This window comes from Miscanthus floridulus, chromosome 12 (assembly GCF_019320115.1).
Source record: "Miscanthus floridulus cultivar M001 chromosome 12, ASM1932011v1, whole genome shotgun sequence".
Taxonomy (NCBI): domain Eukaryota; kingdom Viridiplantae; phylum Streptophyta; class Magnoliopsida; order Poales; family Poaceae; genus Miscanthus; species Miscanthus floridulus.
Window position 1 is genome coordinate 8,062,988 of NC_089591.1, and position 72,089 is coordinate 8,135,076.

At 45.8% G+C, this 72,089-nt stretch overlaps 1 non-coding gene across 1 annotated transcript; it reads left to right on the forward strand.

The window, feature by feature from the left end:
* Positions 1–16,778: 16,778 nt before the first annotated feature.
* Positions 16,779–16,886, forward strand: LOC136498688 (small nucleolar RNA R71). Its single transcript, XR_010769698.1, has one exon. It is a non-coding gene; the product is annotated as a small nucleolar RNA R71 (small nucleolar RNA).
* Positions 16,887–72,089: the final 55,203 nt, after the last annotated feature.

The following is a 72,089-nucleotide window of genomic DNA, read 5'->3' on the forward strand; positions in this document are numbered from 1 at the left end:
TAGGGCTCATCGTTGGTGTCATGGAAGATAGGATGGTGATGCAATGGCGAGGCGAGTGCAGTGAAGAGCCGGTGCAGTGCCGTCCAGCGTCGTCATGGTGGATCGAGGTGTCGTCCTTCGCTGTGGTGACTCCAGCGACGTCGGGTGGCACCGACGCTCCTTCTTCCTCCTCTATCCCCTCTCTCTCTTGGCTCGGTTGTGCAGTGGATGGCCATGAGGTGGCGGCTAGGCATGGGGACGCGTTTGGGCAACCAGGGCTGGGGCTCTTATAGCCGAAGCTCCATGCCACCCATGGTGATCGGCATCGTGCGGTGGGAAGGTGCGCGCTGCATCCGATGGTGGCGTGAGGTTGCGTGAGCGTAGCGCAAGGGGGAGCAAGGCCATGCCCTGGGCAGTGACCCCCTGGCCCACTCCTACCAATGCTATCGGCCTTCGGTCGCTGGGTGGTTGAGGCATGGGCGCGAGGAAGACGACACTGTGGTGGTGTGTGACTGACATGTGGGGTCCAGTGGCAGCGGCAGCAAGGGAAGCAAGGAGGCACGCGGGCGTGAGCGATGCGCCGGGCTACAAGCTGGGTTGGTCGCGCGAGTTGGGCTGGCCTGCTGCTACGCGCGCTAGCTGGGCTGGTTGGCTGCTGCGCGCTAGCGGGCCAAGCAGGCCGAGCCAGCTACGGGCCTTCTTCTTTTCTTTTTCCCTTTTTCTGTTTTATTTTTCTTCTCCTTTGTTTAAATTTCAAATTGATTTGAAATTTGAATTCAAAATTGCTGTACCTTATTCATTGGAGTTTTAGATATGAGGCCCACAACATTCTTTTATATATATATATTAGGAATTTATTTAGCTATTTTGTATAACAAAAATTAGGTGTAGTTTTGTTATACAAAAAATGGAAATAGTTTTCTCTTTAAACTTTTATTCTTTGGTTTGAGTAATAATTACTTTATGGTGTATTTCTTTAAAGGAGTTGTTAGGCATTACATAAAACAGATGAAAATCCAAATCACCATTTTAGTTAACAATGTATGCTATGTTTCATTTGTCAGTTTTAAATAAACTTGATTAACATATGGCATGCCATGCTTATGTGTTGACTTAGGTTGGGGTTAGACCTAATGCATCTCTTAGGTTGGGTTTCTATACATGACACTCATCAACCCATGGGAGTTTTTGAGAAAAATTTGTAGTTGGTATTTTTGGTGTATGGATTTTTGGGTTGTTATAGTTAGCAATATTCGTAAAGTGTGAAAAGCTACCTCACACTCTAGTGTCCATACAAATTTATCATCCTTCTGAAGCAACCTAGTCATGGGCTTGGCAACTTTGGAGAAATCCAGAATAAACCGATGGTAATATCCTGCTAAGCCAAGAAAACTCCAAACCTCATGAACGGAGGTTGGGGCTTTCCAATCAAGAACCTCCTGCACCTTGGATGGGTCCACCGAGATTCCATCTTCAGATAAAACATGGCCTAGGAAAGGTACTTTCCTCAACCAGAATTCACATTTACTAAATTTAACATATAACTTATGCTCTCTCAGCCTAGATAACACCACTCTCAAGTGCTCTGCGTGATCTTCTGCATTCTCAGAATAGATCAGGATATCATCAATAAACACGACCACAAACTTATCAAGCTCGGGCATGAATACTGAGTTCATTAGATACATGAAATTGGCAAGAGCATTGGTCAACCCAAAGGACATGACTAAATACTCATAAAGGCCATACCTAGTGGAAAAAAACCATTTTAGGTATGTCCTCAGACCTGATCTTGATTTGGTGATAACCTGACCTCAAATCAATCTTAGAGAACACTTTTGCTTTTGCCAATTGATCAAATAAGATATCAATGCGAGGCAAAGGATATTTGTTCTTGATAGTAACAGCATTGAGTGGTCGATAGTCCACACACATCCACAAAGACTTGTCCTTCTTTTTCACAAATATGTCTGGACAACCCTATGGTGATGAACTAGGGCGAATGAGACCCTTTTCTAAGAGCTCTTGCAATTGGATCTTCAATTCTGCTAACTCATTTGGCGGCATTCTATAAGGTCTTCAGGAGACGAGTGCTATACCTAGTATTAACTCAATCTTGAACTCTATATTCCTGTCGGGTGGTAACCCGGGTAATTCATCTAGAAAGACATCTAGGAAATTCACATACTATAGGAATATCAGCAAGGGCCACAGGCTAGAGAGCACTGGCCACATTTTGGAGATCAAACTCCCTAGAAAGGGGTACTAGAAAAGCATCGTTATTCCTAGGGTCTCTCAACATAATGGTTCTAGTCGATGTATCGATAAGGACACCATGGTTCTTCATCCAATTCATACCCAAGATCACATCTATACCCAATCCCAGTAATATCACTAAATTTGCAGTATACTCTCATTCACTTATTTGGATAAGTACATCTTTAACTATCTGATTGGTAGAAATGTTATTCCCGGCTGCACTTATACAATAACCACCTTTGTCTACTACAAATATTTTCTGATCATACTTGGATGCAAATGTTGGACTCATGAATGAATGTGAAGCCCAAAAATCAAATAGAACAACTATAGGGTAATGGTTCACAAGAAACATACTAGCTGTGACAACCTTGCTAGAGGGAATCTCTTCCATGGTGGTGTAATGCACATACCCTAGGCGTGCATTTGCAGCCGCTGGCTTCTGATTGTTCTTCTTGGGGTAAGGGCACTCCCTCGCCCCATGACTAGTCATGTTGTAATTGAAGCATGATTGATTGTTAGGTGGTGCCTTTGAGTTACCTTGTCCTACACCACCCTTAGGCGGTAGAGCAATAGAGTATGCCCAATGATACCCTTTATTTGCTTGGCATGGCTAGGCCTTCTTCTGAGGTGGACAGTATTTTGGAGCAGGTGGGTGGTATTGGGTTCTTGCCATCACTGGAGCTCTCTACTGAGATGCACCTGCTTCAAAGGCCCTCTTGTGGCTCTTGGATGCAGCATAAATATTATTATGATTCTCTTGTGTGAGCGCATCACTCACAAATTCATTGTAGGTCTCACTCTTGTTATTTACTAGAGTCTTCATCAACTTTGGACCTAGTCCTCTATTGAAACTTGCAATCTTCTTAGCATCGGTATTCACAAACTCAGGCGCATACCTAGAGAGGTTGTTGAAGGCATGCAAGTACTCAATGAGACTTTTGGTGCCCTAAGTAAGCCTCATAAACTCTATATGTTTCATGCTCATAAGACCCAGGGGAATATGATGCCCCTAAAAGCAGCCTTGAACTCATTCCATGTAACCTGAGCATTAGCTGGGAGGGTAGACAGGTAATGAGTCCACCAAATGCCTGCTGGACCATGCAACTGATGTGAGGCATATTTAGCCTTCATATGCTCTGTAACTCTCAATAGACGAAACTTCTGCTCAATGGTATTGAGCCATTCATTGGCTTGTAGTGGCTCCTCTACCTCATTAAATATAGGAGGTTTAGTGTCCAAAAAGTCCTTGAATTCACTTACTGATTTGGTTTGGGTCCCTGGTGTTGGTCCCATCCCCGTCCACGACCGGTGTTCTGCGTAAGCCCGCTGTAGTACTTCTCCCATTGACCATTGGGTCTCTAGGAGCTTGGGCCATCATTTTCACTGGTGTGGGGTATGGTGGTGGTGGGAGATCATCATTACCCTCATGACTGGTACCGGCCCCTCTGCGAGTGCGAGTCATCTGCAAAATTGCAACAAGTGATTATTGGATGATGTCAAGAGATTGTAGAAGAATTATATAATCATGCCATACTATAATTACTAGAGAGAATCTCAAATTCATACAATAACACAGAGGCACAACAATTCATTTTCACAACATAACATCACCAATAGGACCACTTATCATACTCGCATCATGTTCTATACATGCCATATTTTCTTACCAAAAGCAACTAGGAAGTCATTAAAAATGCAATCACCACACGTATTACATGCAAGATTCCAATAACATCAAAAGGGATACATCATGAAATCGAAACCTACATTACAAGTTCATTACACAAGGATCAAAGATAAAGAGCTAATGCATCTAGCTAGATATTATAGCTAAGCTACTCTTGAGGGTGGTCGTTGTCGATGTTGGACACACCATCACCGTGGTAGTCCTCAAAAGGCTCAATCTCCTCCTCTTCAGGCTCATCCTCGGCGTCCACCTCCATACCATCGTTCTCAGCAATCAACACATTGGAATCTTCTTCCACCGCTAGAGCTGGAGGAAGAATTGGGTTCACCATGTTATTGAGACGATGAATGTGGGGGGTACGACCCCCGATACCCATGGTAGGCCACATGGCCTGCGCTCCTAGGGGTGGCCTAGCCCACAAGATCAAGGCATGCACGGCACTGGTTGACGTGCACTATAAGATATTGTATAGTGCCAAATAGGATACATTCCTTGTAATCGTACCCCTCCAGAGTATATAAGGACAGGCAGGGGTCCCCTAGTCGACATCTACATACATCTCATATTCAATACAATACACCAAAGACACAGGACATAGGGTATTACATCGATCTGATGGCCCGAACCTGTCTAAATTGTTGTCTCTACGCCTTGTGTCACCATCTAGTTCCTGATTATGCGCACCTCCACCGATCAATCTACCTTCATGGGATACCCCTTGTAGGACTACCGAGCATCTTTTGTCGACAGTTGGCACCCATTGTGGGGCTCATGTGTGCTGATCCCTAGCGAACTAGTTGGTGTAACTCAAGATCAACATCCTTCGTAGCAACTCAGCGGATCACGTCGACATCCTTCGACGACAACGACGCACGTCTTCGTACGTGGATTGAAACCGCCAAGCTCTGATTACATCTATCCTACTCCAACACAAGATCAACTTTGTTCTAGCTGTCAGGTGAGCCACTAAGCGAGCTGCCTACGTCGCCAACCAGATAACACCATATGTCACCGACCAGACATTCTGTCTAAAGCTAAGTCACACTTTAATATTTTTCTAAATATTCTCCAATCTTTGTATATCGCCATAATGTTTCTCTGAGCTGTTTTCTCCATGTTTGCTCTCCAAATGATTTTCTTTCATGTATACCATCTTAAAGATGACATACAACTAATCCTAAAGCAAATCCCCAAATAGTCATGTTGATGCTCGGATGTCCCCAGTGACGACTCTGTCTCCGGCTCCTCCCTACACATGCACGAGCGTCTGCCCTCTATGTTATGGGTGGTCGGCAACGGCTCCTTAGCGATGCCCTATTCTTCCTACACGTGCATGGGCTTCACGCTCCGTGTTATGGTTAACAAGCTAGCTAGGGCTAGAGACTCAGCTACACACTAACCAGTTGGGTGATTTATATTAAATATAAATACATCTCTAGAATAAAACTAAGTGTTCACACCAACTAATCACCGAGCTGCATATGCTATTTCATCACCATCACTGATTCTTCTCTAGAGTTCATATATTTTTACATCATGTGCTACCTGTTCTACATATTTGTATTATAGGATCATCATCTAGGTGATCAGACCACCTAGTGCTCAGACTTCTCCACAATCAACTGGTCGGATCGCTAGGTTCATGGACTTCATCACCGACCAGTTGATTAGATTGTTCGCCGGTCGCTTCTACTCAATGCTCACTTTGCCACCGACTAGTTAATCGGACTGTTCGTCGCTCATGCTACATTGCCAGCTATGTCAGGGACTCCTCGGTGCTCGGACATCACCAGCTACACCAGGGACTCCTCAGTGCTCGAACATCGCCAGCTATGCTAGGGACTCCTTGGTGCTCGGACATCGCTAGCTATGTTGGGGATTCTTCAGTGCTCGGACATCGCTAGCTACGCTGGGGACTCCTCAGTGCTCGAACATCACCAGCTATGCTAGGGACTCCTCGTTGTTCAGATTCTTCATGCAAGCATCACCAGCTAAGCTGAGGACTCTCTTGGTAGTCGGATCTTGCTACGTCTCATCGATGTGCTATCAAGCTGCTCCATGCTGTTTGGATTAGGGTGCTAATCTTGGGCAGCACGTCTGGGGTCTTGATACACGCATGTCAGATGATGTCAGCAAGCTTTCAGACTTCTTTTCTTTGACCCTGCTACAAGATTCATTTTTCATCTTCTAGCAGGCTCAGGGACTAAGTGGCTACACTTCACCTGGCGGTGAATGTAGTGCTTATTTCTTGATTTACCCTCCTTATTGATGGAGTCTAAGTGGCTACACTTCTCCTAAGTGGAAGAATTTTCAAATTTTATCTTGAGCTCCTTACATCCTTATGGCAAGCCTTACTTGGGGTACACTGCTCAGCGATGGTTCACACTGCTCGGTGATGGTTCACACTGCTCGACGATGGTCCACAACTACTCGGCAACTCATCATGGTGGTCAGATCATGAGTTTGACTGCTCAGCTTTGTTCACACCTGCTCGAACAAGCTCAAGACAACATTGCACAATGGATATAAGGTGCTAGGGGACTAGCTATAGGGGGTATGACCCCTGATACCCACGGTAGGCCACATGGGCTGCGCCCCTAGGGGTGGCCCATCCCACAAGATCTAGGCATGCACGATACTGGTCGACGTGCACCGCAAGATATTATATAGTACCAAATAGGATACTTTCCTTGTAACCCTACCCCTCTAGAGTATATAAGGAGAGGCAGGGGTCCTCTAGTCAACATCTACGTACATCTCATATTCAATACAATACGCCAAAGACATAGGACGTAGGGTATTACATTGACCAGACGGCTCAAACTTGTCTAAATCGCTGTCTCTATGCCTTGTGTCACCATTTGGTTCCTAATTACGTGCACCTCCACCGATCAATCTACCTTCATGGGATACCCCTCGGAGGACTGCCGAGCATCTTTTATTGACAATGAACATCTAGCTGAAGCTCCTCAATCTAGCGTATGAGTTTCTGCTCTCTACGACCAAACTCTATTGCCTACCTAGCAGCCTAGAACATAGTCTGGATCCTAGCTACCTCCCTAGTCTCAGCAAGGTGAAGGACCTCGTCCCTCTTAGCACGGACATCTTATAACTCTGCCCTAGCTGCATCTCTTTTAGCAACATGGACAAACTGCCCCCGACGAGCTTCTAAGGCTGTCATATAATTACCTATCTCATTCTGAGCTGCTCTAACTGCCCTTTGGTGCCTACGCACACGTCCTCGCATCCTGTGCTGTGTAGCCTGTGCTCTTTGGAGCTCTTGCATACAACTAATGTAACTATCCTAGTGAGAGTAAAACATCCTCATAACTGCATACATGGCACTCATGGTAGCATTACTACTTCCTGCTCTTTCATCCTGGTCTCTTACCAAAGCATTACCTCCTAGCTGGGTCCAAGTGGTCTGTGATGCATCCACTCAAGGGAAAGATCCAATGGGCCCATTGACAAGCTCATCACCGAATTCCTGACAGATTTTGCTGAGAACTTCAAAAGCGGACACTTGGGCACCCTCCCAAGGGGTCTATCCATCTGACTCGATACTCCATCCTTGCCACTAAGGGTTGTCCACACCGGCAGTGACAGTGACCCACACATCTTACCACCATTGTCCCTCAGTTACCACTTCTCTCCAAAAATAGCGAGGCGGTTTAGCATACCCGACAGATTACAGTACCCTCCATAGTAAAGTGGGAGTCCCAAACAGTGCCAAAAAGGTGTCGCTTGCAATAGGGGCTCCTAGGGCTGCCATTTGTAGCAAAATGTTATAATTTAGTGAGACAATATGATTATAGAAAAGGGTTACTTAACAATAAGATCTTGCAAGGGGGAGGAACAATGCAATGACGTGAATGAATGATGTATCATGATGTATGCTCGTTCCGTATGTCCTCACAAACTTAGAGAAATAAATCCTAACGACATATGTGGTGGCATACATACGCTCTCTCAATATAATCGTAACTAAACGAGCTACACGTTTTGTTGTTAGTGTACCTGTAGAAGATTCATTTTAGCCCAACCCAACAGTTATATGTACAAAAAGGTAAATCTGGGCTCTAAGTTGAATATCAAGGATAGCAAGATATATATGAAAGCAGTAAACTAAATACTTCCATATATATATCCCATATATATACTTCTGTATCAAAGCTATCCGATGATCAGTTACACTACCCACAATTAAATACGCACATACACACATGCAAGCTTGCATATACAAGTGTATCACAGCTAGCTCTCCCCGACCGCACGCTCACTTCTTGCGGTCATGCCACTCATCAACTTACCTTCTTACCTGACATAGAGGCATTTGATCCATACATTACCACTCAAGTGAGTGGCACCCATACAATAGCATGCTGTATTCACGATGAAAGTAAAAAAACTCCATGTTAGTACTTAAATAGCCACCTAATAGTCCTTAACTGGGCATAAAGGAGATGACCACTGGCACACTATAGTTTTAAGTTCAATCTTCAACACTCTAAACTTATTACTATAGTTGTAGAAATTAAGTTTATAAAGCAAAAACCTTTGTTTTAATTACACATGTGACAAGTTTAGTGTTGAATCCTACTCCGATGCCAGCTGTAACAGAACCGTCCAATTTATAAGAGCACAAGTACAATAGCAACCACCGAGGCAGTCAAACCATCATACTTGAGCCCATATAAATCCGGTAGTCCATCGAGTATCACGAAGGACCTCAAATCAACCAACATACAAGACAAGATCGTACATGATTCAACATACAAGCCACATGTTACAACAAGTTCACAAATAGTTTATCATACGTCGAAGTTCCAACATAGTTATTACAACATGAGGTAGTAGTGGTTCAAGGAGGTAGAGGTAGAGGTGGTGGAGTTGTTGTCATGATGAATCGAGTGGTGGAGCTACGATGGTGGCAAGCGGGCATAGCTAAGCGATGGCGATGGCACGGTGCTCCGTTTTGCTCTGGCGTGGGCGAGAGAGAGCGAGGTGCGAGAGTGAAATGGGGCGAGCAACAGAGGCGCACACCTTTACTCCCCACACTAGCCTGACCAGTTGGGTCGACACCGGTGTATGACCACCACGTGGCGTGCCTAGCCTGCTACTGGTCTGCCACTAACACCGGCATCGAATGACATTAGACTCTAACGAACGAGACTGATAGAGCGACTTCACGCAATCGTTAATCCTAAACCATTTGTCCTTTGCAAAAACTTCTTTAACAAGAATTGTAGAGCTACATGAGATCTACAACTTTGATTTAGAAAGTTTCCTCTAATTCTCCATGGTTTTCAAATTGCAAAGCTTCAAAGTAGGGTACATTGAAACTGAAACTACAGTTAACACTTAGCCAAATTTTCTAAGTGTGGCAACAACATTTCAAGGCTACTTGTGGACTATTTTTGAGCATGCTAAGCACCGAATTAGGTCTTGACCCAAAAATAAATGTTGTTACTCTAGTCATGTACTACAACTTTGCTTAAGGGTGCACTACCATGCAAAGTTTCTAGAGTATAGTTCAACTTAGGGCAATCATACAACTTGAAAATAAAAGCCTACACTATAACCATGACTTAGAGGCCAAATGGGTCCAAGTCATGAATGCCAAAGTTGTTCCATGTGACATTCTAAACATGTTTAAGGTACTCCTAAGCTCCCACAAACATTTTTTACATTGGTCACATGTAACTCCTAGCATATGTAAAGCATTTAGTAACAAACACATGTGATATAAGCAATCGTAGAGATAAAATTTGAGATGCTCATGCTCATGAATGATCAATGATGCTTGTGCTCATGCAATGCCAATGCCAAATGCATGCTTAACATCTAGGGTATTATAGTGCCCTGGCCAATTCATGTGTCATGCAATGGTTGGTCCACGTGTCGCATTTTTATTTGATCACATGGCTTGTCCTAGTTCTACCACGTGCAGGACTTTATATTAGAAAAGTAATTCAAGATTGACAACATAATTATTCAAGATGGCAATCAAATATCGACAATTTACATTTCACATGTCAGCAGCAAGCCACTGACAGAGTTTTACCACAATAAACCATCACATGAGTCCACATAACAGATCACAAATGTTCACTGCATCAAGCTGCAGGAGTTGAAGACTGAGAGTTAATTACTAGGAGAGCTTAAGCTCATGACTTGCTCGCAGAGCCTATTGTAGTCCTCCTATCGCTGTTTCTTGAATTCCTCAAACTCCCTTTTAGACTCTTTTGTTGTGTTAGACTGCTCATGACTTGCTCGCAGAGCCTATTGTAGTCCTCCTATCTCAGATGTTTTCTATAACTTCATTTGTGTTAGACTGCAGCACAAGTAGGCCACAACAAGGCTAGATAGGAAATCGATGGGTTCACACATACCTTGTTCTTAGCACTAGACCAAGTCTCGACAAGTTCACACTACTGTGCATTGGTCATGGACGGGACAGGAGAGGTCATAGGGATCTGATCAGTAGGGACACCATTGAAGCAGGTTTGCTTCAACCTATAGCGTGAGTACTGTACCCTAGACTACAATATATTCTAGCAAGCTTCTTGTGTTGGTGGGTGATCCTTGCGAATGTCTAGCCTTGACTGCACGTAGTAGTGTGAATGAAAATTAAATTTGTTAAAGTTGCTCAAATCAGAGTTGAATGTTAATAGAGGATACCCATACATACAGTTATCCTATCCACAAAATTCATGTAATTGATGACATCAGAGGGCTTCTTGTAATGTTTCCAATGCATCAAAATTGGTATTTGATGCCTGACTAGTACACCCACCTCTGAGGCAAACTTAGCAGCTTGCACTAGATCATGTGGCCTTTTGTTTCCCTCAAGAACATAGATTGGCATCCTCAATCCTCCAATTGATTTGCTCATTTCATCAAGCAAAATTCCACGAGTTCGATGCCTCAGCTTCCTCGCACTTCTTGGCAATGGTACTACAAAGTTTTCATACATTCTGATTATTAGAAAAGTTACATGCATATCAAATAGCTAGTGCAAATTGATTGATAGACATCTATAAGGTAATATCAACCTAGGCAACTTTCATAGTTCTGTGGGTGGGTGGAGACGGGAGTTTGCTCAAAGTGCTCCTATTCGGCATGGCTATCATCATCTAGGCATGGACAGTCTCTTAGAGGGCTAGGTATCTCAGAGGGCTCCTCATCAGCATAGCTATCATCATCTGGCCATGGGTAATCTCTCATAGGGCAAAGTAGGGTGTCATCCCAATAAATGTCTCTAGTCATTTCATGAAGTTTGAATTGATCCCTATGTACAGGTGTCCATGGTGATGGAGAATTATGTTCACCTACTACTGATACCTTCACCCATTTTCCATTGGCAGCCCTCTGAGTATGAACTCCATGAGCAAACTCTCCTGGTCATGTTGAATTCAATCGCTTGGAGTGCCTTTGCCCAAGACTCATGGCAGCTGTTGGTATTTATTAACTTGTCACTTGTTTAAGTAGCCACCTGATGTTGTTGATATTTCTTAACATCACTTTTGCAAAGTTGTCATCCCTAGCTTTGATGTCAGAAATGCTTATTGGTACTACCTAGTGCCACCTCTAGAATGACACTAAGAAGTACTTTAGTAATTCATGTGACTAGAAAAGAATATAAATATAAATATAAAGTGATCTACAAGCGCACAGATAATATACCATTGTAGAACTTCATCCGGGTGTATTCTAGATATCATTATTTATTATTTTACCACAGGGAAGGACATGCAGTAGGAATATATTGATAACTTATACACATGACGGAAAAATAAACCTTAACCAAACTTCTACTCACAATAGGGGTAAGTCAAGAGATAAAAGTATATGAATGGTAAGTAATATCTAATCATCGATCACTCAGAGTACTCCTTTCTATGGCTTTAGCATGGCTAAGAAGAATATTAGAGGAATAATTCCAATATATTCTTGCAAGCTTCTTGTGTTGGTGGGTGATCCTTGTGAATGTCCAGCCTTGACTGCACATAGTAGTGTGAATGAAAAGTAAATTCATTAAAGTTGCTCAAAGCAGAGTTGAATGTCAATAGAGGATACCCATACATACAGTTAGCCTATCCACAAAATTCCTGTAATGGACGACACCAGAGGGCTTCTTGTAATGTTTCCATTGTGTAAAAATTGGTATTTGATGCCTGACTTGTACACCCACCTCTGAGGCAAACTTAGCAGCTTGCATTGGATGATGCGGCCTTCTGTTTCCCTTGAGAATAGAGATTGGCATCCTCAATCCTCCCTTTGACTTGCTCATTTTGTCAAGCAAAATTCCATGAGTTCGAGGCCTCAGCTTCCTCGCACTTCTCGACAATGGTACTACAAAGTTTTCATACATTCTGATTATTAGAAAAGTAACATGCATATCAAATAGCTAGTGCGAATTGATGGATAGACATCTATAAGGTAATACCAACCTAGGCAACTTTCATAGTTCTGTGGGTGGGTGGAGACGGGAGTTTGCTCAGAGCGCTCCTATTCGGCATGGCTATCATCATCTAGGCATGGGCAGTCTCTCATAGGACTAGGTATCCCAAAGGGTTCCTCATCAGCATGGCTATCATCATCTAGCCGTGGGCAGTCTCTCACAGAGCAAAGTAGGGTGCCATCCCAATAAATGTCGCTAGTCAATTCATGAAGTTTGAATTGATCCCTATGTACAGGTGTCCGTGGTGATGGAGAATTATGTTCACCTACTACTGATACATTCACCCATTTGCCAGTGGCAGCCCTCTGAGTATGAACTCCATGAGCAAACACTCCTGGTCTTGTTGAATTCAACCGCTTGGAGTGCCTTCGCCCAAGACTCATGGCAGCTGTTGGTATTTATTAACTTGTCACTTGTTTAAGTAGCCACCTGATGTTGTTGATATTTCTTAACATCACTTTTGCAAAGTTGTCATCCCTAGCTTTGATGTCAGAAATGCTTGTTGGTACTACCTAGTGCCACCTCTAGAATGACACTAAGAAGTACTTTAGTATTTCATGTGACTAGAAAAGAATATAAATATAAATATAAATATAAATATAAAGTGATCTACAAGAGCACAGATGATATACCATTGTAGCACTTCATCCGGGTGTATTCCAGATATCATTATTTATAATTTTACCATAGGGAAGGACGTGTAGTAGGAATGTATTGATTACTTACACACATGGAGAAATAAACCTTAACCGAACTTCTACTCACAATAGGGGTAAGTCAAGAGATAAAAGTATATGAATGGTAAGTAATATCTAATCATCGATCACTTAGAGTACTCCTTTATATGGCTTTAGCATGGCTAAGTAGAATATTAGAGGAATAATTCCAATATATTCTAGCAAGCTTCTTGTGTTGGTGGGTGATCCTTGTGAATGTCCAGCCTTGACTGCACGTAGTAGTGTGAATGAAAAGTAAATTCATTAAAGTTGCTCAAAGCAGAGTTGAATGTCAATAGAGGATACCCATACATAGAGTTAGCCTGTCCACAAAATTCCTGTAATGGACGACATCAGAGGGCTTCTTGTAATGTTTCCATTGTGTAAAAATTGGTATTTGATGCCTGACTTGTACACCCACCTCTAAGGCAAACTTAGCAGCTTGCACTGGATGATGCGGCCTTCTGTTTCCCTCGAGAATAGAGTTTGGCATCCTCAATCCTCCCTTTGACTTGTTCATTTTGTCAAGCAAAATTCCATGAGTTCGAGGCCTCAGCTTCCTCGCACTTCTTGGCAGTTGTACTATAAAGTTTTCTTACATTCTGATTATTAGAAAAGTTACATGCATATCAAATAGCTAGTGTGAATTGATGGATAGACATCTATAAGCTAATACCAACCTAGGCAACTTTCATAGTTCTATGGGTGGGTGGAGACGGGAGTTTGCTCAGAGCGCTCCTATTCAGCATGGCTATCATAATCTAGGCATGGGCAGTCTCTCATAGGACTAGGTATCTTGGAGGGCTCCTCATCGGCATGGCTATCATCACCTTGCCATGGGCAGTCTCTCACAGGGCAAAGTAGGGTGCCATCCCAATAAATGTCCCTAGTTAATTCATGAAGTTTGAATTGATCCCTATGTACAGGTGTCCATGGTGATGGAGAATTATGTTCACCTACTACTGATACCTTCACCCATTTGCCAGTGGTAGCCCTCTGAGTTTGAACTCCATGAGCAAACTCTCCTGGTCATGTTGAATTCAACCGCTTGGAGTGCCTTCGCCCAAGTCTCATGGCAGCTGTTGGTATTTATTAACTTGTCACTTGTTTAAGTAGCCACCTGATGTTGTTGATATTTCTTAACATCACTTTTGCAAAGTTGTCATCCCTAGCTATGATGTCAGAAATGCTTATTGGTACTACCTAGTGCCACCTCTAGAATGTCACTAAGAAGTACTTTAGTATTTCATGTGACTGGAAAAGAATATAAATATAAATATAAAGTGATCTGCAAGTGCATAGATAATATACCATTGTAGCACTTCATCCAGGTGTATTCCAGATATTGTTATTTATAATTTTACCACAGGGAAAGACGTGCAGTAGGAATATATTGATAACTTATACACATGATGGAGAAAAAACCATAACCAAACTTCTACTCACAATAGGGGTAAGTCAAGAGATAAAAGTATATGAATGGTAAGTAATAACTAATCATCGATCACTCAGAGTACTCCTTTCTATGGCTTTAGCATGGCTAAGTAGATTATTAGAGGAATAATTCCTAAGTCATTCTTAATTACATGTCAAAGCATACATTGATTAGTGCAATTACACCTAGTAATCATGGCTAAGATCAACTTCATATCTACACATAAGGGATATTACTAAAGAAGATTAAAAACAGAGCTTGTCTTCCTTCGTAACTAGATCCTACTTGCCCTATATTCAGGGAGTGGACTACAGAGGACTCAATGAGAGTGTCACATCCATGATCTACCACATGGCCCGGAATATAGGGTGCATCCATAGGTAAACAACGTATAAGCACCCCGCTTACACAATGTCGACCACTCATCCCGTGTACACCAGAGTGAGTGCTATACGAACTTATGCTCGAACACGATGACAATCTAACTATACTAAGTATATAATCAAAGTAGATGATGAACATTATAACTAGGAACATGAATGATATAAAGAGCATTGTCATAACAATTATAGCAAACATATAAAAGTAATGAGAGATACAAACGAGAGAGGGGGTACAAAATACCAAGCCACGCTCTTGATAGGATCAGGAATCCAAGCGAAGCTTGCCTCCCTCTAGACCTAGCCTAGCTAGCTATGCCCTAGAATATGGTGGAGCTCTAAGGATGACTAGGGTTTCTGTCTTCTCAACTGACTTGATTAGGGTTTGATGCCTTAAGGGGGTGGCAGGGGCTGGTATATATAGGCTAAAGCGTCAATCCTAAGCTCTTGGATCAAACTAACTTGAATGGATGTCGTAAATGCAACTAAGGAGGTAGTGGAGAACCGACGTAACAAGGCAGAGGCTGACAGTGGGCTAGGGGGACCAGGCGGTCTGTAGATGGGGCTAACCAGCCCCACCTAGTGTCCTCTCGCTCTCCACCATGGTGTGGTGCCCTTTGGTATCATCTAGAATCTTCTAGAGTTGTTTATGCAACTATTAAGCGTGATTAATTCTGACATATAGGTCCACCTTGCCAGTTTTCTAGATAAACCCTATAGAAAGCACATACTCACCAAAACTCATGGAATTTATTAGTTTAAACCCCTAAACCTTTGTTGGTGATTACTTTCATGCCCTTCCATCTCCACCTATTTCTCAAACCACAAAATCTATGGGTACATATGACTCTTCCCTTGGGGTAGCAGAGGGACTAATCTGCATCCTGTGAACGCATATTTGTGCGCAACAAAGTATTTCTATTAATTTTATCATAAATTACCTTAGGCATGATGTTGACACTTGTGCCGAAGTCACAGACAGCTTCTTGGAAAATGTGAGGTCCAATGGCTATGGGGATTATAGGTCTTCCTAGATCACCTTTCTTTTTAGGCAAGGAATAATCTATCCATCCTCTAGCTGATGGTTGTATGCAGTAGTATGTTGCATTGTGAATATCGACAAGATTTGCAGTTTCTAGATCTTCTGGTTGCCTCAGAATCTTACCTTTGTCGGTAGGGGGAACAGCAGCCGCCAGCTGAGCTATTTGTGATTCTATCATTTTATTAAATTATGCTGGTTTTTAATAGCAAACGAGAAGCTATCCATTCTATTATTTATGTTTTCTAAGATTTTTATCATTGGATGCTAGTTTCCTAGTTAAGCCCTCTATTATTTTAGGTTGGCTAGAAATTAACTCTCTCTAGGGTGGTTGATTATTGAAATTATTATTACCTTGATAGTTACCTTGGTAGTTTGGCCTTTGCTTACTGATTCCATCCTTGATTCTGTTGAGGACAAAAGTAGTTATTGTTGACAAAGTTCACATCATCATGGGTTTTCAGGCAGTTGTTCCCTAAGTTCCTAGTGTTTACACACTCTTCACGCGTCATGCGGGAATCATGAATGTGCATGACTTCTTGCTTCCTAGTGGCTCGATCTTTGAGCTTCTTCGTGAGCAGATCCATCTTGGTAGACAACATGTCTACCTCCTTGAGTTGATGCATACCTCCACCTCTCTTGCGGGTTTGAAGACATTCTTCATTCCAAACTTGATTTGAGGCCATCTTCTCCACAAGGGCTATTGCACCTAGGATTGTGAGTGATAGGAAAGCACCTCCAATAGCTGCATCTATGTTCTCACGGGTGCTATTGGTCAACCCATGGTAAAAAGTCTGCATGAGTAGCCTATTCTCCATTTCATGATAAGGACATTCTGATATGTAGTCTTGAAAGCGTTCCTATGCCTCAGGGACAGATTCATCATGTTGCTGTTGGAAGCTTGAAATTCTTCCATGTGGAGCATTGGTCTTTTCCTATGGGAAAAAACTTTGCTAGGAAGGCAGTGGAGCAGTTGTCCCATGTAGTATTTCTATATTTGTTGGCATAGAACCATTTCCTTCGCCTTCCCCAAAAGTGAGAATGGGAAGAGACAAAGTAGTATGGCATCTCTAAATACTCCTTTGATGGTGAAAGTGCTACAGATCTCCAGAAAGTGTTGGAGATGAGCACTCGCATCTTCATGTGCCTTTCCACAAAACTGGCTAGCTTGCACCATGTTGATGAGGGCTAGGGTTGTGCTCAAATCCAATATCTCCGACATTGGTTGTCGGTCTAGTACAGATGTTGGCCGTAGTTGGAGCAGAGAATTTATGGAGAGTCTTATCAGCCATGGCTTCAAAAATTGGTGTTAAACTTTGCCTTATCTGGTTGTCTTCTGATTCTAAAGCTGAGACTTTCTTGAGTATAGCTCTAGTTCTCCTAATTAATGCTTCTAGATCTTCAACATAGTTTGTCAGAAGGTCAAAACCGGTCATACATTACCCTACATAATATACAAAAGTAGATAGAACAAAGGTAAGCCTGTCTAAGCAGAAGTTAGTGGTTATCTCAATCACATCAATAAGTATAAGTTTATCAATATTTCCTTCTTGCCTAGCTATATTCCCAAACAATGGCACTAGAAATGCTTGTTGGTATTTATTAAGTTATCACTTGTTTAAGTAGCCACCTAATGTTGTTGACATTTCTTAACATCACTTTTGCTAAGTTGTCATCCCTAGGTATGATGCTAGAAATGCTTGTTGGTACTACCTAGTGCCACATCTAGAATCACATTAAGAAGTACTTTAGTATTTCATGTGACTATAAAAGAATATAAATATAAATATAAAGGGATCTGCAAGCACACAGATAATATACCATTGTAGCACTTTGCTCGGAAGTATTTTAGGTATCGTTATTTATAATTTTACCATAGGGAAGGACAGATAGTAGGAATATATTGATTAATTATACACATGATGGAGAAATAAACCATAACCAAACTTCTACTCTCAACAGTGGTAAGTCAAGAGATAAAAGTATATGAATGGTAAGTAATAACTAATCATCGATCACTCAGAGTACTCCTTTCTATGACTTTAGCATGGCTAAGTAGAATATTAGAGGAATAATTCCTAAGTCATTCTTAAATACAAGTCAAAGCATACGTTGATTAGTGCAATTACACCTAGCAATCATGGCTAAGACCAACTTCATATCTACACATAAGGGATATTACTAAAGAAGTTTAAGAACAGAGCTTGTCTTCCTTCATAACTAGATCCCACTTGTCCTATATTCATGGAGTGGAATACATAGGGCTCAATGGGGGTGTCACATCCACGATCTACCATATGGCTTGGAATATAGGGTGCATCCGCAGGTAAAGAACATATAAGCACCACGCTTACACAATGTCGACCACTCACCCTGTGTACACCAGAGTGAGCACTATACGAACTTATGCTCAAACATGATGATAATCTAGCTATACTAAGTATATAATCAAAGTAGACGATGAACATTATAACTAGGAACATGGATGATATATATAGCATTGTCATAACAATTGTAGCAAACATATAAAAGTAATGAGAGATACAAATGAGAGATGACGTACAAGAGCTATACCAAGCCACGCTCTTGACAAGATCAGGAATCCAAGCGAAGCTTGCCTCCCTCTAGACCTAGCCTAGTGAGCTATGCCCAAGAATGTGGTGGCGCTCTAATGATGATTCAGGTTTTTGTCTTCTCAACTGACTTGATCAAAGTTTGATGCCTCAGGGGGGGTGGCAGGGGCTGGTATATATATGTCGAAGCATCAATCCAGAGCCCTCGGATCGAACCGACTTGAATGGATGGTGTAGATGCAACCAAGGAGGTGTTGGAGAACCGACGTAACAAGCCGAAGGCTGACGATGGGCTAGGGGGACTGGCCAGTCTGTAGGTGGGGCCGGTAGGCCCCACCTAGCAGCCTCTCGCCCTCCGCCATGGTGTGGTGCCCTCTAGTGTCCTCTAGAACCTTCTAGAGTTCTTTATGCAGCGGTTAAGCATGATTAATTTTGACATATAGGTCCACCTTGCTAGTTTTCTAGATAAATCCTGTAGAAAGCACAGATTCACCAAAACTCATGGAATTTGTTAGTTTAAACCCCTAAACCTTTGTTGGTGATTACTTTCATGGCCTTATACATGTTATATTGGTGGTTTATAATGTTTGTTATCTACCATCAATAGCAGCACTGCCTTTTGTCCTACTAGTAGAGCCTCCTCTATGGTCCTTCAAACCATACACTAAAATTGAAGATACAAACTTAAGCAACAAGCATGTACTAATTGTGTTGCTATCCAAATAGTAAAGCATTGCAGTGCTACCTACACCCCCTCTGAACTAAATACAAGATAGAACAAGAACCTCAATTGCTAGGGGTACTAACTGATCTTCTAAATCTGAATCTGTTTCATCTGTAACATCAAATCCCTCCACTACCTCCCATGGTTTAGGGATATATTCAAAATCTTCATCGAGTCTACCCTTTGTGCTTGACTTTTTTTTTTGCCTTTGGAGACACATGTTTTGGGTCCACATGTATTCAATGTTCTTCCATCCTTCTAGATTACAAAGGCATTTATTAACTAAAGATTCTATGGAATGTCAACACAATAGAGCAAGAGTATGCAAATAAGCTCCTAATTAGTAACTACAACAATTATATGGAAGTTACTAATCTAATAAAGCACATGTTAGCTACACTCAACTATAGGAAATATGTAACCCCATCGCTATCTACATATCCTTGGTTCAACCTCTATAGTAGAGCACACATCTTAAAAGGAATTTGGGTACCTCTTCATCCGTGTCCGTGTTCAGATCCGGTCTTGTTATCGTGGTCGCGGAGCTAGTGCGACCGGTGTTGACGGAAGGGTAATAGATCTGGTTCCAGCTAGGTTTCAAATCCGGTCGATCATGGCAGGTGTCGAGGTAGGGGATCCAAATCTGGCTTATATTGTCGTTGAGGCTAGGGTTCAGAAATGTATGAGAAAGGGTGTAGTTGGAGAGTGGAGATGGAATCGAGCTGTTGTGTCAATGGCGCCTACGGTCCGAAACAAGGTGGGAGAGGCGGTGGCTGGAGAGTGGAGAGGGAGGCCATGGGACTAGGATTTGGAGCTGGAGGAGAGATGGTGTGGCTAGAGAATGGAGGTGGAGGCGGAGACGATGACTCTTTGCGCTTTTATGTGGCCATCACATTACCACAAATGCCCTTGTCTGAAATCGATGGCGTGTTAAACCTATTTTTCGCATGGAGGGCAAAAGAAAGACATCTAATTTTCGATGCGTGTTGGTGGGACTGCTCGGCGCGGTGCGAAATCAAATTTTCAGGGTGTGTTGGCAGGACTGCTTGGCGTGTGGGCGTGGTGCTCAGCAGAGACCAGAATTTATTCCGTGTTTTAATAGGAAACAATTATGACAAAATGTTACTTACCTAATATCCGTCTTTTCATTTTTTTTCTCCTGTGCACCTGTTTATATATCCGATGAGTTAGTTGTTTCCTTTTAGTTTTTTCATAATAATATAAATAAACATGAAACTAAAAGAGGATGATAATAAAAAAATAATTAAAATATGCATGAATTTGACACCTAAAAATTAGCAAAAAAGAAAAAATAAACCAACTCGCTGTAGCTTGTTGTGCTGCATCTGTCGATTATTTTTTATGTGTGTGACTGCATCTGCGGCTGTTTGAACTAAGGCCTATTATTTAAAAGCAAGGGGAAGGCAGGCCTAAGGATGAAAATACCTTCATAAATAACTAAATGGGTTACTGATATCTCATGGATTTCCCAACCTAAAAAAAGTAAGGATTCTAAAAGGATTTGAGTTTCCACAGAAAGAGAAAAAAGCATCCTCCATCTCGCTAGTGCTCTAGTGATTCGCCGACTCACCAGACTCATCGCTAGACAAGTCATAGTACTCCGTATCGTCCTCCTTCTCGTTGGAGTCATAGTTGGTGCTGTACATGTCATCGCTCAAGTACATTCCCATTGCTCATCGCCGTTACTACTCAAATTGCTAGTGTAGTAGTTGAGGGGTTGACGCATTTCCTGCTCCGATAACGAGAAAGTCCGCAGCTCTGTGTATTTAACGTGCCACAATTTTTCATAATCCAAGTAGGAAAAGGCGCCAACCCCTCAACTACTACTATGACTACTCGTATTCTAAATCTATTTTATTGGTAATTAGTAATGCTATGGGGACTCATATCTTCTAACATTTGTTAGCGTTTGCGTCGAGTATAAATATCCTTCCTGGTCTCTTTCACTTTTCACTTACAAGTTGCTAGCCAAGGAAAGGAGGCAGTGTTATAACTTCGTTAGCAACTGTTGCCCATAGAACAACAGTGATCGTCCTTGTTGAGGTGAGTTTTAATTTCTTTGTCATTTTAGTCTAGTCAGGATCTCAATCGAGGCTAAGATATGGCCTAGGCAATATTCTATTGCTTTGTGCTGGTTCTTGCTTGTTCAAGGTGTAGTGTTTCGTATGTGGTTTTTTCTAATGATTTTTTCCTTGTGTTATTTGTTCTATATGTATACAGAGAGATGACGTCGTACCACAACACCCATGTTTACTCCATCAGCAAGCTTGCGCTTTGATAGCTAGGAGTGTCACTAGGTATCATACAAGGGGTGCTTGTTGCTTGGGGACATCATGTTCATCAACAGCCTCGATGAATCATTGTTGAAGCTATAGTTCGTTATATGCTTGGTAAAGATTGCTTTGTTACAGTTGTCGAAGACTATGATAGTGGCAAGATTTTTGTCTGTGTTAGGAATTTGGAGTAAATGAAAAGACTTGGTAGTAGTACTTGGTAAGATGAGTTATTTTAGACATTAGAGATTAGAGAAAAACTACGTAATGTACTTTTGTATATAATGGAATGAAGGTTTTATGTTAGTCCAACTATATTTATCTTCCATTGTTTCTTTCATACTCCATATACTTCAGTTGATTCTTATTACATTGAGTTTTTTTTTCAAATTTGACAATCTAACTCAGTCAATTTGGGATGGAGGGAGTAGTTGAATTCAGATTTAGGCTGATCACAACCGTCAAAGGACAGATGCAAAGCTGTTGAAATATTTTTGCACCCTATAGATAGAACGATCCTTAAAATTTTCACTAGCTAGACACTAGCGGAGTGATAAGGTTAATCACAGAAGATCCGATAGTTTGAAATCATGACTACCCAGATAGTATCGATGAACGACGTGCGATGTCCATTTTCATCTTGTAGGCTCCTAGATTCCCACACAGGCACATGCGTGTGTGAAAACTCTAGTTTGGTTTTGGTTAATTGATGAAACCCTAAGTGCTAACCTAGTTTATCAAAGTGATTATGAGATAAGCAGCACTACTCTAAGTGATGAAGCAATGGCAAAGATTGTGACGATGGTGATGGCATGGTGATGATCAGATGCTTGAACTTGGAAAAGAAGAAAGAGAAAAACAAAAGGCTCAAGGCAAAGGTATAAATAGTAGGAGCCATTTTGTTTCGGTGATCAAGACACTTAGCGAGTGTGATCACATTTAGGTTATATAGCCATACTATTAAGAGGGATGAAACTCGTATTGAAATGTGGTTATCAAAGTGCCACTAGATGCTCTAACTCATTGCATATGCATTTAGGATCTAGTGGAGTGCTAACACCCTTGAAAGTATTTGTGAAAATATGCTAACACATGTGCACAAGGTGATACACTTGGTGGTTGGCACATTTGAGCAAGGGTTAGAAACTTCACTGGTGCCCTACATAGAAAAGATAGGGTCTCACAGAGTGGACCGGGCGCTAGGGTCCTGCGTCTAGTCAGTGGCAGCTGTGAGTGCATGGTTTCGGTCTTCGATCGGACGCTGGCGCTAAAAGTGACCAGATGCTAGCAGGGTACGTCCAGTCAGTGGTGACGTACGCTGATGTGAGGCGCACAGAGGAAACGTTGAGTGATCGGACGCTGGGTGTGTCCAGTCAAGCATGACCGGATGCGTCCGGTCATGAAATTTTGCATTTGGAACCTTACTGGAAACGACCGGACGCTAGGGGTCCTATGTCTGGTCACTTTCTAACTGACGTGTCTGGTCATCAATTGACCATTTTAAGCCGATGACATGTGGCAAACATCAGGCGACCGGATGCTAGGGTCCTGCATCTGGTCGAACTGACCGGAGCGTCCGGTCACCCCGAGTTGGGCTCAGTGAAGGGGTACAATGGCTCTATTTTTTGGGGCTTCTATTTAAGCCCCATGGCCAGTTCAAGCTCACTCTCTTGGCCATTTGCACTGACATAGCAACCTTGTGAGCTTAGCCAAAGCCCTCCCACTCATCTCCATCATTGTTTCATTATCATTATGAGATTGGGAGAGAATCCAAGTGCATTACTTGAGGATCGTTGAGTGGAGGTTGGTGATTGTCTTCGGCTCCGATCATGGTGATTGTGAGGGGTCTTTTGCCTTCCCCGGTGAGAGCTGAAAGGTAACTCTAGTGGATTGCTCATGTCATTGAGTTACCTCACTTGAGGGTAGGTTCTTGCAGGTGTCCAATTGTGTGGATGAGGTTCGTGCAACACCTCTTAGCCGCCAAACCACCAAGTGTTGGTCCAATTGAAGGCTTAACAACCTCGGTGTCAAATTATGGCTCAAGTTGTGTTCAACCATGTGGGGGGCAAACCACCATTCTTTGATGGCACATGCTATGATTATTGGAAGAGAAAGATGAGGATGTATCTTGGTTCAATCAATGATCAAGTATGGGAGGTGACAGAGAATGACTATGCTATCATTGATCCCGATGACCCCACCAACCAAGACAAGACCAACAAGCAATGCAATACAATGGCTCTCAACACCATATACAATGCCATTGATTCCAAGGTGTTTGAGCAAATCAAGGATTGTGAAAGAGCAAATGAGGTGTGGAGGAGATTGGAGGAAACATACGAGGGCACACCGGTGGTGAAGAGTGCTAAGTTGTACATTCTCAAGGATAAGTTGACAAGCTTCAAGATGAAGGAAGATGAGAGCATTCCAGAAATGTTCCATCAGTTGCAAGTGATTGTAAATGACTTGAAGGCCTTGAGAGAGAAGATCAAGGATGATGATGTTTCTCATCGGTTCTTGATGTGCTTACCTCCAAGATTTGAGATGTTGAGATTGCTTATCATAAGAGGAGGATTGAAGGAGATTACCCCTAACCATGTACTAGGTGATGTCATGACCCAAGAGACATACCGTGTGGAAAGGGAGGGGGTGACAAGGATGACAAGAAGGAAGAAGAAGAAAAGAAGAAGAGTATAGCATTCAAGGCTAGCTCATCATCATCTAAGAACAAGGGCAAGTCCAAGAAAGAATCAAGTGATGATGATGATCTTAGTGATATTGATGATGAAGCTATGGCCCTCTTTGTACGCAAGATGAGAAAATTCATGAAGAAGAAGGGCTATGGTGCAAGAAAGAGAAGAGATCACACCAAAAGCAAAGAATATGTGAGAAGATGCTACAATTGCAAGAGTCCCAATCACGTTGTAGCAAATTATCCCTACAATAGTGATAATGATGAGGATGAGAAGAAGCACAAGAAGGATAAGAAAGAAAAGAAGGAGAAGAAGGAGAAGAATGACCTTCCAAAAGAAGAAGAAGGGTGGAGGCTATGTGGTCACTTGGGATAGTGATGGCTCTTCGAATAGTGATGACTCTAGTGATGATGGCAAGAAATCTATCAAGAAAGCACTAGCAAGCATCGCCATCAACATCAAGCCCTCCATCTTTGACACTCCTTCGACATGCCTCATGGCAAAACCTACCAAGGTAAAATATGATGTGAGTGATGATGCTGAATGTGAAAGTGATGCTTGTAGGAGTGATGATGATGATGAGGAGTACTCCAAGGAGGAGCTCATGGACATGTGTGAGCAAGTGCATACTTGCTTTGAGATGAAGAGAAAGGAGTGCAAGGAATTGAACAAGAAAGTCAAATTTCTTGAGCAATACCTTGATGAGCTCAATGCCACTCATGAGAGGCTAATGGAAGCCCATGAGAAGCTTGGCAAAGCTCATTCTAAGCTTGAGAAAGCTCACTCCTCTCTCATTGAGCAAGTCAAAGAGGAAGCCAAGAAGGAGCAAGTGATTGTATCATGTGATGTGGGACTAACATGTGATTTTATTGATGAATCTTTTTATAAGCCCATTATAGTTGCTCCCACTAACACTTCTTGTAGCACTACTACTTCTACTTCACCTTTGAGTGATGGCCTCACTTGTGATGCCTCATTAATGGTGGAAAATGAGACCCTCAAGAAGAAGGTGAATGAGCTCACTCATGCCTTAGGCAATGCCTATGGTGGAGATGCCCGCTTGCTAAAGTGCTTGGGTAGTCAAAGGTTTTCTCTCAACAAAGAGGGATTAGGCTATACCCCCAAGAAAGGCAAGGTGGCCTTTGTCACTCCCAAAGTTAACTTTGTGAAGGGCAATGGTCGGTTTTACAATAGATGCAAGCAAGTTGGGCTTGTAGAGCAATATTGCAAGATTAACAAGAACAAGCTACCTAATGTATCCTCAATTCAATTTGATTCTTGTTACATGCTTGTTAAGGGTGCCAATGGTGTGAAGGCTAAATTTATTGGTACACCAATTGTGGGCCCAAAGAAGAAGGCCATTTGGGTACAAAAGACTTTGGTAACTAACCTTTAAGGACCCAAGCATGTTTGGGTACCTAAAAAGAATTGATCTTCTTTTGTAGGTCAATTATAAAGTCAGAGGAAGGCACTGGGTGCTTGATAGTGGGTGCACACAACACATGACCGGTGATCCAATAATGTTTAATTCAATCAATGAAAACAAGAGCAATGGGATTGATAGTATCACATTTGGTGACAATGGCAAAGGCAAGGTCAAAGGGCTTGGTAAGATTGCAATATCCAATGACTTGAGCATTTCCAATGTGCTACTAGTAGAGAGCTTGAACTTCAACCTTTTGTTGGTAGCTCAATTGTGTGATCTTGGTTTCAAGTGCATATTTGGTGTGGATGATGTAGAGATTATAAGTGTAGATGTCTCTAACTTGATATTCAAAGGATTTAGATATGAAAATCTATACTTGGTTGATTTCAATGCTAGAGAAGCTCAATTGACAATATGTTTGATCACTAAGTCTAGCATGGGTTGGTTATGGCATAGAAGGCTTGGTCATGTTGGAATGAAACAATTGAACAAGTTGATTAAGCATGACTTAGTTAGAGGCTTGAAAGATGTCACATTTGAAAAGGATAAGCTATGTAGTGCATGTCAAGCCGAAAAGCAAGTTGGTAACACACATCCTAAGAAGAGCATGATGAGCACATCTAAGGCATTTGAGTTGATGCACATGGACTTGTTTGGACCAACCACATACACAAGCATTGGTGGAAACAAATATGGATTTGTGATTATGGATGATTTCACTAGATACACATGGGTATTCTTTCTTGTTGACAAGAGTGATGTGTTTGCAGCATTCAAATCATTTGTCAAGGGCATTCACAATGAGTTTGAAACAACCATCAAGAAAGTTAGAAGTGACAATGGTAGTGAATTCAAGAACACTAGAATTGATGAGTTGTGTAATGAATTTGGAATTAGACATCAATTCTCGGCCAAGTACACTCTTCAATCAAATGGCTTAGTTGAAAGGAAGAATAGAACTTTGATTGACATGGCAAGATCAATGTTGAGTGAGTACAATGTGAGTCATTTATATTGGGCCGAAGCAATCAACATGGCTTGCTATTATAGCAACCGACTCTATTGTCACCCCATGATGGAGAAGACACCTTATGATCTTTTGAATGGAAGAAAGCCCAACATAGCATACTTTTGGGTTTTTGGTTGTAAATGCTACATATTGAAGAAAGGCACTAGATTGAGCAAGTTTGAAAAGAAATGTGATGAAGGTTTCTTGCTTGGTTACTCCACTACTAGCAAGGCTTATAGAGTTTGGAATTTGGCTAGTGGTACTCTTGAGGAGGTTCATGATGTGGAGTTTGATGAAACAAATGGTTCCCAAGATGAAGATGAGAATCTAGATGATGTAAGAGGCACTCAATTGGTCAATGCAATGAAGAACATGGACATTGGTGATATAAGGCCTAGAGAGGTGATTGATGTTGAAGATGACAAGAATCAAGTGCTCTCTAACTCAAATGTGCAAACTAGTGGTTCTCATGATCAAGTTCAAGCAAGAACTAGTGATGACAAAGTGCAAGATCAACAACAAGTGGCTAGTTCATCATCTCAACCAAGTGATCTATCAAATGCAAGCAATCAAGTGCAAGTGCTTCAACCAACCAATGTAGCAAGAGATCATCCCTTGGACACTATCATTGGTGATATTTCAAGAGGTGTGCAAACTAGATCAAGATTGGCTTCATTTTGTGAGCATTTCTCATTTGTATCATCCATTGAACCTAAGAAGATAGATGAAGCTTTGAAGGATGTTGTTTGGGTTAATGCTATGCATGAAGAGCTAAACAACTTTACAAGAAACCAAGTATGGGAGTTAGTTGCAAGGCCTAAGGATCATAATGTGATTGGAACCAAGTGGGTCTTTCAGAACAAGCAAGATCAAGATGGGATAGTAATAAGGAACAGATCAAGATTAATGGCTCAAGATTACACTCAAGTTAAAGGTCTTGACTTTGGAGAAATATATGCCCCGGTTGCAAGATTAGAAGCAATTAGGATCTTGTTAGCCTATGCTTGTGCCCACAACATCAAGTTGTACCAAATGGATGTGAAGAGTGCATTTCTCAATGGGTACATCAATGAGCTTGTGTATGTTGAGCAACCTCCCGGTTTTGAAGATGGAAAGAAACCCAATCATGTTTACAAGTTGAGAAAGGCTTTGTATGGATTAAAACAAGCACCTAGAGCATGGTATGAGAGATTGAGGGATTTCCTACTCTCTAAGGGATTCAAGATGGGAAAGGTTGACACCACTCTCTTCACCAAGAAGCTTGGAAATGACTTGTTTGTAATGCAAATCTATGTTGATATCATATTTGGGTCAACAAATCAAGATTTTTGTGAGGAGTTTGGCAAGATGATGGCAAGTGAGTTTGAGATGTCTATGATTGGAGAGCTTAGTTACTTCCTTGGTCTTCAAATCAAGCCAATGAAGAATGGCACATTTGTGAGTCAAGGCAAGTATATCAAGGACATGCTCAAGACGTTTGGAATGGATGATGCTAAAGCTATAAGTACACCAATGGGGACAAGTGGAAGCTTGGATAGTGATGCTAATGGCAACATGGTGGATCAAAAGATGTGTCGGTCTATGATTGGAAGCCTACTCTATGTGACCGCATCAAGACCGGATGTGATGTTTAGTGTATGCATGTGTGCTAGATTTCAAGCCTCACCAAGAGAAAGTCATTTGAAAGCAACTAAGAGAGTATTGAGGTACTTGAAGCATACACAAAATGTTGGATTGTGGTATCCCAAAGGAGCAAGATTTGAGTTGATTGGATATTCAGACTCCGATTATGCGGGATGCAAAGTTGAGAGAAAGAGCACATCAGGCACATGTCAACTATTGGGAAGATCACTTGTGTCTTGCTCATCAAAGAAGCAAAATAGTGTGGCACTTTCAACCGCCAAAGTGGAGTACATTTCAGCCGGTAGTTGTTGTGCTCAATTACTTTGGATGAAGGCTACTTTGAGTGACTTTGGGATCAAATTCAAGCAAGTGCCATTGCTATGTGACAATGAGAGTGCCGTAAAGCTCACCAACAACCCGGTTGAACATTCAAGAACAAAGCACATTGATGTCTGCCATCATTTCATAAGAGATCACCAACAAAAAGGGGACATTTACATTGAGAGTGTGGGCACCGAAGATCAACTTGCTGATATCTTCACCAAGCCACTTGATGAGAAAAGGTTTTGCAAGCTAAGGAATGAATTGAACATATTTGACTTCTCCAATATGTGTTGATGCACCCCCAATTTATATGACATGCCTCTCCTTCGAGCAATTCAAGGTAAAAGTTGATTGGCATGGCATACATCCTTTCTAAGGACATGTTTAGTGCATCTAGATATATTTCACATTTGCATAGGCTCATTCATGAAAACAAATGAATTTGATGCTTGTATGGTACCATTATTTCTTGTATGCTTGAATTGATCTAGTGGTAGCATATGACATGTTTGTGGGCTTGTAAACCTAGTGTTTGATCTAGAAAATAAGCTATAAGTGTTTAACTCAACATGCTACAAGATAACCCTTATTTGGAGGTGTGAAGAAGCTTGTCCTTGGATCAAACTGAGTTAAATATCTTTTGAAAGTGATCTAGATTGAACCAAATTGGGAAAATGATCCTCATTTCACATGGTTTCACCCCAACCTATCTATAATTTGAGCTCACCTTTTGTGCTAATTGTTGACAAAGGGGGAGAGAAATTCACAAAGATAGTAAGATAGGAGGAGAAAACAAATGAAATGACATTGTAAAGGGATCATAAAAAATGCACACAAGTAGGGGGAGCAAGCTTATAAACTTGTATATTGCATTTGAATGTGCATTTCATATATTTGCTTGCATGGCACAAGTTTAAAATTTCAGTATTCATGCTTGTGTGGTGATGCTAGTTATAAGCTTGAATGATGAAATGAAAAACAAGCATGCATAGGCTAAAGTAACTAAACTTATGTTCATTCTATGGAAACTAGACCCTTGCTTGTAATGTTGATCTCATGGGGTATTCTAGTTTTTGTGTATGTCTAGTTACTAATGGTTCTAAGGAAGGTATATTGGTGCACTCCAATTGGTATCATGCTTCAAAGGTCCATCTCTTATACCTTAGCATCATTTGGTAGACATTGTCTCCTATATTTCCTATCTAAGCATATGTGCAAGCTACAATCCAAACTCTTAGCACATATGTAGGGGGACCAATTGCTACCATTTGGGATTCATGAAACTTGTCCATATCCTTTACACATGGTAAATATGCTTGGGCAAGCAACATGGACTCAATTAAATTTCAATGCATATCTTTGTGAAAGGGTTTTCATCAATTACCAAAAAGGGGGAGATTGAAAGCTCTAGTTTGGTTTTGGTTAATTGATGAAACCCTAAGTGCTACCCTAGTTTATAAAAGTAATTATGAGATAGGTAGCACTACTCCAAGTGATGAAGCAATGGCGAAGATCATGACGATGGTGATGGCATGGTGATGATCAAATGCTTGAACTTGGAAAAGAAGAAAAAGAAAAACAAAAGGCTCAAGGCAAAGGTATAAATAGTAGGAGCCATTTTGTTTCGGTGATCAAGACACTTAGCGAGTGTAATCACATTTAGGTTAGATAGCCATACTATTAAGAGGGGTGAAACTCGTATTGAAATGCGGTTATCAAAGTGCCACTAGATGCTCTAACTCATTGCATATGCATTTAGGATCTAGTGGAGTGCTAACACCCTTGAAAGTATTTTGTGAAAATATGCTAACACATGTGCACAAGGTGATACACTTGGTGGTTGGCACATTTGAGCAAGGGTTAGAAACTTCACCGATGGAGTGTCCGCCTGTAGATTGCGGACAATCCAACGGTGCCATCGGCACCCTATACAAAAAAGATAGGGTCTCACAGAGTGGACCAGACGCTAGTCATGTGGTGACAGAACGCTGGGGTCCTATGTCCAGGTCAGTGGCAGCAGTGAGTGTGCGGTTTTGGTCTTCGACCAGATGCTGGCGCTAAAAGTGACCAGACGCTGGCAGGGTGTGTCCGGTCAGTGCTGACGTATGCTGATGTGAGGCGCACAGAGGAAACGTTGAGTGACCAGATGCTAGGTGTGTCCGGTCAAGCATGACCAGATGCGTCTGGTCATGAAATTTTGTGTTTGGAACCTTACTAGAAATGATCGGACGCTGGGGTCCTACGTCCGATCACTTTCTAACTGACGTGTCCGGTCATCACTTGACCGTTGAGATGGGGTGATCGGCGTTTGAAGCCGATGACATGTGGCAAACATTGGGCGACCAGATGCTGGGGTCCTGTGTCCGGTCGAACTGACCGGAGCATCCGGTCACCCTGAGTTATGCCCAGTGAAGGGATACAATGGCTCTATTTTGTGGGGGCTTCTATTTAAGCCCCATGTCCGGTTCAAGCTCACTCTCTTGGCCATTTGCATTGACATAGCATCCTTGTGAGCTTAGCCAAAGCCCTCCCACTCATCTCCATCATTGTTTCATCATCAATGTGAGATTGGGAGAGAATCCAAGTGCATTGCTTGAGTGATTGCATCTAGTGGCACTTGGCATTCGTGTTTTGCTGTGGGATTCACTTGTTACTCTTGGTGGTTGCTGCCACCTAGATAGCTTGGAGGAGCGAGGATCGTTGAGCGGAGGTTGGTGATTGTCTCTGGCTCCGATTGTGGTGGTTGTGAGGGGTCTTGTGCCTTCCTCAGTGGAGAGCCGAAAGGTAACTCTAGTGGATTGCTCATGTCATTGAGTTACCTCACTTGAGGGTAGGTTCTTGCGGTGTCCAATTGTGTGGACGAGGTTTGTGCAACACCTCTTAGCCGCCAAACCACCAAGTGTTGGTCGACACAATGGGGACTAGCATGCTAGCAAGCACGTGAACCTCGGGAGAAAAATTGGTTGTCTCTTGCCCTTTGGTATTCTCCCGATGATTGATTTAGTATTCATCTTTTGATTGGTTCACTCCTCTACACGGCGGTATAATCATCCTACTCACTCATTTATATTCTTGCAAACTAGTTGTGGCAAGCTCTTTAGTGTAATTAGAATTGAGAGCTTGCTTTGTTATTTTAAGTTCATCTAGTGGAGCTCTTTAGAGTAGCAAGATTGAGAGCTCTTAGTGAGTAGTAACATTGCAAGTTGTGTCCCTAGTAATCATTGCAACTAGAATTGTTGGATAGGTGGCTTGCAACCCTTGTAGAGCTAGAGCAAGTTTGCATTTCGCTATTTGTCATACTAATCAAATTGCTCTAGTTGATTTGTAGATTTTTAAATAGACTATTCACACCCCTCTAGTCATATTAGGACCTTTCAGCGTGGTTGACGTCAGCAGGCAGTTCCAGTAGGGACGTCACCTCGCTACCCATCGCATTGATGTGATGGGGTGAAGCCAAACCGCCCACCCACTGCAAACATGTTAGTGGTCATGGGGCATAGGGCGGTTCCATGACCCTCAAACTATAGAAGACACTAGTGCACGAGAAGGAAGGTTCTTTGCTGCCTTCTATGATCATCTACCTTCCCTCCCTAGATCTCCTCCTTCCATCCCAAAGCTTTTTCCCTCCACCCTACTATGCCCTTTGCGCTACTGACACCTCTTGCAAGGACCATGACCATGTAGTGGACAAAGTCATCCATCGACCGCAAGGTGTTCGACGAGCTACAACTGAAGGTGGAGATCCCAGAGGCCATTGACGCGATCGAGTGGAGAGTCCCGCCAAGAACCAAAGTGGAGATGAGGCTAGAGGAGAATGAGGTCATCTCATTCGCCCATTTCCACTCTTTTGGGTTTGAGGTACCGGTGCACCCCTTACTCCGGTGGTTGATGTACTACTATGGGCTCTGCCTTGATGACTTGACCCCATAGTGGATCCTCCTAGCTCTCCATCTTCATCATGCTATGCTAGGGCTTCCTAGGAGTCCCTACCCACTATGAGCTATGGCGATCTTATTTCCAGGTGGTTCACTCAGTGCCTAGGGGGTCCATCTATGGCAGAACCGCCTTAAATAATACTTCCGGAGGTGCTCGTCTTCCACTAGACACTAAGCACCTCGAAAGTGAGCTACATCAGATAGTTCCATCGAGCACACCCCAAAGGGAGAACTCAAAACAATCCATGTTTTACATCAAGAATCCCATAACGAGTACGAGCTTACAATACTTAGTCCATTTCATACAACCAGAGTTCTAGGAAATTATTTATTATAATACCAGAGTTTAGAGTATGATAATTAAATAGTGGAATGAAAATAAACATCTAACGAAAATGATACAAGGATTCGTCTGTGCCCACCACAAGAATCCTCCACACAAGAGCTACTCCTCAAGCTACACCTGCAATAGGGGTAAAATAAACTCGTTCTCTACATGCATGCGATGATGATGCAACACTTAGCATTTATGCAACAACAACTCTTAAAATAAGAATACACATACTAAGCTACTAAGCTAGCTCTAATGACTAAGGTACTAAGCTAACTATCATCTTCATCGAGCCAGGTGTTGGGTTCAACTAACAAACCCTTAGATTGGCAAATTAAGGATATATCTTTATTTCTACTAATGATTTAATGTATATTGAAACAAAGAGCATTTAACTATCCTAATATTTAGTCTATTCTAAAGCTACAACAATTACAGTGAGCACATAATAATACCGTGAAGCTACTATAAAATTTTTAGGACTAAAGCTATCACCAATTTACCACAAAAACTCCTACAATAATTAACATAATAATATTGAGCACTCTCAAATGATTTAATAGCTCCTGGTAGCAACATGTACATATATGAACTAAATACACTAACAGATAGAGCACAATTTTTAGGAACCTAACAAAATTTGTTTCACAATTTTTGGACACCTACATGATTTTATATGATTTACCAAAGACCAGCTCAAAATTAAATTATAAAACTTTTTATAATTCCTTATGAAAAAGAAAAACGAATTCTCCTGCACGTCCCACACGCGTGACCCGCGCAAGGCCGGCCCACGGTAGATAAACCCATGTGCTGGCACTTTTGTAGAAACACCCCCACGCTATCCTCTATTAACATGATGACTATGTGTACTATTTTTACTAACAGCGTTTATGCAAGAAAGCCCTTGTATTAACCCATCTTCGCATCGAGTAGGTCCCCGATGCCTCCGCGCTCATTGGTACGGACATTGATCAACACTAGACTGCTATGTCGGCCAACTGGGGACTCCCTTGACCCATCTACAGGACCAATGCTCACCTATGGGCCAACACCCAACAATGGGCAGCGATTCAGAGACCAGAGACGAAGTAGGGCAACTTATCCATGTCGGTGGCAACCTATGGTGGTGATGACAATGTTCTGGTGAGCCACGGTGCTAAGGGAGCAGTAGAGGTAGCAGGTGAGCATCAGCAACTCACCAAAGACCAAGCCAAGGCAATGGTTCGGTCGAACATGCCCCGAGCAGGGCTGGCCGCATATGCGCGGCGAGCTCGGTGATGAGCCACGGCGGACACAACTATGTCAACAACGTTGGAATAGTGGTAGGGGTACAACTTAGGTGCACATGGTGAGGAGGGGTTCGAGATGAGTCTACTAGTGTAGCCAATTTGGCCCAAGGTGGTCAGATGAAAGCTGCCCTCAGTGATGGGCGGACTTGGCCTTATCGGCAGCGGTGGTGAGGAAAAGTTCCAAAATTGAAGCTCAACCGGCCGCCATTCAAGGCGGGGTGGGGGAGGGTAGCTAGGTAGCTAGGTGATTGAGCTGGTGACATGATGAATTGGGCAATGGTGACTTCTCCCTACTTGTTTTAATGGTGCGGCTCAATCCACCATGGTAACAACGAAGAGAGAAGGGGTGGGTAGGTCAGAGCTTAGGCCATCCCCGCCTTGGTGGGATGTGAGCAGCGTGATCAGGACACACATGCATAGGCACTATGGACAAGGCATGTGCGCATCTATGACCGACACGACATGAGCGACTGACGTGCCTTTATGGGCAAGTCGATAGTAGGTACGGCCATGTGCCGATGCAGTGGATATGTGAAGTGCGCATGTAGCAGCGGCAGGGCCACCAGCATGGCAAATAGCAGTGTAGAGCCACAGGGGGTTACGGATGCTGATGAGGAGGCAACGACAACACAGCATGGCCGTGGTGGCACCAATGGCAGCAGCACGAGGTAGGGTAGCAGGGCGCAAGGGCCAGCGACTCGCTAGCGGCCAACCTCGACCAAGCCTAGGCAGGCTTGACCAACCCAGCATGGTGGCACAGGATGACCGTGTTGGATGTGGCCATGTGCGTGGCATGGGGTGGCCACACGGTGTCGACGAAATATGGTCGGCAGTCTACCTAGGGGTATGCCCAAGGTAGTAGATTATCGGCAGACAGATGCGCAAGCCCCAAATAAGACGGTGACGCAAGACAGACACGAGGTTTTATCCAGGTTCGGCCGCCAAGAAGGCGTAATACCTATGTCCTGCGTCTGATTTGTATTGCTGTATGTCAATGAGAGATATTTTTTAGAGGGGTCCCCTGCCCGCCTTATATAGTCCGGGGGGTAGGGTTACAGATCTGGAAACTAATCCTAGTTAGTTACAATTGCCATATGTGGCCGGATAAGGATTCCTATTCTAACCGACCAGGATCCTGCTTGGTCACCAAATCCGTCTTGATTCCTTGTGCGGGACTCCGATCAGGTTAACTGGGCCGCACGTCATCTTTCAGGTGGACTGAACCCATCGATCCAGGCCAGCCCAAGCTTAGCCGTAAGGGTATAGGGGTTAATACCCCCACAGCTAGTCCCCGAGCATCATGTATTATGCTGCGACACACCATTTTAACCTTCTCCAACAAGCGAGGCTTGGATTCTTGACGCCTCCGACCACCGTCATCACCGGAGAAGTAGGTTGTCCGAAGAATGTATGGTGCTCTTAAGAAAAAAGAAAAAGATTTCTGTCCTGAGAAGTGTGCCCACTTGTATTTCTGAAAAGAAATGTAAGTGGTCTTGAAGCATAGCATCCTTAAACATCAGAAGCGTAGGGGTCAAAAAACAAACACACTCACCGCAAGGTGAAGTGTGCCCACTTAGTCCCCGAGCTTGCTGGAAGGCAAAGTATGAGCCTTGTAGCAAGGTCTAAAAGAAAAGTCTCTTAACTATATGTGAGTACAAATCACATATAGCCAAGGAGAACCATTATTCAAGAAGTGGTCGGGGCAGTCCCCGAGCATACTAATAATCCTCATAATCATTCAAAACATTGGGGTCGATTTAAACAAACACATTCACTGCAAGGTGAAGTGTGCCCACTTAGTCCCCGAGCCTGGTAGTAGGTGACGCAGGCACGTGGTGCCAGGGTCTAAAAAAGAAATTCCACTAAGGTTAAGAATTCAATTGCCGGACAGGCAAAACAAGATACACCGGCAGGTGCATCGTATCGACATAGTCCCCGAGCTTGCTGAAAGGCGAAGTATGAGCCTTGTAGCGAGGTCTAAAGAAAAAATCTCTTAACTGTATGTGAGTACAGATCACATGTAGCCAAGGAGAACCATTATTCAAGCAGTGGTCGGGGCAGTCCCCGAGCACGAAAGTGGTCTGGGCAGTATCCAAACACAGTAGTGGTCTATGCAGTCCCCGAGCACATTAGTAGTCTGAGCAGTATCCCAACATAGTAGTGGTCTGTGCAGTCCCCGAGCACATTAGTAGTCTGAGCAGTATCCCAGCACAGTAGTGGTCAAGGCAAATCCACGATCACTTGCGCTGCTTGTACTATTATTTTGTGTACTTTTCTCTGCTCTCTACCAAGGCCAGTCTGACACGTCTGGTCAAAAAAGTAAATAGGTATAGTACGTCATTCTGTTTTTTTTTTTGCAAACAGTCGGTTGACACCTGTATTGAGGTGTGTCAGTGTGGGCCCTCTTACACCATCAACGAAGAGGCGCGTACACTGTTAACGAAGGAGCGCGTTTATTGGCACAGATTTCGAGGTTGTGTGAACAACCGTCTGTGGCGCGTGCGCACGACTCCCAATATTCTCGGGCGGACGAAATGACGGTGCTCTTTGTTTTATATAATGCAGATCTGGTAAGTTACTCATACCATTCCCCATTGTCATCCGCCGCCGCAACCTTCTTCTTCCTCCTGCCGAACCCTATTCCCCCAAAAATCATCGCCAATCCCCTCGGTCTCCCGCATCCACCCACTTAGTAAAGACGAACTAATGGCGAAGAGAGACGCCCAGAAGAAAGGAGGGGTCATGGCGAAGGAATGGTGGAAATCGCGAAGCAACGAGCAGACCATCGAGGACCTCGTCGCCATGGGAGTGCTCCACAACAAGGCGCTTGCGGGATGGCGTGCACCGGAAGGAGAAAGCTTCCCCGATCCACAACCAGGTGAGATTGTGGTCTTTGAAGATTTCTTCAAACGGGGTTTTGGGATTCCTAGTGCACCCCTTCCTTCAGGGTCTCTGCTTGTACTACGAGATTGGGATTTGCAATCTGCATCCCAACTCGATTCTTCTTGTCTCCACCTTCATCCATCTCTGCGAAGCTTATGGTGGCTTCCTGCCCCATTTCGACCTCTTTCGCCACCTATTCTGTCTTCGGAAGAAAGGGAGCGGTGGCTCGAAGATCGCCGGAGGCGTTTACCTGAACCTGCGTGACGGCATGAAGGCTCAATACCTGCACTGCCCCTGGAACACCTCATTGGACGAGTGGTACAAGAAGTGGTTCTACATCCAGTGAAGAGCCGAACACCATCACTCTGTGCGATGTAGGACTGATTCCAGAGAAGAAAAGCAGCTGGTCGGAGAGGCCCGAGAACTTGGAGCAGATCGCCGAACTGCTCGGGATGATCCCGTGGGGCAGGCTTGATGGCCCGAGCGTTGTCGGCAACTTCATCAGCCGAAGAATTCAGCCCTGCCAGAAAAGGATTCACCCCGGCTTCGAGTACCAAGGCGGCGGTGATCCGACGAGGACCAGGAAGGAGCCGCTCGACAAGATGGAAATCAAGGCCAGGATTGGAGAGCTGTTCAACCTGGCCGATCCCAATTATGTTGCACTGAACGCCATCGAACACGCCTTCAAGCTGGCTCGCCCTCCCCCAAAGGTAAATGATGCCTCCTGTTAACTGTAGAGTCATGTTGCGTCAAGAAAATAACTGTCTTTTCCCTCACTTTGTGTCTCAGTGTAATGGCCGTGACCGGGCAGGAGTGTTTGTGTCGCCTCCCCCTAGTGTAGAATGGCCGCAAGCTACTAGGCCAGTCGCCCAGAACAGCGTCAGGACTGACGACGTTCACTGGGCGGTACTCGAGACCGTAGAGGACGCCTCGACCAGAGCCGCTGGCAAGCGTCCGGCTGCCAGCAAACGACGTCAAGCCATCTTCCCCCTGTCGGACGACGAAGCAGAGGATGCAGACATCTTCCGGCTCATCCCCCAAAAGAGGAGAAGGCAGGTGGGACCGTCGGAGCAGGGTGGCTCCTCTGTGCCAGCAGTGGTCACAGCACCGACCACTGCAACACAGAGCACAGACGAAGGGAACATGCCGCATCATACTCCGACGCCCGTACCGGAGGTTGAACAAGTCTCGGTAGAAACTGCCGAGCAAGCGGAGCAGGGACGGTCAAGGAGACGTTCCTTCGCCACGTCCTTCCGCAAGTCAAGACTGTAAGTATCTATACTTTTGATGTAAGCTTCGCATTTTGCATTGGATGCTATTATTTCCTGAATTTGTCTCTGAATGTATTAGATCGGCGTCCACCGAAAGCCCCGACCAGCTAGCTGGGTGCGGAACGTCCTTACCAACAACGGCGGGACAAACTGCTCAGCAACCAGCCATGGAGGAGCCCATGGCAGGGACTCCGCCTGGGCCTCAGCAGGCGGACGACCAGACGACAGTCCCCGAGCAGAATACAAGTGCTCCAAGCACGAACCCTGATGAGGCGGATACCACGGCGCTAAGGGAGCTGAATCTAGCCGAGGGGCAGCAGCCAGAAGTTGCCCGGAACATGGTTGCCGACACGACGGCTCGTGGGAAAGCCGTGGTGTTCGTGGAGTCTGCGAACTCCAGACCAGTGCCGCCTCCCGAACAGGAGGCCGAAGAGGATGAAGTGGAAGAAGTCCTGGGCCGTCCCCAAGATAGACGACAACATGTATATGTGTCGCGCTATCGGAACGACGAATGGGTCATGCACGAGGAAATCCCAGAGGTCGAAGAGACCTTAAGAGTCAAACGGGCGGCCAAGCGTCTGGTGACTGAAGTCCAGGTATATTTGGCTTTAGTCTTTGACCCTGTTGTGTAGTCGAACTGTCTGACGTAGCTTGTCTGTGTGCAGGACTTGATGAAAACTGCAAGATACCGCAAAAGGTGCTTCGACCAGATAGAAGGAATCATGATGACCAACAAGGAGCTGACGGCTGAAGTGGAACGCCTACGGCGCCAACTTGAAGCCGCCGACCAGGAGAGGACAGACCAAGAGGCACAGAACCAAAACCTGGTCGGCCAGCTCGAAAGCAAAGAACAGGAGAAAACAGGTAAGTGTTCACCGTATCATAACAAGTGCGGGACTTGTGTTGTTTTGTTCTTGACAGTAATAGCTGTAATGCAGGTTTAGAAGCTGAAGTGACCCGCCTCCAGGGGGAGAACAGCCGTGCGCTTGCAGAATGTGGTCGCCTGAAGGAGGACAACGAGAAACTGGCACGCCGCCAGTCGGAACTCCAAGACCACACTAATAGAATGAAGGACAACCTGAAAAGTAAGCACTCCAGACCACCTTTCTCATACAATTGCCCACATTGCCTTGTCGTATCATCACGTTTGATGTCTTGTACTATTTTTAGTTTTGAAAGTCAATGCCAAGAGGCACCTTGAGGCCGTGATCAAGGAGCGTGACGACTGGAAAGCACAATGCCTTAAGGCCACTGAGGAGCGGGACACGTGGAGCAAGCGGTGCCAAGAAATGGCAACTGGCATTGTGCCCATCCTCGACCTTATCGACCCGGCGCTCACAGAGGAAGAGCTAAGGACGCCTCAGCTCGGACTGGTCGAGAGATGCAAGCAAGCATGGGGATGGTTCCAAGACTTCGTGAAGGAGGCGGGTGAGTACACGGGTGCCCATGTGCTAAGCATGGTGCGTGCTCACTACCCCCTGATCGATCTCAAACGCTTGGAGGCTGGGTACCCGAAGGAGATAGACCCAGACAAGGCCGAAGAGCTTCGGACGGCCCAGCTGGACTTGTCGTCAAAGATAATTGGCGATATTAACCTGTGCGGAGGTGGGACAACACCTGTGCAGGGTATAGCCATCGACAAGTCAGCTGGAAATGCCGTCAGCTGCAAGCCAACCGATCGAAGCCTGCGGTCTCGACCAGCCAGGCACCGGCGGGGCCATCCCCTTCAGCTTGATTAGCTCAAGAGTCCTCGAGACTCGAGTAGGGTATCAGAGGCGACGAGCAGTAAATGCCCTGCTCCCCGACCAGCCAATGTAATAGGCTTAGAGCTGTAGAAGGAGGACATAGTTGTGTTATTGTAAACTTGAGCCTCTTCAGGCAAGCTTGTAATAACGTAACTGTATATCATTATAAGCTTGTTTGCTTTATACAAAACAGTGTTTAAGCTTGAAATTTTTTGTTGGTGTAACTAAGTGGGAACGTGTTAATGTTCGGTTTAGTTGTACCGTTTTGCTCGACACATCATCCCGAGGGGTTTGTGCGGCCCTGGTTGGCATGTGGTCGGAGTGTGAGGTAACGTGACCTGTGCACACGTGGACACGGACAAGTCAAACCAGGGGGGACCTGCCGATCACCCACAACGTAGAGAGCGGATCCCGTGCACGTGTTGGGAGGAACCGGAGACAGGACCTGCTCCGAAAACCGTAGAAGGAGTGGTGGTCGGCTTGTACTGGCTAAGTCAGAATATCCATAAAATTCGTAGTGACACATTAGAGTGGTCGGAGAAATCATAATTGCTTTACTAAAGTAAATCGAAAATGTAAGTAGAGTACATATCTCAGTAGTTAAGCATAGAATCGTCTAAGCTTGTCGATGTGCCACGAGTTTGGTACGTCCGTGCCGTCCAGGTGAGCTAACCTGTAAGACGTTGGACGTGTGACTTCCTTGATCATGAAGGGTCCCTCCCATGGGGTTGCGAGTTTGTGGACGCCGGCCTGGTTCGTCTTCCACTTCAGTACTAAGTCCCCGACCACGAAGAAACACTCTTTAACGTTCTTGTTGTAGTACCTGCGCAAAACAGCAAGGTACTTGGCCGTGCGCACGCAAGAATCGAGCCTTTTCTCCTCTGCGCTGTTGATTTCTAGCTCCCATACTTCCTTGACCTTGCCCTCGTCGAAGTTCTCTACCCGTGCTGATCTGAAAGCTATATCTGGTGGGAGGACTGCTTCAGCGCCGTAAACCATAAAGTATGGTGAGACGCCGATGTTACGACTGGGCTGAGTTCGGAGGCCCCAGACCACGGCTGGTAGCTCCTTGAGCCATCTGCCAGGAGCTTTATCGTTTTCTCTGTACATCCTCTTCTTCAATGCGTCCAAGATCATGCCATTTGCTCGCTCGACTTGTCCGTTAGCCCTAGGATGCGCCACCGAGACGTATTTTACAACTATGCTCCTTTCATCGCAGAAGTCCCAAAAAGCGTTCCCGGTGAACTGAGTTCCCAGATCAGTAATGATGCTGTTGGGCACGCCGAAACGGTGGATGACCTGGTCGAGGAATGTGACAGCTTTCTCTGAAGATGCCTGTACCAGAGGCATGTATTCTATCCACTTAGAAAACTTATCAATTAACACGAAGACGCGTGTAAATTTCCCAGGAGCTGGTTTGAAAGGCCCGATCATGTCCAGTCCCCAGCATGCGAAGGGCCAAGAGGCTGGAATCGTCTGGATCTCATGTGCTGGTACATGGATTCTCTTGGAGAAGAACTGACAACCCTCGTAGCGGCGGACTAGCTTCTCTGCGTCGGCCACTGCTGACGGCCAATAGAAACCTGCTCGGAAAGCCTTACCGACCAGTGTTCTTGAGGCCGCGTGGTTGCCGCAGGAGCCAGAGTGGATTTGGTCTAGGAGATGCTCGCCCTCCTCCTGGGTTATACACTTCATCAAGATTTCCTCCTTAGCGTTTTTGCGCCATAACTTGCCATCGACGAGCAGATACTGCTTACTACGACGCATCAGGCGCTCATTTTCTGTTCGATCGACATAACCGCTACCATCTGTCAAGTACTTGATGAAAGGCGTTCTCCAGTCCGGCTCATGAGTGGTCGGAAGCGGCTCGGTTGTGGTCGGCGCCGGAACCGTAGCCACTAATTGCTGGTCTGAAACTTTGTCGGTTGTTGAATCTTCGTCTTCAATGGAAGGCGTGAGCAGGTCTTGGACGAATACGCCATGTGGGATTTTGGCTCGGGATGATCCTAACTTTGACAACGCATCCGCTGCCTGGTTCTTGTCCCGGACCACATGTATGTACTCGATGCCATAGAACCTGCCTTCCAGCTTTCTTATCGATTTGCAATATGCGTCCATCTTTTCACTGATCGTGTCCCAGTCTTTGTTGAGTTGGTTGATGACCAGAGCCGAATCTTCCGTAGACATAGAGACGTTTAACTCCAAGCTCAACCGCAATGCGTAGACCATGCAGGCATGCTTCATACTCGGCGGCATTATTAGATGCTGGGAAATAAATCCTGAGGACGTACCGGAGCTGCTCCTTGGATGGTGATACGAAAAGAACTCCTGCTCCCGCACCATCAATGTTGAGAGAACCGTCGAAGTACATCGTCCAATATTCGTCGGATCCCGGAGAGGCAGGCGTGCTAAAGTCTGTCCACTCGATGATGAAATCGACGAGCGCCTGAGACTTGATTGTAGTACGGCTTGCAAATTCCAAGGAAAAGGGGCATAGCTCCATTGCCCATTTGACGATGCGCCCGTTCGCATCCTTATTGCGAATGATGTCCCCCAAAGGATACTCGGTCATGACCACCACACGATATCCGTCGAAGTAATGTCTCAACTTTTGGGATGTTATCAGTATGGCAGTAGAGCAGTTTCTGAATCTGTGGGTACCTGGTCTTGGATTCATTGAGTACCTCACTAATGAAATAAATTGGCCGCTGTACCTTGTAGGCGTGGCCCGGCTCGTCGCGCTCGACCACCATTGTAGTGGAAACCACCCGATCGGTTGCCGCAATGTAAAGTAGGAGAGTTTCGTCTTCTCTGGGAGCAGTAAGTACCGGAGGTGACGTGAGGTATTGTTTCAGCTGCGTGAAGGCAGCGTCTGCCTCCTCCGACCACTCAAACTTCTCGGACGATTTGAGCAGTTTGAAGAACGGTAGTCCTTTTTCTCCTAATCTTGATATGAAACGGCTTAGAGCAGCCATGCAGCCGGTGAGCTTCTGGACATCCTTCACCTTTTTTGGGGGCTTCATGTCTAAGACAGCTTTAACTTTCTCCGGGTTAGGGCGTATGCCGTCGTAACTGACGACGTTGCCGAGCAATATGCCAGAAGGGACACCAAAGATGCACTTCTTTGGGTTTAATTTCCATTGGAACGTATTAAGGGCTGCGAAGGTGCGTTCCAGATTGTCAACAAGGGTATGTGCTTCCTTGGTTTTGACAACTACATCGTCGACGTAAGCCTCGACGAGGCCGTCTTTTATCTCGTCGTTGAGGCAGGCCTGTATAGCGCGTTGGTAGGTAGCACCGGCGTTTTTGAGCCCGAACGACATAGTCGTGTAGCAGTAGGCGCCAAAAGGCGTGATGAAAGATGTCTTGATCTGGTCGTCCTTTTTGAGAGCGATCTGGTGATAACCAGAGTAGCAATCGAGAAAGGAAAGCAGCTCGCAACCGGCGGTTGAATCTACGACCTCGTCTATGCGAGGTAAGCCAAAGGGGTCCTTAGGGCAGTGTTTGTTGAGATCAGTGTAATCAACGCACATTCTCCATTCATTATTCTTTTTGCGTACAAGAACCGGGTTGGCTAACCATTCCGGATGATACACTTCTTTGATAAATCCGGCTGCCAAAAGCCGTGTAACTTCTACCCTAATCGCCTCCTTTTTGTCGCGAGCGAACCGTCGTAGCTTCTGCTTGATTGGTTTGGCTTTGCTGTTGACATTTAAGGAGTGCTCAATCAAGTCCCGAGGTACACCGGGCATGTCGGAAGGTTTCCATGCAAACACATCCACGTTGCCCCTCAAGAACCTGACGAGCGCGTCTTCCTATTTGGGATCCAGGTCGGCCCCGATGAGGGCCGTTTTGCTGGGATCGCCTTCGACCAGCTGGATCGTCTTGTGCTCCTTGGATCTGATGTTCTTGCGCTGGAGCCTTGAGCTCTGGGATCTCCAAGTGGTCGGCCGGGGTCTTCTTAGCGTCGAGCATGGTCTCGGCCATGCGAATAGAGAGGTCGTGGGCCTCTGCTATTTTGAAGCTGTCGTCCTCGCAGGTATAAGCTGCGTATACGTTGCCCCTGAGGGTTAAAACTCCTTTCTCAGTAGGCATCTTGAGCACCAGATACCTGTAATGAGGTATGGCCATGAACTTGGTGAGCGACTGGTCGACCAAGAATAGCATGGTAGGTGCCATCGAAATCAGCGACCACGAAGTTGACGTAGTCGGTGCGGAAGTGGTCCGGAGTCCCAAACTGCACAGGTAGCAGTGATCTGCCCGAGAGGTGTGGAGCTCTGTCCGGGGAGAATGCCCCAGAACTGTGCCTCGTACGGCTTCAGGTCCGCCTGGGCTATTTTCAGAGCGGGCAGGCTGTTCTTGAACAGTATATCAATGGAGCTGCCGCCGTCGATCAGTACCCTGTCGAATTGAACCTTGTTGATACAAGGATCGAGGACCAGGGGAAAACGCCCTGGCTCGGGTATGGCGGCCCATTGGTCCTTCCTGCTGAAGCAGATTTCATGGTGAGACCACGGAGGAAGCCGCGGATCGGTGAGAAGGTTGTCGGTCTTTGCCACGTTCAAGCAAGCGCGAGCGAGCAGCTTGCGTTCTCGTTTGGTCTCAATGGACACCTTGCCGCCGATGATGGTGTGCACGCGATCAGTCGGCTTGACGTATTTATGACGAGGATCTGCATCGTTGTCGTCGTTGTCCTCGTTGCGCTGTTCCCCCGCAGTCGTTAAGCTTGTCGGACAGTATCCGGAGCCTGTTGACGCGTGTAGATAGTCTTGAGGACGCGGCAATTCTCCATGGTGTGGTTCGACTTGGGATGGAGCTGGCAGGGTCCCTTCAATGCTTTGGCGTAGTCGTCCTCGTAGTTTCGACGTCCGCTGCCCTTTTTCACGGTATTGACCTCGCCGTCGTCTTCCCGAGCGCGCTTGCTTCTGTAATCGTCACGGCGGTTGCGCCGCTGATTACGTTGATCACGGTGGTCGCGGGAGTCGTTGCGCTGGTTGCGATGGTCAAAATTGTCGTTCCGACCACGATTGCTGCGGTAATCGTCGCGGTGTGGAGGGTGGTCGGAGCGTGGAACCCTTGCTGCTTCTTCAACGATTATCTTTTTAGCAGTCGTCAGCGTCCGCGTATTTCTTAGCGGTGGCCAAAAGCACTGTGACTGATTCGGGTCTCTTCCGGAGGAGCTTGTCTCTTAGGGCATCGTGGAAGCGGAGGCCGGTGATGAAAGCCTCGATTGCTTCGTTGTCGGAGATTGATGGGACCTTGATGCGCATCTCCGAGAAACGCTGAACGTACTCGCGCAGTGGTTCATCCTTCCGATCTCGGATCCGCTGCAGATCGTACTTGTTGCCGGGTTGTTCACAAGTAGCGATGAAATTGTCGATGAAGGCCTGCCTGAGCTCCTGCCAAGAGTCAAAATAGTTCGCTGGCAAGCTAACCAGCCATTGGTGACCTGCATGACCAACAGCGACTGGGAAGTAGTTAGACATGACGTGCTCGTCGGCCATGGCTGAGCGGCACGTAGTTTCGTAGAGCATGACCCATAATTCGGGGTTTTCCTTGCCGTCGTACTTCTGAAGCTTCTCGAGCTTGAAATTCTTGGGCCATATGACTTGGCGCAGGTGTGGAGTGAACTGCTTTAGACCCGGCAGATCGTGGGCGGTGTCATACTCCATACGGCGATAGCTTTCATGGGATGCATGATCGTCGGCTCTCTGGTTGATGCGAGCACGCAGATCGCGTCCGCCGAGGTAATGGCGGAGATCGTTATTGCCATCGCGGTGATCTCGATTGCCATCTGGATTAGCCCTGCGACCGTGGTTATCACGGCGATTGTCGCGGTTATCTCGGTGGTTGTCGCCTCGAACGTCGTGGCGGTTATCCTCCCGACGGCGGTTGTCGTCCCAACTACCATCATGACCACCGTTTCCGCCTTGACGGTTGTCTGATGGGTCGTTATTGCGCGAGCCACGTTGGTTGAGTGGCTATGAGCGACTCGAGTATTGGTGGCTGTGGCTTGATTCGACAGAAACGGATGGAGCCTGGGCTTGATTCATCTCTGCGGTTTGAGCCATAGCAGCTGTCAGATAAGCTTGTATGTCATCACGGACTGCTTGGGTCTCGGGAGTGTTGGGCAACCGCTACATTGTCGCCATGGTGACGGCTATGTTGGCGCTTGGGGTCTTGAAGACCTGTTTGTCCCCCACCCTGTCGAAAGCATTGTTGAGGTCACGAGGTTGGAGCCTTATGCGTCGTGCCTCCTGGTCTGCTTCAGCTTCGATTTGCCGGCGATTAAACCGGTCAATATTGCGTGCTTCGCGTGCAGTCTTTTCTTGTTCTGTTTCGCCAACTGCTGGCGGCTCGTCGTTGCTGACAACATGGATCAAATCCCCTCGTCTTGGCGGGAAAGATGGAAATTGGGGGAAACCCAGGGCGTGGTCTGGTAGATCCAGATCGTATTTGACGCCTTCATCTTCATGACGCTGAAGCTCGGTGTGGACAGATGCATTGGATGCGACGCCGGATGAGGAGCTAGAGTCACCCTCTCGGACTGTGTGGACGGATCCTTCTTGATAATCTTCAATCCGGACCATGTTTACGATGTTGCATGGCTTCGGCCGAGATCGGTGGATAGGACATAGGTCCGAGCGGCGTCGTAGGTTGTACGCGTAGCTGGAGGCAGCGTTTCGCAGGCCATAGGGCTGGACCTGGTGGTTCTCCGTCGGGACTTCGTACTCGCAGAGTCGGAGACCCATCGCGAAGGCTGGCTGGCGACAAGCGGAGCGCCCCTCAGGAGTAGATACGACCACAAGATCTGTTCCAAGCCGTGCAGGACGACTGGCCCGAGCTGGTCGGATAGATCTGTTGTGGGGAGCTGTTACCTGCTCATTAGGTTGGCTTTGAATCGTACTTACCAGAGCCAGGGTTTCAGCGAGTTTGATGTCGACCCGATCGATGGAGTCGTGCAGGTTGGTGTCGTCGATCTGCTTTCCTCTGTAGCGGGGAAGCGGATGATGGGTTGTCGGCGTGGCTGTGGGCGTGGTCGGAGCCAGATGTACCGTGGTCGGAGCCAGATCCATCGTGGTTGGAGCCGTGTTCGTCGTGGTCGGAGCCGTGTTCACCGTGGTCGGAGCCAGATGTACCGTGGTCGGAGCCGTAGCCGATGCAGGTGAAGTAGTCGTCGACGCGGGTTGAATCCACGCCTCCTCCGCGGTCATGGCGATGGAGACGCCAGGGCTGGTGGTCCAAGTGATCTGGCCGACGGTGAACGTGAGGCTGTTGGGCGTAGCCATGGAGCCGGAGATGATGACCATCTTGTTTGCTTGGAGAGCAGTACGCACACCCCCTACCTGGCGTGCCACTGTCGACGAAATATGGTCGGCAGTCTACCTAGGGGTATGCCCAAGGTAGTAGATTATCGGCAGATAGATGCGCAAGCCCCAAACAAGACGGTGATGCAAGACAGACACGAGGTTTTATCCAGGTTCGGCCGCCAAGAAGGCGTAATACCTATGTCCTGCATCTGATTTGTATTGCTGTATGTCAATGAGAGATATTTTTTAGAGGGGTCCCCTGCCCGCCTTATATAGTTCGGGGGGCAGGGTTACAGATCTGGAAACTAATCCTAGTCAGTTACAATTGCCATATGTGGCCGGATAAGGATTCCTATTCTAATCGACCAGGATCCTGCTTGGTCACCAAATCCGTCTTGATTCCTTGTGCGGGACTCTGATCAGGTTAACTGGGCCGCACGTCATCTTTCGGGTGGACTGAACCCATCGATCCGGGCCAGCCCAAGCTTAGCCATAAGGGTATAGGGGTTAATACCCCCACACACGGTGACTGCACGCATAGTGCCAACCATCCTGAGACTATGACGTGCATGAATTTTAAAGCATCGATATTAACTAAACAGTTAAGGTTTACCCTAAACCGCCTTCACTATGCTAAAGAGGGCCTATTAGGCTACCAATCCAAGATAAAACACGACACCACCTCTTAACTCAATTTCTCAAAATAATTTGCTAAACATGGCAATGTCTAGCTGTTGACAAACTTAGAAATTTTTCTAAGTTTTTAAGCTGAACTTGATTTGAATTTGCAATTTCTAGGCTAGTAGAAATATTATTTAGTAATATCATTTTTCAACAGCAAGTATTTCACTATCATCTACAAAGTTCAAATTCCAAACTTTATTTAAGGGCCACATATATGTTCAATAGCATTTTTGTTCAATAAAAAATAGTTTTAAACCCTACTTGATATACATGAACTATCGAATCAAGTTTTGTTTAACATTTTTGTTGATAATTTTAAGTTACAAGAAATTTACCTACACATTCTATCACAAGCATTAACACATAAACATTATCTCATGACATGTTTTAGTAAATGATTTAGGGTGTAACACCGAGGGTGTTACACCATCTTCCTCGAATGGGGGCGCCTTGATCCAACTTCATCTTGGAATGGAGGATAGGTACCTGAGCCTTGACCGCTACCATTTCGCAGACTTGGGGTGGCAAAAGTGGTGGCTCTACATCCCCAATGAGGGCATGCTACTATCGTCTTATTCTCCTGACCGGCTGCATGGTGACCTCCTTGAGTCATGGGAGGAAATACCACCCTAGGAGGACATATAGGATATGCCCTACTTGTTGGATGCGATCATGGATCTAAAGGGCCAGGGCCTGATAGGGACGAGGGTGATCTGTACCTTCATCGGCCATTGGGTCCTCCCCTTGAAGATGAGGAACCACCCCTAGTGGGAGTTCCGAGGCCCAGTAGACCCTACAATCGAGTCGAGGGTCACCATCCATGAGGATGACCTAGGCCAATGGGTGATAAAGGTTATGTGAGAGTACACGCTAGATCATGGTAGGGGGGAGTCCCTAGACGCTTTCAGCGCCGACCATCCTCCACTGACAAATGGACCTCTCGTCGGCATGGTCTCACGCCCGTCCCAAGTTCTAACTGATGAGGTGATTTTTTGTGTACCATTGTTCCTATTGTTTCTCTTCATTAAATTAACTAGAGTATGCAAGTAATGCTCACGCTAGTATTTGTGTTCATGCTGCTTAATTTAACTAGTATGTGGAAATTGCCTACTCTATCAATAGGTGGACGTGGGCATGACGGCGTCCCAAGGATCATTGGCCCTAGAGCTGGGTTCTTCTTCCATGGTCATGCTCCAAAAGTGGCCTCAGGAACCATCCCTTGGTGGGGGCAACCTCTAGCGATGATTCCATCCCTTGCTGAACCGGACAGTCCTATAAGTCATTTGCCTTCTCAATCAGATCGCTCTCTCGCTTATCCTGTTGGCTTGAACTTGGCTTGTACTGTGCCGAGAGTCCCATCGCTGCATGCCATCGCCGATCCCGTCTAACCCCAGACAGTCTTCTGGTGCTGAATCATCAGACGATGAAGAATACTTTAAGTTAAAGGAGCTTTACAACAAGGCCACAGAATTGTACTCAGGGGCCAGTCTAGATGCTGACAAGCTACATGATGAGCTAAAGGCCACGCGCGCCACACTTGGTGTAGCCCTATTGCTCTACAAGCATAATGGTGATGCCAACGATGACGACACTCCGTGTAGGTGGCTAAGCAACAAGGAGTGTGTGTTATGTCAAGGTGGTGCTCTGAACAACATGGGGCAAGTTATCGCTGCCGCCGCCGGCACAGGTGCGTGGTGATCTTCCATGCATAGGTGGCATCTGCGGCTATGCAAACGGATGGGAAAGAAGGGCTCTATATTGCAGCGAGGACTATAGGCTTTGCTAACAAATCCATTTTTTGAATGGGAAATTGGAATAAGAAACTAGTAATTCACTCTTTTCGAATGTAGTCTATTCTGGCATTTGAAATTTGTCCTCAAATATAGTGTATTCTACAGCTTTTGATTTCATGTTGCTTTTGCTTTTCTATTATTTTATTTCAATTATATTTGTTTCCTTTAGGGATTCAATAAAAGTACTAGTACAAAATAGGTTTCCCTATATAACATGAGATGTGTCTGGCCTAGTCCGATTTACAATGCTCGGACTTTCTTATGTGTGCAGTAAACTTAGAATAGCTATGTGGCTCCTCCGTTAGACATTAGATGGACGAGAGACTTGATTGGATAAATTACGTTATGCATATTTACCATACTATAGATCAAAAAAAGAACCAGAAATAAACCATTAGACAAAACCAACCAACAGGGGCTAGAAAACAGCTACCAAATGACTAGAGGACCAGATCTACACCATGCTCAACAGAGTTTAACCCATGCAATTGCTATGTCTACGTTAACTTTTGTTGAACTTTGTATTAGGTGGGTTAAACTCTGTCTAGCCCCTGTTGGTTGCGTTTGCCTGTAGTTCTCTTTCTAGTTCTCTTTCTAATTTGTAGTATACTAATGGTGTTCGCCCTATCTGATCAGAGGACGTGGGCGTATATATGTTGAAATTTTCTAGAGCCTAAGACAGTCTAATCCTAGGAAAAATAGATTGCCAACTAAGGTATATAAAGTGGAGAGATTGACAATATTAAGCACATATGTATCTACTATTTACCTAGTTCCACATGTATTTGGAGAACATTATTTTGCAGGTCACAAGCACAAAATACATGGAATAATTCAACGAAAGGCGCTTTCCGACCCTGATTTACGCAAAGGAACAAGGGAGACGCCCGTCAATTTAGTGCAAACCAGGCAAAGCACCACCAGGCTCTGATCTAGGTCTAGGCTAGAGCCTACCATGCGAAGGCGGTGGCCAAACAGCTTAGCCAGGGGGGCGGCCGACCACTAGGGGCGCCCGACACCCTGTCAGTGCTGCTCAGCCACCCCTTCGACAAGCGGTGGCATGCCTCCATGCTAAGGCGGTGCAGCCCAAGGTTTTGCGCCAAGAATAGCCGAAGCACCGCCCTTGCTCCTTGTATAAATAGAGGGGTACCCCCATTCTCTTAAACACACTCACATTCAACAACACCTCACTCCCTCACTCTCTAGTTGTAGTTTTACTTTTAATTAGCTTTAGAGCAAGGCAAAGCTACCTTGGAGAGCTTGGCTCCTTGGAAGAAGAGACCTTTGGGTATGAATAGAAATATGAGTTCTTCCAAGGTTATGCTCTCAAATGATATTTATAGTCATACTTATAAACAAGAGTATAGTTGTTGTGTTATAATCTTCATATATGAACTAGTCTATAGTTTGTGTATCATGAGAGTAGCACACTTAACTTTATGCTTAAACACTCATATAACTTATATAATTAGAATTAGAGCAAAGTTGAGGTGGTGGTTCATCGTGCCATCAGGTGTGCCCAAGTCCTTTACCTGTCGATCCATATAGTCAGGGACCTAGGGGGATTTGGGTAGTTTGTATATACACAAGCATGATGCTTGGGTATGGAGAGACAGGTGAATGCATTATCCCTTTCCATGGTTGAGGGGTAGGTGGTAGGTGCTGACAGCTCTGTCCATCCCTTGTAATCCCTCATGTTCGACTAGGGTGTAGGAGTCTAAATTGTCACATGAGGTTGCTGGCAGACCAGTACTCGGTGGCCTCCCATCCTGCTTCGCACTTAGCCCTCAAACTAATTATGTAACTTGTATGGTCATTAACTAATATTTGTATGACTATACTAGACTAATGCCTACTCGACTTAGGTTTATTCTTTTATTCTTTCTTTTCTATTTTATCCTTTGAGGAATGCCATGTGTGTGTCCACTACCTTGATATAACCGTTTTACCCCTGCTATTAACATTCGTGCACTTACAAGCATTATTATTCAAGTTCATATTCATACTAGACTCTTAATCAAATACCTTTCTTTGGCAAAATATAAATAATGATACCCTGAATACTTCTATGTGAAATGCTACAATCATAGCTCCGTGCGCTTGTAGATAAATATCTAAAATTGTTAAGGAACTATCAAGGTTATTACTTAGTGGCATTGCTAATTATTAGTGATGACGCTAAGAAATACCAACAAGCATTTCTAGCATCGTTGCTGGGGAAGGCATATTGATTAAAGAATCTAGTAGGACATGTTCATGATAATATGCATGTAAGGTAGCCATTGTTTATGTAGGCTAACTTTGCTTGTTTTCTCCTATTGTGGATGAAAACAGGATAGTATATGACCGATTTCAACCTGGCGAACAACTACACTCAAAATCCAGAGACACTCCTAAGGAAGAAATAGTCTCATGCCTCTTCTTCTTTTGATACTCTTTTGATAGTCAAACCAATCACCCCACACCATTCGCTACTCCAATCATGGCCAAGACCCTCCATGACTACTCCACCCCCGATGTTGCCAACATGCCCGTTGGGATCATTGTTAGCATTGGGGATGGGAACTTCAAGCTACGTACTGGTCTCATCATGATGGTGTAGGAAAACCAATTCCATGGTTTGCTAAGTGAGGACGTGAACATGCATCTCCAGCACTTCCTCAAGTTGTGCGGCACCATCATCATCAAGGATGTCACACCTGAGAGCATCAAGCTCCGCTTGTTTCCCTTCTCCCTCTTTGGGAAGGCGAAGCTATGGTTCTACAAGGAAAAGGAAGCTGTCAAGATGTGGGACAAATGTTCTATGGCGTTCCTCGCCAAGTTCTTCCCCATGGGCAAAACCAATGCTCTGAGGGGACGAATTTCAAACTTTCAACAAAGCTCCATGGAAACCATTCCTGAGGCATGGGAAAGGCTACAGGACTATATCCAAGCATGCTTGCACCACGAGATTGAAAAATGGTTAGTGCTCCAAAAGTTTTATGATGGATTAATACCCATGTCTAGGGGCCACCTCGACGCTGCTACTAGAGGCACTTTCCTTTCCCTCACCATTGGTGCCACGGCTCTCATCAATAAAATGGTGTCAAATCAAAGATGGGGGAGGAAAGGAAAACACAAAAAGGAATGCATACCATGAAGAAGACAGATGTGCTTTTCACAAAAATAGATTTATTGATGAAAAGACTAGAGGAACGGGCCCAAGATAAAGACGCCATGATGGGCACCATCTAGGCCATGGACTCACACATGACGTGTGAGGTTTGTGGGAATGTTGGCCATTTGGGGAATGATTGCCCCGAAACCTGCGAAGCAGCTACCTTCATCAACAACGAGTATTGCCAACTAGGTAATAATGGGTGGAACAACCAGTCCTGCCCACAAGGTAATTCGAACTTCAATTCCAATTACAATTCGAATCAACCTTCTTTTAAAGATTTGGTTTTAGGCCAGTCAAAATTAATGAAAATATCACTAAAAAGTTGATGTATAATGATAAAATGTTGGAGAACATCAACTCCCAAATAGAAAGTTTATCCTCCATAGTGAAAAATCAATTAAGTTTCAACAAAATGATAGAAACTCAAATTTCACAAATAGTTGCCGCTATCCCTGTTGATCATTTGGGGAAAACCCCGAGGCAACCCAAGAATTCCCACAAAAATGTTAACGCAGCTACAGATCAATGATGGAGGAGAGGTCTTGTCCGACAGACCAAAAATGTCAAACCATTGCCGAAGGTAAATTGGTAGTTGTCTTTAAAACATTCAAAATAAATATTTCTAAGTTTTAAAATTTTGAATTTTATGTCAAAATAAAAATCTTCAAAAAATTCTATAAAAATCATTTCCTGAATAAGAATAATTTATTATTACTAGTTATCATTTTTACAATAATTATAAAAATTAAAAATTCAATAAAAATTTGTTGGAAAATCAAATACGAGCAAGCCATTGGGAGTCTGGACGAAAACCCAATGGCTACGAATTTGAAATAGCTGTTGGCCACTCCCTACCAAAGGTTAGGCCGAGTGGGCCTACTAGGGCGGCGAGCCGGCCCATGGAGGTGGCCATTGGCACTATCCTTTGGGCAGCAGCCCATTACCGTTGCCTCGTGTCTGTCTTTGGTCAGTTTCACTCTCCTACTCACTCACTTGCTCTCAATTTTCTTCCACGCATTTTCCAACAAGTTCTAGTGCAAGAAAACTCTGCTAAAATTCCAAGCTCAAGCTAGTCTTTGGGTTCTCATTTTATATTTGGTGCTAACCATAACCCGCGTCCAAGTTTTCGCTTGTGGTTGTGTTGTTTTTCTCCATGGGTAGGTTTAGAAAGGCCATCGTCAGCGCCATCAAGAAGATCACAGGATCAAGCTCGAAGCGCTCCCATGGATGCTGAAGCTAACGCTACACCGAGCAAGAAGGAAGGCCGATGCATGAAGATGAAAAAACCATGCTGACAGAAGGGCAAGAAGAAGAACAAGAACAAGAGCAAGGGCAATTGATGGAGGATGATGATGCACCCCACCTAGACTTGGAAGAGGCCAAGAGATGGAAGCCTACAACCTCATCAAGAACCATGAGTTCTCGTCTCTTAACCATTCAATTTTTATGCTCACTAAAAGAAGTTGACAATGGAATTACTTTCCACTAGTTTGAAGAAGAACATTTTTGCACTTGGAAAGATCTTGCTCAACACATAGGTTTCCAATGAAGATGCTTAATTGACATAGATCATGTTGTTAGAGGTTTTAATCTCCATAAATTTTGGAATGAAATTTTGGGTCAAGTTGTAGTTGGAAAATTTCAACCCCGCAACATGGACATTCAACATCCCACTCTTAGGCTTATGCACCGTTGGATCACAATGACTTTGTTTTCTAGGCAAGATATTCGAGTTGTTCATAACGACGAAATGAAAATCCTCTATGTCATGATTAAAAAGATTAAAATTGTTCCTGTCAAAGAAATATTCAAGCACTAGTTAAAATTATTAAAGACATTTTCTACTTCCGTATCATGTACATCTCTTGTCACTCGTATTGCCACCGGTGTTGGTGCGATGAAAAATCATGAACTAGAATATATTTCAACTCCACGCCTTATTATCGATGAGCATTACTTGTTACAAGGACATCACCTGAAACATAATGCAGCTAGATAACTTGTATTTTTTGGGGGGTATATAAACAAAATCCTGTTACCTAACCTAGATCTTCGTTTGTATAATTCCATCGCGCTAACCTTCCCACTTGTTCCATAAGATGAAGCTCGCAGAAGTTTTGTGTCTGGCAGGATGACAAAGAGTAGAGCTAGAAACGAAGCAAGCAGCTCACAGCAGGCGCAACCACAGCCATTTCTAGCTACACCCAAAGAGTTCCACCTGAGTCATTCACGACTAGGCAAGTACCAGAATTCACACCCATGTACCACCCCGGTTGGGAGCATACTCCATAGACACACGAGTTTGGAGGATCCGGATGTGTAGAGGCTGATGCCACAGCTTGGCAATGCACTCATCTGACTCCGAGGGGCTACCTCCACCTGTGTAACAATGATAGTCTGTCTCAGAATGGGAGGACGTCAACGCCCGTCTCAAAGGGTTAGAAATCCATACTGGTGAGATACAAAACACACTTAATAACCATGTGCAGGATATGGCCCAATGGCAGCTTCAGCAGCAGTAGCAGATGGTGCAAATGAACGCTATGTTGAAGCAACACCACAACACGCAGATGGCCTATTGGTGGTCCAAGGGGTACAATCCCAGACCATAGGCGACGAGCTAGCTTGGGGGAGGACCCCGCAGATGTAAGTACTATCTTTTATTTTTTGCATTTTAATTTTCGTACTATTTATTTTCTGCATTTATTTAATTATTAGCATTTAAAAAAATATAAAATTCCAAAAAAATGAAATATCATAAAAACAACAAAAATATTTATTCCACTCTCATATATGATTTAAGAATGTTTAGTTTCTCCTTTGTTGAAATAATAAATAGTTGCTCTGTCTATAATTCATCTATGCCTAGGCTGTAACTTAGTATTCCCCAAGATTTAAGTTTGTTGGCTAAAATGTCTCATCCAAAAACCTAAAACTTGTAGGTTACAAAAGCATGATCCTTTGCTAAGTTGTTGCAAGTTATGATATGGTAAATAGAATATGCTATAGCTTTATTATATGAGAAACTTGACATTCGGAGTTTTCAATTTAAAAATGCTAAAATCAAAAGTTCCTCAATGGTTATGAATTCCTACCACGTCCATATGACATGAGTCAATTTAAAACCTTAGTCATATGCTACTTATATTCACATTGAGTTTTGTCAAAATATTGTGACCCTTGTAGAGATTCTAGTCATACACCCATGATCAAGATTCACGTACATCTACAAATAAAATGCTAACTCTAACACTGAGAGTTACGCAAAAACAATTTTTTCTTCCACCAAATAGAAAACTTCATTCATTTGTCATGACTATCGGCGCAAAAATGTGGTAGCCGCGCCGGGTGGACACGCAGCAAGCTGGAACGATTTGGAGATCTGCCTGGCTTCAACACAGAACCAGTCGATCCTGTGAATTCCCAAGGGCATGCCAGTCAATTTGACCTATAATTGACAAGGAGAGAAAGTTTATCAGTAATTTAGGATGGAATATGCTGGTTTTGCCTAGACAGTTCCAAGTGTGGCGCTTCGGGAGCAGCCAGACAGGAAAATCGACTAATATAGCCGATATGAGAAGAAATCAACTATTAAGGACTGTAACGCTCGTGGGTCATGATTGATTTTAAAGTAACAAATACAACGCGCCTAGTTTTAATGATCGTTTCCCTTAAGCGATTAACATGTATGCATCAAAGATACATCACTGGCTAAATTAGATTTGATCAATACGTGGTGTAGAGCCAATGAATCTGGTGAAAAGGGATATTCCACGCAAATAATCAACTATTTGATATAGACAGATCTACGAACCTCTAAATCTAATCTATTACCGTCAACAGTGAGGTTCGATTGGATCGATGTAGCTATGATGATGATGATAGTCTAGAACTAGAAAATCTATAGAACCGACCGTACTTCAACAGGTTCATGAAAGCGTGCCACATCTGTGAAAGCATAGGCGAATCGGCTAAAATAGTTGATTCAGGTAGAAAAGGGATTAAGGCATGTGAACAATCGACTGTTTAATATGGATAGATCTATAAACTCATCAAATCTAACCTGTTATCCTTAATAGTGGGCGGATCGATGGTAGCCATGATAAAGATTACAGATCAAACATTTAAAGTAAACAGATCTATTCACATTTAACAAAATCATGGAGACACACTATAAGCGTTAAAGTACTAGCAATTGGCTATTTAGCCGATGCAAGCCTAGCAAACAATCAAGGTCACATCTGGTCAAAAGCAAATCTACAAACTAGCATACTCTGATCTAAAGTGCTAACAGTGGGGATCGACCGGATTGTTACAGCCATAATAGCGAGCTATAGACTAGATTCAACTAGCTAGTAAACCTTCTCTAGATCATACATGCCTTAGCCATGTACTATGCATGATCAACACCGAAGTAGAATGGCCGATAAAACATAATCCATCGTTTAAAGTAAGAACCGTCGCAATGTGACAAAATAAACGATGGACTAAAAGGATGTGAGGCTAATCTAGATCGATATCGATCGGGTAGGTTGATATTGCTGAAACTAATGACAACAAGAACATCAGCAAGATCAGTAACTTAATGAATCTACCCGAAGGATGCCGCCCTTAGGTAGAGCCAATAACTTAACCTTAATCTAATTCGAGCAGTGGAGGTCGAACTTAACCGATGTAGCCATACAAAAACTAGATAAGGATCGATAACTAACTTATACTAGGTCTCATAAGAGGTCGGCCGGACCGATGCAGACTAACAAACAAAAGTATAAGCCATGACGGTACTTATAGACAAGCCGGAGGTCGACCGGATCAATGCAGCCCTGCTTGTTGAAGAACTCGCTAAGATCTACAGTACTCCTACTCCTAAGGGTTGGCATGAAGCCAAAAAAAGTAATTGGTATTGATTGATTGGATTTGTTTGACAATAGCCAGGATGCATTATTTATACCCAGAACCTAAGCATGAATCCTACTCAAATACGACTCATTACAATCTTTGGAATAAAAGAAAACATTCCTAACTTAAGATAACTTGGACCCTAATCTTTCCTTTTTTGTAGAGTCTGACATATTTTTCTCGATGCTAACCGTAGCTCATTGACGTTATCTACTGACGTCATCCGAAGAGAGCTGATCCTAGTACCGCATCTAAATCAGCTGATATTGATCCTTATACAATAGATTCCTTGATGACACAATCTTAGAACCTTCGAGTTCCCGCGTTCTTCTTCCCAAATTTTTGTGTAAACACATGCCCCCTAATTTTGGGATAAAAATGATTTTATTCCAAAATTTCTATTTACCTGTTCACCATGTCACAACTGTTTATTCCAAAATATATGCGTGACTCCTGATATTCTCGGTCTGAATTTTATATAATACCAAAATAGTATCATTTCCGATTCACTCGGCCCATTCGCTTTCCCCTTCTTCTTAGAGCGAGCCTCAACAACCAAAGCTGCCACCACTAGAGCTCCAACCCTAGCAGTTTTCCCTCTACTCGAGCTGTTCATTAAGTCATTCCTCTGCAACCTTTTCTCAGATTCAGATCTATTCCAACTAAAATGGCGACCAGTGACTACATCCCTGAGGTATGTGTCGGGGACCTAATACTGGGGTACCCAATGAGGAGTTAATAACCATCAAATGTTGATGGTTCTGAATAGATAAGAACACAACTACACTTCGTGCCCAAATGACTGAAGATTGGCTCTGCCTCACCCAACCCCTGAGGGTAGGCTCCGCCTCGCCCGACATCTGGGGGCTGGCTTCACCTCGCCTGATGTTCGAGGGCAGGATCTGCCTCACCCGATGTCCAAGGGCTGTCCTCGCCTCGCCCAAAATCCGAGGGCAGGCTCTCCTCGCTCAACGTCAATGCGCTAGTCCTTCATAACTATACATGCATATATGGCGGGGCACTCAAGTCAACCACAATATCGAGGACCATACCCTGCATGAGTTCAGGGAAGTACCATCAGGATGTGACCAGATAGGCGCTTTAAACCCCTCTAGGCATGTCAGAGCCCAAACAGTGTTGTGGGCGCCGACATTTATCCTACAGTGTTATGAGCGCCGGCATTTGCCCTCAGACACAAATTCTGTCAGAAACATACGACAACCGCTATGGTCCAAAAAGGAAACTCATGTTATCTATAGTAAGGAACGTAGGGCCTCTATGTTGTCTGCTCCCCATAGGGTCATGGCTCGGCGCCTTGGTGCGCCGCGCCACCTGCCAGAGTGGGATGGGACGTGAGCACTTGCGGAATGAAGACAGAGCACGGTCCTATCAGGATCAGTGAACATGCCATCCCTGGCACCATCTGCCATATCAGCAGGGCAGGCTCAAAGGAGAAGGAAGACTCAACACCTTCGAATGACCTTCTCTGCCTCTAGTTTTTCATCTTTCTCCCATCTGTTAGCCCTGCTCCCCCTTGGTCTATAAAAAGGAGGGCATGGCACCCCACTAAAGGGACAGATCAATTCAACACATCACACACACCACATAACACACAACTGAGCAGCAACCAAGCTCTCAGCACCCTTTCAACCTTTCCATCAGAGACTTTAGACCTATCCCTCTCTCGACCATTTGTACCCCCTACTATGAACCTTTTCAGTGCTAATAATACGAGCAGCAGCAGCAAACTAGATTTAGGGACATTCTACCTGAACTAGTATAAACCTTGTGTCTTTTAGCACACCATCTAGGCCTAACGCGCAACAAATACAAATTTACTAGTTGATGTTTACTTGAAACACTAACAGTTGGCGTGCTAGGTAGGGGACCTTTGCGTGTCTCGGCGATTAATATCAGGCCATGGATGGCTAGCAATGGAATCAGCTAGGTCCTAGGTGAACACGTGCGCTTTCGATGACCTAGACTTCATCATCATGGTGGGAGGAGAGTTGGCATTGGCTCATGCCACCATCTGACCTCTCCCCTCCATCGGCCTCAACTATGGGAGGCTTGAGCGCTAGCGCGATGTCTCCTAGGACCCTAGCAATCTAGGGAGGACCCATGCCACCTCACCCTCTCTCCAGAACATCCCACATGGAGTGCCCCAATGGTGCTTCCATTCATCCTCTGCAACGCCGCGGCGACCACTAGCCACCTTGTGGCACAGTGCAAGATCCCGTTCTCCGCGAACAATGAGTTAGTGGGGGTGATCGAACAAGTCAAGGAATCTCTCCATGGCCTCCTCATAGAGGAACCGGGGTCACCCTCTGACTCTAACTCTAGCAGGGGAGCCATCACACCTCCCAGGAATGCTTCAAGGTAGGTACACCCGAGGGACATAGAGAAAGCGTTCCCAAAGAGGAGGCTACTCCAGCGGACAACCTTGGCGATGAGGTTGAGGGGGAAATAGCAGCCCCACCTCGCATGAGGGTGGAGCAACTGAAAAGCATGACAATGGGAGATTGAGGATACACGACTCCAGCTCAAGTAGGAATGCGTGGAGCTTGATTGGGAGATCAAGCGCCATGGTGATGGTGGGCGTGCACTGTACCATGGCCCATGACGTGAATCGGAGGATCATCGCCGATGATGAAGCCCTTCCTCACTTCGCTCGGGCAAGCTAGAACATCACCGCTGCAGCGGCCCTGCTCCATGTGTAACAACCCAGAAATCCACACACCAAAAATCACAACTACAAATTTTTTCTTAAAACTCCCATGTGATGATGAGTGACATTGTAGGAGCTAACCCTAAGAGTTGCATTAGAAGTAACCCAACCTAAGTGAACACATAAGCATGGCATATCATTTGTTAATTATGATTATTAAATTTCCAACAAATAACATGTTGCATACAATGTTAACTTAAATTGTGATTGGGTTTTCATTTGCTTTATGCTATGTTTAACAATTCCATTAAAGTAATAACCCATAAAGTTATTATTAAACAAAATTCCCTAAATTCCAACGAATAAGTTACCTCAGTTTTGAATTCAAATTCTAAACCAAATTTGAATTCAAATAATGGATAAGAAAAGAAAATGGAAAAAGGAAAAGGAGAAGGCCTCGCAGCCCAGGCCTGCTCGGCTTCTCGGCCCGCCAGCGCAGCAGCAGCCCAGCCAGCCCAACCACACCCGCATTTGCCCGGCTGCGCGCGCCCGACCCAGCTTGCGGCCCAGCGTTGCCCACGTGCCCTCAGCTCGCCAGCAGTCGCTACCACCTTGGCCCCGCGCGTCAGCCATGCGCTACTCACCCGTGCGCCTCTCTTTCCTTCACTCGCAGCCACTACCACGCGGGCCCCGCACGTCAGCCACCCCGTCCATAGTGTCATCTTCTCCACGCCAATGCCTCAACCGCCCATCGACCGAACGCCGACAGCGGTGACAGGGGCGGGCCAGGGGGGTCACGCCAGGGGCATGACCTTGTCCCCTTGTGCCGCACCCACGCAACCACTAGCAACCGTTAGATGCAAGCTCGCGCTCCGATCACCCTTAATCCCCATCTGCCGCTCGTCCATGCCGTGGTCGAAGCTCCGGCTACAAAAGCCTTGGCCAGGAGCCCTAGCGCTTGTCCCATTGCCTGCCGCCACCTCGGTGGCCATCCACTACGCACCTCGAACCAAGAGAGAAGAGGGAGAAGGGAAAGAAGAGGGGGAAACACCAAAGCCGCTGTAGGAGGGGAGATCGCCGGAGCCAAGAGCGACGCCAGTCGTCTACATCACCGATGCGGTTCGGCACGGCACTGCATGGCTTCTAGAGCTACACGGCCTCGAATCGACATGGCATCGCCATCCATTCTTCCATGTCACCCACGGTGAGCCCCCTTCCTGTCTCTCTCTGCCGCCGAACCTCACCGTCGGCCATGGCGCTCTATACCCTAGAGCACATAGGCTAGTGCCTTGTCTTCGGCCACTAGGAACACACGCACCACAGTGCACAACCGCAACCATGCCATGACTACCCTGCTGGAGCTCCATAGATCACCCGCGCGCCTCGCCGTTGTCACCGTCGCCATGGCCGCTGGAGCCCCTACTGGCCACTGAGAAACCAAAGCCCCGCCTTGAGCTTGGGACGCCCTCGCCATGTCCATGCAACTCCGTAGGAGCCAACACACCCCACTGTGATGCTTCACCATGGCCATAGCACACCCGCATGCCTCGCTGTCGTCTTCACCGTCGCCGTGGCCGCCGGGATGTCTCTACCAGCCACTTGGGAACCCGTAGCCTCACCATGAGCCTAGGACGCCTTCGTCGTGCACCCATGAAACTGTAGAAGCCCCATCTGCCCAGCACTAGCCACCTGGAGAGCCGGCATGAGCGACCTCGCCACCGACGAGCACTACCGAGCCGCCGCTCGCCATGGCCAGCACCTTGGGAAGCTCTGGTCGCCACCTTGACCCCACAGACGTAGTCGCCGTGGCCTGGGGAAGCTTTTCCCCACACCAATCGGACACCTAGCGCCACCACGGGGCCTCATAGCAAGCTCGTCGTCGGCAGGAGCACCACCGCGGGAGAAACAGAGGGCCTCTTCCCTCACTGGCCACCCGTGCATGAACTAGGAACACGTAAGCTGAGCCAAGGAGAAGAGACGGTGGACTTGGTCCACCATGTGCCCCGCCGTAGGACCATGAACCATGAACGCTGGTCCACCGTAAGCCACACGGTGTGAGCCACGCTGTGGACATAGCCCAATAGAGGTCCACGGCCATGACATGGCAGCGTCGCAGCGTGCCATGTGTCCAGACCGGCCCAACCTGAAGCCCAACCAGCCTAGTCGAACCCGACCCGTATTGACCAGTTGACTGATCAACGTTGACCATTGACCCAGCCCACACGTCAGTGACACAGACACTCTGGACCCACACGTCAGATGCTGACGTCATGATGACGTCACACGGGACCCACAGGTCAGAAGCCAGCGCAGCCGAGGTGACGTCATGCTGATGTCATGCTGATGTCAGCTGCTGACGTCAGCAGCCCAGGCCCCACATGTCAGTGACCCTAACTATTGACCGTTGACCGTTGATTGACGTTGACTTTGATCGGACCCACCTGTCAGTGACCTAATAACCTTGGCCCCACCTGTCGGTGTGGACGACGTTGATGACGTCATGCTGACGTCAGCTGTGCCCCACCTATCAGCTCGGAACCGTGATGCCAACGTCATGCTGATGTCAGCAAGCCACAGTGGATCAACCATAGCGTGACACGTGTCAGCCCAGGATTAATTCAGCCTTTTTTCCATTTTCAGAAATGATTTAAACTTCGGAAATTCGTAACTAATTCATACGACCTCAGAAAAATACGAAACTAGGACCAAAATTCATCTAAAATCAAGCTCTACGCAATGAACCCATGTCTAAGTGCATTTGGCTCTTTTGAATTTTCATGCTTCTTTGTGCTATTCTATAAACGTCGCTAACGCGACTATAATGCGATCGTTTGCAGACTCGGAGGAGAATCGAACTAGACAAGGATCGTGAGTACCGTGAGGAGTACTGGAGATGACTACACTAAGGTGCCACATCCCACTCAATCTCGTAGCACCTATTATGCATGGCTAACATAGAACTGCTATGGCTTTACTTCATTGATATAATCACACTATGATAGGACTTGCATGGTAGTATGCTTGTTTGATGGCCTCTACCTTGATGCAACCTTACCCCTACTCACCTAGCTGTTAGGCTAGTCACACACTTGCTACTATACTTCATTGCTTATTACTTCTACTACGCTTGCACTATATTGATGCGTGGTGCAAATTGGTGTTATCTGGACTATGGGGAGAGTGCTGCGTGTGTGACTTGGGTGTGTGGAGGGTGAGGGTTGTGTCGACCAAGTTGAAGTATACGATGAGCCTAAGGCAAGTCTTGCCATGTGGTGCTACCTGGGCACCCCTGGAATGGATACCTATGGTGGGTAAATGGTATATGAGGTGGTCCCGGGTGTGAACCTATGATGGGAGGAGTCTGGGATGGAGGTGCTATGGTGGCACGATAAATGGAAACCCTGATGAAGACATTCTGGCTTGGTCACCCCTAAGGACTTACTAGTACTCAGAATCACCGGGAAACCTTACGTACCACTCGCCCTATATGGTACGGGACGGCCGGACTACTTGGTAGGATATTGCCACTACTGCTAGGTTGATAGCGGACAGTGCGAGGGAGGTATGGGGTGCGGAGGATCCCCCATACCCTTCTGAGACTTCATGGAGACCTTGTGGACTCGACTCATGACTCACAGTTTCAGCCACCCCAGACTAGACGTGGGGTGTACCGGGGCTGAATGGTAGAGTGGCATTATCCTAGGCTAGCAAGCGGCCGGAATTAGCCCAGTTGACGACGGTCAGCGAGGAAGGTAGATCTTGTGGTTATGTAAAACCTCTGTACAAGTGTATGGTTGATTGATCGATACATGTGCCGACTTGTCGGCTATGGACCTTTCTTGGGTTTCGCTTAAACTAGATAGTAAGATGAGTCCTTCTTTTCCCCCCTGGAAGTGAGTGTTCGGTCGTAGCCAGGGGCTACGGGCCTTGAGACAGTGCTGAGAGGGAGTTGGCCTATCGACTGAGTGATGGTATGGTGATGGTGTGAAGATGGTGGTATGTCGATCCCAGGATCGAAACCTGGCCCTGGAATGGGAATGGATGGAATAGGTGTGGAAATGGGTTAAAACTTGACTATACTATTATATACTTGATATGCTAAAATACATAGGAAACCCTAGCCTTATAGGTTCCTTTTGACTATATCCAACTTGCATCCAATCTCCACAAAGCAATGCTCATAGGGTTGGGAGTGGCCAGTACAAATCGTACTGATAAATTTTAGCAAACAGGTTCTGCTGAGGAGTATAGCTCCGAGGAGTTTGAGATTGAGGGATTTGTGCCTATGCTCAAGTTTGGCGATCTTATCTTCAAGCTATTATGAATGAATGCTACTTTTGATTCCGCCAATGCGGCGATGTAATAATTTATATAATTCCGCACTATTTGTACTCTGATATTATCATTGTATGGATGTGATATTCGACTGGAATTTGGGTAATATGATCTACCACGGTCTTATTACACTTCAACTCTGTGGATTTCCCTTCGTGGAAATTGGGGTTGTTTCACCATGGCCTTCCAGAGGCCATGACGCCTGAGGACCATTGGGCTCACCATGAGATTCGCACGCTACTTGAGCATGCGGCAGCACAGCAGGCAGAGAGCTTGTTGTCTTGACGATGTGAGCTCGACGCCAGCCAACACATGCTCTCTGAGTGGCCCGGTAGGGACGCATCGGTCCACCTAGGCACCACAGGGCGGCAGGTAGTGTGTCGTAGTCCTAGTACATCAGCATCTTGGCCGCAACCATGACACACGCAGCACCCATGATGCCCACAGACATACCTACGGTGACCCAAGAGAAGGAGCCCGCCGTGGCTACCATCCTCATCGTGGCGGATGCTACGACAATAGCGAGGACCAAAGCCTGAGCCCTAACCTACTGGACCCTTAGGCCTTCTGCCATCACATCCTCAACACTGCTTTCCCACCAAGGTACCGGCCACCAACCAACATCCCAAAGTACTCTAGGGAAACAAACCCCTGACTATGGCTCAAAGACTATCAACTTGCCTGCCAAGCCGGTGGTGTGGATAACGATGACTTCATTATCTACAACCTTCCACTATTCTTAGATGAATTCAACACGAGTGTGGTTGGAACACCTGCCATCCAACGCAATCCAGAGTTGGGCGGATCTGAAGGAGATCTTTGTGGGGAACTTCGAGGACACGTATAACCGCCCTAGGAACCCATGGGACCTCAAAAACTGCTGATAGAAGGCTAGTGAAACCCTCCATGGGTATATCTAGAGTTTCTCCCAATAGTGCAACAAGCTCCCTAACGTTGCCGACACTGACATTATAGGAGCTTTCTTGTCCTGGGACTACCTACGAGTTTTTGGTTCATAAACTAGGAGGCAAGGGCCCATGAACACCAAGGAACTCTTCGACATCACCACTAGTCATGTCTCAGGAGAAGAAGCAGTCAGAGTGATCTTTGATCATCTCGAGGGCAAGGCAAGGCAGGACGAGGGCACCGGTGAAGGCACGTCTAATTGTTCTGCCAAAAATAAAGAACAAGAAGCAACGGCGTGAGGACTCGCTCGTGGCCATAGCTGACTGCAAGGGTGGTCGGAAGCCCACAGAGGGCACTCCGAACCACTTCGAAAAACTACTCGAGGGGTGATGCCCAAACCATGCTTTCCTGTTGAAGCATCTGTACAAGGACTGTAGCCTCATGCGGTGGTTCTTGTCCAGAGGTTCCAACAATGGGGAGCACAAAAAGGACCCTGCCCCCACCATGGATGGCGCTAAAGAGAAGGATGATGACTTTCTGACACTAGATGGTTGCCTCATAATCTTCGGAGGATCGATGGCCCATGACTCCAAATGCCGTCAGAAGGTCACACGCTACAAGGTCTATACGATCGAACCGGCCATGCCTGCCTTCCTCCGATGGTCAGAGTTCACCATAACCTTTGATCAGACCGACCACCCAGAGAGCGTCCCACATCCAAGGAGATATTCGCTCGTGGTCAACTCAATCGTCCATCCTAAAGTAGCTCACCAATGTACTGATGGATGGAGGCAGCAGCCTCAACATCATGTACGCCAAAATGCTCGACGAAATGGGCATTGACCGGACACACCTCCACCCAACCTGAGCACCTTTCCATGGCATTGTGCCCAGAAAGTAGGCCATACCACTTGGGCAGATCAATGTACCTATTACCTTCTGGGATCCATTCAATTATAGGATGGAAACCCTCACCTTTGAGGTGGTTGGGTTCCCCGAAACCTTCCATGCCATCCTAGGATGTCCATGCTATGAGAAGTTCATGGCTATCCCCAACTACACATACCTCAAGCTAAAAATATCAAGCCTCAATGGGGTCTTCACCATCGGCACCTCCTTCCAGTGCACCTATGAGTGCGAGGTCGAGTGTTGCAGTCATGCCGCAGCAATCATCGCCTCTAGAGAGCTCACTGCCCTCAAGAGGGAGGTCACTGAGGAAGCACCTGACACCAAGAAGTCAGCTAGGTCCTTCGAGCCACTAGAAGGCTATAAGGAAGTCCTCATAGACCCCGATAGCTTCGAGGGCAAAATGGTGCACATTGGTACCACACTTTCCTCCGAATAGGAAAGCAGTGCTCATCGGCTTCCTTCACGGCAACAAAGACATCGTTGCATGGAAACCCTCAGATATGCTAGGCATTCTGAGGGAAGTCATAGAGCATACCTTGAAGATCCACCCAGGCTCCAAACCGATGAAGCAGCGCCTACATCGCTTCAATGAGGGGAAACACAGGACTATCGGCGAAAGATAGCAAAACTTTCGGCAGCTGGGTTCATCAAAGAAGTATACCACCCAGAGTGGTTATCTAATCCCATTCTTGTATGAAAGAAGAGTGGGAAATAGAGGATGTGTGTTGACTATACGGGTCTCAAAAAGGCATGCACAAAAGATCTGTTTCCTTTGCCGCGCATAGACCAAATAGTCGACTCTACCTCGGGGTGCGAAACCCTCTGCTTCCTTGATGCGTACTCTAGGTACAATAAAATCATGATGAAAAAATCTGACCTAGCTCGTGACATCCTTCATCACCCCCTTTGGATCGTTCTACTACGTCTCGAATGTCGTTTGGTCTAAAGAACGCTAGGGAAACATACCAGCATTATATGCTCAAGTGTTTTGGGGACCTCATCGGGTGGACCATTGAGGCCTACGTTGACGACATCATGGTCAAGTCCAAATGGGCTGACCACCTTGTTGTTGATCTTGAGCAGACCTTTGCAAAACTCTAAGCTAATGGCATCAAACTCAATCCTGAGAAGTGTGTTTTTAGGGTCCTGAGGGGTATGCTGCTTGGCTTCATCATCTCCGAGCATGTCATCAAAGCCAACCGGGAGAAAATCTCAGCCATCACAAGGATGGGCTCGATTCAGAACATAAAGGGGTTCAGTGAGTCATAGGGTGCCTTGCCGCACTAAGCCGCTTCATCTCAAGCCTCAACGAACAAGGACTCCCCCTTTATTGACTTCTGAAGAAGGTCGATCACTTCAAATGGATGTCCAAGGCCCAGGAAGCACTTGACATGGTTAAGCAGCTCCTGACAAAGGCCCCAATCCTAGTTCCTCCCACCAAGGGAGAACATCTTCTGCTCTACATTGTGGCCACCGCACAAGTGGTATACGCCACCCTGGTAGTGGAGCAGGAAGAAGAGGGGCATGCCCTCAAGGTGCAATGCCCTATGTACTTCGTTAGTGAAGTCCTATCTGACTCAAAGACCCGCTACCCCTAGATCTAGAAGCTCCTGTACACTATCCTCATCACAAAGAGGAAGCTATGCCACTACTTCAAGTCACACATGGTAATGGTTTTGACATCCTTCCCCCTTGATGAGGTTGTGCAAAACCAGGATGCCACGAGGAGAATCATGAAATGGGCACTCGAGCTGATGGATCAAGGCATTTTGTATGCCCCTCGGACAGCCATCAAATCCCAGGTGTTGGCTGACTTCGTCACAGAATGGACCGAGGACCAAATGCCACCAATGATCATCGACCAAGACTACTAGACAATGTATTTTGATGGATCACTGATGAAGAAGGGCACCGGCATGGGGCTTGTCTTTGTATCACCCCTCGGGGTATGCATGAGGCACATGGTTCATCTCCATTTCCCCTCATCCAATAATGTGGCTGAGTATGAGGCACTCGTCAATGGCTTATGCATTACCATTGAGTTGGGCATCCGACATCTCGACGTTTGGGGATACTCCTAGCTAGTCATTGATCAAATCATGAAGGAGTCAAGTTGCCATGATGCCAAGATGGCTGCCTACTACCGAGAGGTCCAATGACTGGAGGACAAGTTCGATGGCCTCGAGCACAATCACATCCCAAGGCGCCTCAACAAAGCAGCTGATGCGCTTGCGAAGGTGGCATCCAGCTGAAAGTCAGGTGCTAATGGGAGTCTTCGCCAATGACCAACACGAGCCATTGGTCCGCTACAAGGGGTCAGAATAGGCTGATGATGGTCCCCCCAATTCAACCTCGAGGGTTGGCGAACCATCGGCTCTGTCTGGCCCCGAAGTCATGGAGCTCGAAGAAGGCCCAGCGATAGAACTTCAACCTCTGGTCGACTAGAGGGTACTCTACCTTGACTACCTCCTCTATTACACGCTACCAATAGACAAGATGGAAGCTCAATGGCTCGCATGTCGTGCCAAGTCCTTTGTTCTTGTGGAGGGTGAACTCTACAAGCGGAGCCACACCAGGATCCTACAGCGCTACATCCCCATCAAATAGGGGAAGCATTTGCTAAGCGATATCCACTGGTGGGGTCTACAGTCACCATGCCATGCCTAGAACCTTGGTTGGGAAAGCATTCCAATAGGGCTTCTATGGGCCCACTGTAGTAGCTGATGCCGAGCAGATCATGCGCACCTACGAAGGGTGTCAGTACTACGCTTGTCAAACTCACCTCCTGGCCTAGGCACTCGAGATGATCCCCATCACGTGGCCCTTCATGATCTAGGGGCTCGATCAGGTTGGACCTCTCAAAAAAGGGCCCGGAGGCTACACCCACTTGCTTGTCACCATAGACAAGTTCACAAAATGGATAGAGGCTCCACTAATCTCCACGATCTAAGTCCGAGCAAGCTGTACTGTTCTTCCTCGACATCGTCCATTGCTTTGGAGTCCTGAACTCCATCATCACGTACAATGGTACATAGTTCACTAGGAAAAAGTTCCTTCAATTCTGTGATGAATACCACATCTGGGTCGATTGTGCTACTGTCACACACCCCTGAACAAACGGGTAGGTCGAGCACGCAAATGGCATGGTCTTACAGGGCCTCAAGCCTAGGATCTTCAACCAATTGAACAAGTTTCAGCACACGGTGGGTCACCAAGCTCCCTGCGGTGCTCTAGAGGCTAAGGACAACTCCCTAGTCGAGCCACTGGCTACATGCCCTTCTTCATGGTCGACGGTTCCGAGGCCATCCTCCCAACCAACCTCGACTATAGAGTGCCAAGAATCAAGGCATATGACGAACAGGGAGCTGAGGCATGCCACAAAGACGCCATGGACCAGCTGGATGAAGCTCGCAACGTTGCCCTCCTCTGCTCAGCCAAGTACTAGCAGTCATTGTGATGGTACAATAGCCGACGGGTGTGGAACCAAACCTTCAACGTCGGGGACCTAGTTCTCCGCCTCGTGCAGAGTAACAAGGACTACCACAAGCTCTCCCCGCCCTAGGAGGGGCCATACGTCATCGCAGAAGTACTTCGGCCAAGCGCCTACAAGCTAAAAACCATCGACGGTGAGGACTTCGAGCAGCTACATCATTTTTACCCCTAAATAAATGCATACTTTCTCTTATCAGTTTTGTCATTAAAATCCCTAATCTTTTGTGACATCTGACCCCTGCAAGTGCGAGGGGTTGGGCCTCACTCGGGGGGCTGGTATGAGTACACTTATCGTGCGAACATTCTTTATGCCTGCCCTCCTTTTGCACGGTAAATCCTAAGAGTTAGAAGTTCAGGAACAAGCTCTGTGTAAAATTGGGCGGACTGTGAGGCACCTATGCCCCAGCGGCTACGGTCTCTTTGCTCTCCAGCGTGATCATAATTGGCTTGCCCACACTCCGAGCTTTTGTGACCTTAACCGCGAAAAGGGTCGGGATGTGCTAAACCTTTTTTACACAAAAAGGGGAGAAGAAATAAAAAACTATTTGCTATAACAAAATTTGAAAGCTTGTCCATTTGTAACAAGTTTTGCCACCTAGCTTCCCTACTTAACTAAGTTTTAGCAGGTAGCCCAAATTGATCGAACGGCACAACCATTGCTAGGAAACGGATGGGACGAGCTTCCCCTTACAAAGTGATTTCATCACAAAAAGGGACTGATGTATTCATGAATACAAAAAACTATTCACATGGGGGCTCCCCCATGACTTAAACTGGTTACAATTGTTGACCACTTCTACTATAAATACTACTGCAGCCACCGCACCATGCTCTCCATCGGCAATGTCCTACCACTCCATGAGATCCCTGAGGGTGCCATCGTCTGCAACATCGAGCACCACGTCGGTGATCGTGGTGTCTTTGCCGGGGCATCTAGGGACTATGCCATCGTGATTAGCTACAACCCTAACAATGGCACCTTGGGACAAGGTAGCTCCTAGATGGGGACGCTTCCCGCCAAAGTATGGCCGCCATGGCTGGCGGATGTCTCTGATATCTCATCAAACTCTATGAACTAGCCGACTTGAGCAGCTGCAAGGGCAAAACCCCACATCGATGCAGTCTAGGGTGGCTTCCCCAATGATAAGGCTCGCTCGGAGAAGATTCATCGGGAGAGGCCTCCGTATGGCTCCATCCCAAGGAAGGCCTCGTAGACGGCAACAAAGCCAGCGACGTGCAGCACCCTCCAGTGCGCCTCCTCCTTCGATGAAAGCGGCCCCTTCTCGGCAAAGGCGGCTAGCACCATCCCATCTACATCGGATGACCCCTAGCTCGACACTTGCGCTCCAGATTCATGAATGGACCTGTGAGTTCTCCTTTCCCTCACGTTACCCTTTCTCACTTAGGAACCACCGCAACAGCACGAACACACTCAGGCAGAAGGAAGGAGGAGAGGCAGCAGCTCAAGAACAGGTGGAGGAATGGGATGACCACCCTCTCCCTTCCCCTATTTAAGAAGGAGACACTGGCAGTTGGAGAAAGGCGAAGGGTTGGAGCAAAAAATCCTCTCCCTTCCCCTATTCAATGTGGATGGGAATTCAATGGGATGCGTCTTGACCGACGAGACGCGCCCTACTCGATGAGACAGCGCCTGGTCAAACAGAATGTGGCCTAGGCATGTCCCACCACTACTGCACAACTAGGCATGAGAAACAAGGCGTAGCTGCATGTAGGCGGCTCTCCGCCTTCCCGAGCATGACCTAGAAGGGCCCAACGATGGAACCTCCATCAAGGGGAGACCAATGGGCCTCCTGAGTCGATTAGATGGCCCAGGCACCTCCTTCTAGT